A 66,355-nucleotide genomic window follows, 5' to 3' on the forward strand; every position below is an offset into this window, starting at 1 on the left:
GACTTCCCGGCGCAATCCTAAACATCGAACCGAGCTCCACCCGAGGCTCGTGCTCACCACTCCAATCTAGAGAGAGAGAGGAAATAGGCAACAAAACCTCACTCTCTGTCTCTCTATACAGTATATAAAAGATGAGGATAAGGGTGAACTCCACGAGGTAGTGAAAGACCAAATAGCCCCTCACCTACCCTGGAGTACCGGTACCAGGCCGATGCCGTACCGGTTCCAGGCCGATGTCGTACCGGTATCCGGCATCAGAAGTTGCAACCCAAGAGCAGCAGTGCACAGAAAACGCTGTAGTACCGGTACGCCCCTGTGTGGTACCGGTACGCATTGCTGAAAACCTACAATTTGCATATTTCAATGCTAAAATTCTGCTCTCGCGTCGCAACGAGTTCGTTTTGCGTCTATTTTGCGCCAAAACGACTCGGACTTGTTCCGACACTCTCCAGATGTATCAACAAGCCTCAGATGCAGAAGTCTCACAGCTACAGAATTCCAGGAATACTACATTTGGTATAAAAAAATGGCTTTTTAGAAATTATATTTGAGAATATAAGGACTTTTACAGTAACAATATATAAAAGTTGAATTTTGTAGAAATATATTTGTCATTCACTATATTTGCAAGGATTTGTACGAAATTAACTCAAAACTATAATTTTATAATTTTTATTCCTTATTATATATAAAGAGGTGAAAATATTAACAAATGACTTATACTCACAATTTAAATTAAAAATTTATGTTTATATTTATATTTAAAATCTAAAATTATATTTTAAAATTTAAACTTAAATCTACTATTTGATCTTAAATTTTAAATTCAAATATGTATTCATAATTTAAATTAATATTTAAATTAAAAATTAAAATTTGAGTTTAAATCACAATTGAAACTAAACATTTGAATTCAGAAGTCGAATTCAAAATTCAAACTGAAACTCATTATTGAAATTAAATGTAAATAGCAAATTTAAATTTGAATTTGAATTTCAATTTAAAAATTTGAATTTCAACTTAAAAATTTAAATTTTAAATTAAAATTTTAATCAATGATTTGAATTTATAGTTGAAACAATTTGAATTCAAAGTTCAAACTGAAGTTCTTAGCTGAAAATAATTTGATTAAAATTTAAATTTAAATTCTAGAATTCAAATTTAAATAAAACTAAAAATTTTAAATTTTAAATTTAAATATAAAGTCACAAATTTGAATATAAAGATTTTATGTTAAATTTGAATTTACAAATAAAATTCAAAATGCGATCATGATTTTAATTTAAATTTAAAATAAAATTCAACTTTAAAAATAAATTTAAAGATTAAAATTAAGACCAAATATAATTTTTTATGTAAGCCTTTCAATTTTAGTGACTTCTAAATTCTTTGAGTCGAAGTCAAAAAAGTGAGATTTAATTATAACTCACTTCATCAGCCCACTTTTATAAAGTGACTTTTATATTCACTTTCGCAAACCAAACAATCGATAAGACGTCACTTTTTAAAAGTGTCATTTTCGATACTTTCCTGTCGGTCAACCAAATATATCCTTAGGCCTCGTTTCGTTGGGGGTATAAGCAGGAACAACGAAAGTTATCCCCGATATTCTGCCAAACGGGATGAAATTTGGCCGGGATATTTAATCCTAGTCAAACCTTGCTATTTTCGGTTATTCCGAAATAGCAAAAGATTTGTTATTCCACCATTTTGATGGAATAGTGCTATTCCAATGCTTAATTTCAAACTTAATTAAAATTATAAATTAAATTAAAACTAAAGTATATAAATATACTATGTTATATATTATAATACATTATTTTTATTATAAAATTATTAATTGTACTATATTAATACATATTATTTATATTTAAATATTATAATAAAATTTATAATAAATTATATTTAAATATTATAATAAATTCTTTTTATTAAATTTAAGTTTAAGTAGAATTTAAAAAAAAATTATAAATTTATTATAATAAATTATTTTTATTAATTGTTCCCACCCTTATTCTTATTTTAAAATTTTAAAAATTAAAAATTTAAATTTTAAAATTTATAATTTATAATTTATAATCTCAAAATTAAAGTTTATAATTTTAAATTTCAAATTTTAAATTTTGACATTTTAAATGTTTGAAATTTAAAATTTGATATTTTATATTTTTCAAATTTAAATTTGATCTTAAATTTAAAGTTTGAAATTTAAAATTTAAAATTTTGAATTTAAAATTTGAGATTTTAAATTTCAAATTTTGAAATTTCAAAGTTAAAATTTTAAATTTAAAAATATAAAATTAAAAATTTAAAAATTTAAATTCAAATATAATAAGAGGATAATATCATTACTTTTTATTTATAAAACCCACTATCCTTCTTATTCCATCTTATCTAACCAAACACTATTTATTTTATTCCCAGAAATAACCAAATTTTCATCCAAACGCAAAATTGATCTAATCCCCACTGATATGTCAATTTATACTTATTACTGGAATAGCTATTTTTTGTTTATCCCCAAACCAAACGATACCTTAATATAATGTGGCAGTAGTTTTGTAATTCTTCATCTCTAAAAAAAGAGTTAGAATCGAGTTTTATTGGCAGTCTGTTTCAGCTAGGGATGTCAACGGGTCGGATTCGGGGCGGATTTTTAAAAACCCGAACCCGAACCCGACTCCAAACCCGAGACCCGAGATGCGAACCCGAACCCGAACCCGACGGATTTTAAAAATCCATATCCAAACCCGAACCCGACCAAAAATCCGAAACCCGAACCCGAAAATTTGAACCCGAAACAATTATTTTTTTTTTCAATATTTCAAAATATATTATATTAAATTTAAAATTTTAAAATCAATTCAAATATAACATCAATATATATATATATATATATATATTATATATAATACAAAATAAATTCGGGTTCGGGTTCGGGTTCGGGTTCGGGTCGGGGTCGGGTTCGGGTCGGGTACAATCAAAATCCATATCCGAATCCATATCCGTCGGGTTTTTATTTTTTATATCTATATCCAAATCCATATCCATATTCATATCCATCGAATATATCCGTTTCATTCGAATTCAGGTTCGGATAAAATTTCGGATATTCATACCCATTGACATCCCTAGTTTCAGCTTGTGGGGAGTTGGGCTATTATAAGTACAGGTCTGTGTAGCAATTTTTGTAACTCCGTGACAAAGAGCTTCTCATTAAGCAAGCTCTCTTCCCAAAACCTCATTGGCCAGTTCTTTCCCTTCCGTTCCATTTGATCTCTGTGCAGTGCCCCACATCACCACCCATTCCACTCTCACGTGACGCCCACTCCACGCGCACGTGATCCTGTTCGTACAGAGGCGCACAGTGACGAACACAGCTTTGGTACTTGCGAAAGATAAAAGATTCTCATAGGGAGAAAACAAGCGCAACTCTCCCAAGGGGCACCCATGCAAACATCTCCTTTTGCAGCGCAAAATGATGATCTTTATAACATAATAAAGAGCTTGATTTAGCGTGCGTGTTATATAGCATGTACGCATACATCTTTTCGATCCCCTCTTAATAATCTTTATATATGTGCTGTAGTGCACGTTTCCCCCATATGATACTTACCCCCATTGGCCTTTAATTTTCTCCGAGATTCTTTGTGGGGTCAAATCAAACAGCTTACACTGTCACTGTCATGAGCTTGCAAGTGGTGTGGCATACAATGTGGGTCAGGATGCATGATTAGTCCCAAGAGTTTGACTGCCGAATTAAAGATTTGCTATGATCACCTTCAAACTATATACAGTGTATGTGCCTCCAAATTATTGCTGACGCATTATGTGAGATCCTAAATAATACTATATATAAGATATAATAAAATTAAAAAAATTTTAATCCGACTTAAGTATTTTGAGCTATAACTAAGATCGAGAGATTAAAAAAATTAAACGTGTTAGAACGAGAGTAGTTCTAGAATGAATATCCTTCTGAAAAGTTGGGACGTCAAACATTAGGTGGTGTTTGGTTTCGTATAATAAAAAACGTGGTCGAAAAATTTTGTTGGCATGAAAAATATTTTTTTATTTACTCGATTGGGCGTACAATTATTTTCTCACAAAATAGTTTTATGAATTAAAAAAAAAATTACAATTTTTATTTTTCATTGTTTTTTTAGTGAAAATTTTTTAAAGGAAAGTCACTTATCTCTCTCTTTTTCTTTATATTAATATACTACGACTATTATATAATATTTTTTATAAATATATATATTTATATATTATTGTAAATTATATTACATTTCTTATATAATATATTTTTGAATATACAATATAAGTTTGAATATATTTAATTTATAAATATAGATGATGATGATGATTATAATAATAATATATAAATATAAATTATAATTATAATATATAANCAAGTTATTGGTGCTAGCAAGTTTTTGGCCATTGAATTAAGAGATGTGCGGTTAGGATGATGTGGGTCCCTTAGGGTTGAGTGGGTGGTTGGTTGAATAGTATGATCTAACGGGTGAAAATGATCAAAAGGGTAGATCTAACGGTAAAAAACTTGGTAGAATCAAGTACTTCGTGCTATTAATAGCATAGTAACCGGACTCTATATATATATATATATAATTATTTTTCATTCAAACTTTTTCTTTCTTCCAAATAAGGATGGCCGAAAAATTATTTTTTATTTCTTACGAATCAAATGTTAAAGAGCATAAAAAAAATTTTCCATGAAAAACTTTTTTTTATAGAGAATTAATTTTTATAGTTTTACGATGAACCAAACATACCATTAGCGATATTTCATTACAAATAAGTAAATTACATAGTTATGCGTGAAGGTTAGCAGGTTGTGAGGATCTTTAAAAAGAATCTATTATTACCAACACTTTTTCATGATTGCTTAATCTAAGTTATAAGAGAGATACTAAATCAGCTTTGTAAATATGACAGCGAATCTGCAATTATTTGGCTTCGCCATGGGGTGCAATTCTATAAAACTATTTTAATATTCTCAAGAAGAAGACTCTTCTTTCTGTTGGAAGTGAGATTTATTGATTGAATCCTGTTGTTATTGACTAACTGAATTTAACTAGATTTAGTTAGTTTGATTGTGCATATTAAAAACTAGCTATTTTATTAACATAGACCGCAATTGAGCATAACTTTTTAAAGATACCTCATAAATAAACTCTTAACTGTAGTTAAGAAATCAGCTTCGTGATAGTTAATTAGAAGTGCAGCTTTTCAGACTTATATCTAACTCAACTGCCCAATTCCAAAACTAATGCATAATAAACCCTCTGTGTGGGCTACATTCGATTGTACCCAGAGCATTACACTAATCTAATGTTAGGAATAATGCTAATATATATATATATATATATATATATATATAACAGTGAGCTAGATACTCTCGATAGTAAACGGCATTTTACTATCGAGTTGTTTTCGATGATAGAGCTTCCAAAATTAACGATCGGCTCCGTTGAAACATGATCTATACCACTTAAAGTGTTTAGAAATCAATTTCAAATTTTTCAACATCATTTGACTAATGATAAAGGGTTTCAAATTGTAATTTTAATGTGGATAAGAGACGTTTCTCGTTTAACGGTGTAAAGATATCCAAATCAATTGAATTTTTGTTAGAAAATTCTTTAACTATTTAAACAAGATCTAAACTCTTGATCTGATTACAAAAGACTCCTATCATCATTTTTAAAGAATATTCATTTTCAACCATTTATTTTTCTGTTCACATAGATTGTTAAAGAACAATATCGAAAATGCGTGAAATTTGATTTTTAGGTAGTTTAAATGTTATAGATCATATTTAACGAACTGATCGTCATTTGGAAGCTCTATCATAAAAATAACTCGATAGTAAAATGCCCGTTTATATCGAGTATTCTAGCTCAACTATATATATATATATATTTAATATATATATATATATATATATATATATATAGAGTTAGGCTATACTATTGGTAGCACGGAGGCTCCGTGCTACCAAGTGTTTTCAATGATGCGGCTTTCAAATCGACGATCGGCTCCGTTAGGCTTGATCTACACTATTAAAAGTATTTGGAAACTAAATTTCATAATTTTTCGACATCATTTGTCTGGTGATCAAAGGTTCCAAACTTAACAATTTTAATGGTAGATATGATACGTTTTTAAGTTCAACGGTGTATAAGTATCCAAATTAGATGAAAATTTAATTGAAAATTCTACTTAACATCAATAGCAAGACCAATACTTCCGATTTGAAATTTGAATTCTTTATCACTGTTTTTATGAGATTTTTATTTTCAGCCGTTCATTTTTAGACTATTCGTTTGATTGATAAATGACGCCGAAAAATTATGAATTTAGTTTCCAGGTACTTTCAACAGTGTAGATCAAGTCTAACGGAGCCGATCGTCGATTTAGAAACCGCATCATTGAAAACAACTTGGTAGCACGGAGGCTTCCGTGCTACGATAGTATACCAGCCTAGCTCTCTCCTCATATATATATATATATATATATATAGAATTAGGCTGGAATACTCTTAATAGTAAAACGCTCTTTTGCTATCAAGTTTTTAACCCTTGGATGAAAAATTGTAGGTCAGGATGATATTAGTCGTTAGAGTGGTGGTCCCCTAGGGTTGAGTGGTCCCACTGGGTTATAGTATTTAATCCAATGGTTATAAATAATGAAAAGAGTTGATCCAAAGACTAAAAACTGGTAGCAACAATAGAATTTTGCTACTAATAGTACTCAGTCCAACTCTATATATATATATATATATAAATTCAACCAGCCTAACATATTGTCATCACCTACTGAAAATATATACTAAAAGAGATGATGGAGGTAATGATACACAAATGATAGAACTATTGAATATAAATATTGAAAATATCATTCTGATAGTTTAAATTTTTTTTAATTTTAAATTTTAAATTTTTGAATCTAGTTAGATCTCTAGTCTCGTACTCCAATTTAATTTTTTTGTTTAAATAAAACTATCAAAAAAGTTGTTTGCAAAATAACAGATTAATTTTCAATTATTTAATATTATTTAACAAAAGAATAAATTACAAAAAACTCTCTTATAAATATTTTTTTTTTACTTTTCGATCGTAATTTTTAAAAATCTATATTTTGCCTTTTTAAATTTTAAAAATATTTTCAGAGAAATACGACGTTAATAAAAATGACAAAATAACCAAAATTATATTTTTTTATAAAAAAATAATTTTTAATATATTTCTATCATTCAAAAAATATTTTCAGAATAAATTATAAAAAATAACCGAAATAGTAATAAAATCCTAATGAAAAAAAAAAAATATATACAACAACTAAAAATATTAAAAGTGTAAAATATAAAAAATAAAATAAAAAAATAAGTATTTATGAGAAATTTTTTTTGTAATTTAGCATTAACAAGAACCACGATTAGGCATACTTTGTGCATGGCAACAAAGTAATCAATTCCAAAAAGAGAACCATACAGCACACAATTAGTCCACCACATCATTAATTGTTTAAACCCCCATTATATACACACCATATATAATCTCCCCCCCACAAAATTAAGTATCATCAAACAAACCAAAGCAATTTAATTTAGTAATTAGAGTTAATTAATTAACCAACCATCATCCTCATTCTCATTCACCTCTCCCACCCGTGGTGCAGCTGCTTCTTGTGCGCCCCCTTGTGCCTCTTCTTCCTTGTCGAGGAGGAGGAGGAGATCAGATACTGATGCGCTCTCACCAGTCTCTTCTGAAACCTCTCCAAATCCAACCTCACGTTTTGCCTGTCCAAGTAAACCTTCTTCGTCACCTCCCACCCCGTCTTCGCCACGCTCTCAGGATCGGTTAATACAGGATCTGCCCTCGGGTACTCTCTGGAGAGGGAGCTCTCCTTGGGGAGTATCTTGTACTGCGTGTACCACAGCCCCATCTTCTTCGCCGGCTCGCCGTAGTACGTGGCCGCCGCCCAGTCGGTGCCCAGCGGCACGATCTGTATGAACACCTTCCCGGGCCGCATGAACAGGAAGTGCGTCATCGCCGCCCCGTGCACTCCGATCATCGCGTCGCTGTAGTTCAGCGCCCGGTAGATCTTGCACAGCTCCGTCGTGCGCTCCGGCCGCAGCACCTGCATGTCATATAATTAATCAAATGAATATTACATACCCTATTTTTCTCCGACAGCTGATCCCAACGTATCCAATAAAAGTAAAAATATCATATTAAAAAAAAAAATTTATAAATGGTTCTGATAAATTTATATTTACTGATCTTCTCTTTATCATAGGAACTTTAGGTTGACATTTTTAAGTTAAACATAATTATTAAATTTTAAACATGATTATTGAATGATCGTATTCATGTATCTGCATTTTAATCTTTTCTTTTTAACTCGGGAATACATATAATTTAAAAATGCCAATTAGGTTCTCACGTGGTTAGAAAATTAAGGACCATTTAAATAAATATAAATTTATTAGGACTGATTTGTAAGAAGAAAGAAGAAAGAAAAAAAAAAGAAAAAAAAAAGAAGAAAGAGTAGGCTGAATAAATAAATGCAATAAAGAAAGGAGCGTCATTTTTTTTTTTTTGGTTACGACTAACCTGCACTTGGAAGCCGGTCTCCTCGGCGACGCGCACGAGCTCCGCCTCATTTTCGATCACGCGCGAGCCGCTCCTGGAGACGATGACGAGCCTGGGCTTGCGCGGGTCCACCGGCGCGGGCGGAATGAGGCTGTTCCCGGGGCTGAGCATTCGGCGCTCCTCGACGCGCTCGATGTACCGAATCCGGCCCTTGTACGCCTCGTCGAGCAGCCGGCGGAAGTCCCTGACGGTCCTGTCGCCCGGCATCCTCGCGGCGTCGACCGTCAGCTCGTCGTGGATGCGCAGCCCGACGACCACCTCCGGGAAGCAGTGCGTCCGCCGGTCCCCCGAGAAGTCGACGGGCGGGTAGTCGGACAGGCGGGAGACGACGTCGCCGTACTTGGTCACCCACCAGTCGTGGTACTCCAGCACGAGGAACACCACCTTCCGGTTGTACTGCCGCGCAGTGATGTACAGCGGGATGATGCCGTCGTTGAACTCGTGGTACACGTTCCCCGTGTAGCCGCCGGTCGAGAACACCACGGCGGGCACCTCGTGCCGGACGTCGCAGCGGGGGCCGGCGGCGCGGCGGAGGGTGAGCTCGTCGATGGTGGACATCACGCTCGCCTCCCACTTTCGGGTGTAGGGTCGGATTCTCTGCTCCGCGTAACTAGCGGTATCGTTGGAGCCGGACGGGAGGAGAAGGATGGAGTTGGAGGAGGATTGCGTGCGGACGTCTCCTCTCATGAAGCAGATGTCCGTTCGGAGTGCAGTCCGGTCGCAGCAGATTGTGTTGTTCATTCTCGAGGAGCAAGGGGGCGGGGGCAGCCTGCTCTCTCGCTTGCTAATCACGTCGCCGCCGCGGCCTCCGCAAGAGTCTGCATCATTTAAGAGAAATCACTATCACTCGATTGCTCCGCAGAAGAAGACTAGCTAATAGAGGAGGGAGGAGGAGGAGGAGGAGAAGTGCAACTTACATAGAAGGGGGCAGAGTACTGGAGGGGAGGAAGAGGAGAAGAAGAAGAAGATGAGCAGAGCGAGAGCCAGGGAGGAGAGGAGGCAGACGAGCTGGCGACGGCGGCGGAGACTGATCATGCCGGGCTTGCTGAAAGCATGCTTGATCTTGGAGCTAGCCAGACCGTCCTCGTAGTAGTACATGACGGGAGGGAGGTGGTGGTGCTGGTGGTGCTGGCAGCTCTGCTCCGACTCGCTCTTTCGCAGCTGAAGAACGTAGATGCGGTGGTGGTGCTTCACCATCCGCGCAGTGTGACTTTACCTTACCTTCCTCGCCAGCTTAGAATAAAGCGAAAAACAGAGAGAGAAGCAAGCGCTGGAGGGGTTTTGGAGGGTAGGAGTTCGGAGTTTGAAATGGAGTGGGGTGATGGGGAAATGGTTTTTGTAGTGTGGATGGGGTGGGTCAGGAGCATTGGGTGGGGGTTAGAGTGCCAGGCTGGAATGGGCTGTGGGGCACAATGATGATAGTGAGAGATAGAGAGAGGGAGAGAGGAAAAAGAAAAAAAAAAAAAGGGAAAGTAGGTCTGGCGGGCCATTCTGCGTCCCTGTTTCAGCTGGCTGCTCCAACTATATTTCTCGCCCCTAGAAGTAGCAATCCGAGTCAGATATTTCATATTTGACAACAGGAGAAAACTTCTTGCTTCCGTAGGACCCATTAAATGCACAATTATTATTCAAGTTGCTTTAAAGAAAACCTCCAATGGGAAGAGCTATTTAAACAAAAATTACCCAAAAAAACCTTTAATTTAAAATTTCTGCTTACCTATTATTGTTCTATGCTAAACGTATTTATGAATGGTCACCGCTTGAACCTAGAGGCTCCATTGTGAGGCCAAACAGACTCTAAATAAAATTACTTCTGTCGTATTGCTGATGCTAATTATTAATTTTCTAACTTCGAGTTGTTAGAAATATATAATTTATTTATTTAAAGTATATATATACAACACACATGAGGCCTCAATTATGATTCGATTTAATCAGCTTTCTGCCATTTTGAATATAATTCAATCTAACCTGACCTCTCGTCATTTCGAACATGACTCAGTCTAATCCGACCTCCCGCCACAGGACGGGATACTAACATTCTTAAACCAACACTTTCAATGAAATTTATGATCAGCAGTTTTAAATGAAAATTTGTAATTTTGAGATTTATAAGTTTATTATAGCTTTCCACCAATCGTATCTAAAATGCTAAACTTGCTGTTTTTTAAAAAATGTTATTTTTTCTAGTTGTGCAAAATAAAAGATATTTCAACAGTTGGCCCTAGCAAACACTTACTTATAAGTTATAACCGGTGAACTTGTATAAAGTTTACCTAAACAATAGCGAATTTCAAAATCGATATTTGAACTTTAAAAATTTTAGTTTAGTAACTAAATTCGGGGTAATAAATACTTGCACTTTGGAACTTTTGTATATACTGTTTTTGACAGAATATTATGCCAATTACAAAAATGTTCTGAATAATTAAAAATTATTTTCTTAAAATATTATTGTATACTGAAAAATTTAGATTATAAAATTATTTCTTAACTGTTTCTTGAGTTTCGTTTTCATACATTATTAACCCAACAACCAAATAAAAAAACCCACTACCTATAATTCAGATAGAGATGGTTTGGTTAACTAACAAGAAATAATTAAAAGCGTTAATTACCTATATACCCCTCAAAATTTTTAAAATATTTTATTTTTATTTCAAATAAACCCCTAGTATATTTTTATTATTTAAAAATACTTTTGCAGTTAATGCCTGTTAAATTATCTCAGATTAAATACGGTTTAAATTTTTACCAAAATTTAAAAAAATAAAATATTTCTTTTGCTCTTAATTTAAGTGCAAATAAGAAAAGCCAGTTACGGTAAATGAGTATATTTAAAGAAAAAAGGCAAAATATTTTTTTGTTCCTAACTTAAGTACAAATAAAAATATTTTTGTTCCTAACTTAAATACAAATAAAAAAATTAGTAACGAGAGATAGGTACATTTAAAAGAGCAAAAAAATACTTCACAGAGATATTCCATAGCCCTATAGTATTGTGATGGCCCAACTTTCTAGGTGTCACCCATCCTACAATTATGTGAGGGTCCAACTTTTCAAGGGATTACTTATTCTAAACTATTTTAATCCTAACATTCTTAATTCTCTTAATTTTTTGGATCTAATCATCTACAAAATTGTTATAGACAGGTTAGGAGTTTTAACTCTATTATATTTTATATATAAAATAATCTAAGGTCTCACATTTTCTCTCCATTTAAGTCCTAACATTTATTTTCGGCTCGTAATTTATTCTGATACCAACTATGACACCCCACTTTCCAACGGGTCATCCATCCTAAAACTACTCAATCCCTAATGCGCTTAACTTTCTTAACCTCTTAGATTTAAATATCGTCCAAAATAATATAACCGGATTAAGAGTTTTAGTTATATTATATGTTATATATAAGATTATATGGGATCTTACAAATTCACTAATAAAATTTAATTTTAAAAATAAATAAATAAATAAATAAATAAATAACTTTTTGAGGTATGTATATGGAGTCCGGCTACTATACTCTTATGAGTACGATCGCCTTCGTACTCATAAGTTATTTTCGATGGTAGAGGTTCCGAATCGACGATCCATACCGTTAAATATTTTCTAGAGCGTTTAAAACTTCTAGAAATCAAATTTCATAATTTTTCGACATTAGTTACCTTACGATCAAAAGCTCACAAAATTAATAATTTTTAGCGGCCGGTACGTGATACTTGCTAGTTTACCGGAGGAAAAAAATCGGAATAGATTGAATTTTTGATAGAAAATTTTATTCACTACCTATTAGATAAAGATCAATAACTCCGATCTTAAATTGAAAGATCCGATCATCCACTTTAGGACGTTGTTTGATTTCGACCTTTCATTTTATGCCTGCTTGATGGATTTTATTATGGTTTCTAAAAATTACGAAATTTATTCTCTAGAATATGAATGTCAATGGGTATGGATATCCGAAATTTTATTCGAATTCGAACTCGAATGAAACGGATATATCCGATGGATATGGATATGGATTTGGATGTGGATATAAAAAATAAAAACCCGACGGATATGGATTCGGATATGGATCCGACCTATAACGACTACCGACCCAACCCCTGAATTTATTTGTATATATAATATATAGTATATTATAATATATATATATATATAATATATATTATATATATATATATTATATTTGATGTTATATTTGAATTGGTATTTTAAAATTTTTAAATTATATAATAATATTTTGAAATATGAAAAAAGAAATATTGTTTCGGGTTCAATTTTCGGTTCGGATTCAAAGGTTTCGGGTTTTGAATTTTGGTGTCGGGTTCGGGTTGTGGATATGGAGATTTTAAACTCCTTCGTCAGGTTCGGGTTAGCTCTCGATTTGGGTCGGGTTCGCGTTCAGGATTTTTAAAATCCGCTCATCGATCGTTGATAGGTGACTCCTTCTCTAGAAGTTTAAAATACTTAAGTCATATTAACATAGTGATCGTCGATTCGAAGCTTGCCATATCAAATAATTATGAATAGCGAAGAGCCTAATACGTCATAAGAGTGCAGTAGTCATACTCATATATAATATATATATAATATATATATTACTATTTATAATATATACAATTGCCTGTTAAAAAAAAAAAAAAAAGGGATCCCACGTAAGAAGAGGCAGGGTTTGGTTCACCAACAGTGACAGCCTGGCATCGTGCCATTCCATGTGAACTAGTGCGTGGCAGCGAGGTTACCTCGGGAGCATCAAATGCAGTGGGAATAAGAATCACATTAGAAATCCAATGCCTTTTTCTCCTTTTTTTTTTCGAAAAAATAAAAGTTTAATTACTTAGTAATTAAAATTTTATACATATTTATTAATACTTTGATAGAAAAAAATAATTGTATATAACACTAATCACAGGCAACATATACAATATAGAAAATAGTAGAACCGACCGGCCGACATGCCCCCAAAAAAAAAAAAAAAAAAAAACACTGTTACTGATATACCCCAAAGTAAAATATACATTTTATATCCACTCCATTTAAAAATTTATTTTTTTTAATTCTAGAATAAGGTTGTAAGATCTATATCTCCTTAACTTAATTTTTTTTTAAAAAAAATAAGTACTATTGAACAACTAAATTAAAATTTTGTCAAATTTATAGATAGGTTTGTCAACTTTCGTAATTTAAATAATATTTAGTAAATAAAATTAAAATAATTAACAGTTAATAATTGATAGAGATATTAAATTTAACAAAATTTTGAAGTAAATTGAATGTAACAACTCAAAAAAGAGCCTAATTAAACTACAAAATTCCCCTTTGCACTTTTATTTTCTGTCTCAATTATCTTGTTGCATAAAATTTCGGTCCAAATTAAACTCTCCATTTACCATTATGTCAAATAAGCTATATATAAATTTCGATCACCGAATTTGGATGTGGAACTTAATAAAAACAAGTTGGCTAAAGACAATTTTTGTATTCAATAAAACGCAATCACATAAATTGAATGAACTTTTTCTTAAATAACTAATTTTGATTTTTTATGAAGTTATTTTTTACAAATTTAGATATATTATATAAATTATAACTTCGAAAGTTGTTTCATTATGAAGCTATTATGATATCACGTACACTATAAGATACAAATTGAGGGAAAAAAATTTATGGCAAGAGGTGCAAATGGAATTTTGCAATGTAGCTTAAAAGAAAATTGGTGGTTGTAATTTCAAAACTGCCTTTTGTTGAGGGGGTCTCCATATATTTTTACTTAAAAAAATAATTATCTACATGTCTTTTAAAATTTTTGAAATATCTTATATATTCTTTTTTTTAATTCAAAATATACTCCTCATTTTTTTTTCGTTATTCAAAAATAATTTTGCTGTAAGTTATTTTAGGTTAAATCGTGAGTTAAAAAAAAATCAAAATACCTCATTTATCCCTAACTTAAGGACAAATAAGAAAAGTTGATGACGATAAAAAGGTATATTTGAAAGTGCAGAAAAGAGTTAAAATACTTTTTTTGTTCCTAACTTAAAAATAAATAAGAAAAAATTGGTAAGGATAAAAAAAATTATTTAAAAGTGCAAAATAGTAAATTTACAGAGATACGATCATTTCTAACTGTTCACTACTAGAATCTAACTCCTCGAGCGAGATAAATAAAAAAGTTTGAAATTTTTTAGAAGTATATAAATAATTGTCCTAATAAAAAAAAAGAACAATTACTTATATATTCCTGAAAAATTTTCGAGTTTCTTATTTATCCCTCTTGAACAGCTAATATTAAAATTATCTTTTTAAAGTTTCAAAATCTTTCAAATATATCACCAGAGTTAAATTCTGAACCGTCGTTATCTATATGAAATTACTATTTTGCTCTTTCAAATATAGCATTTTACTGTTAGTCTGTCACCGAATTTTTCTTATTGGCCCATACGTTAAGAGCAAAAGAAGTATTTTGACTTTCTACTCTTCCAAATATATTTTTCTGCCGTCATTATCTTTTCTTATTTGCCCCTTAAATTAGGGGCAAAAATAGTTATTTTTACTAGGTTTTAACATGGCAGAAATCTAACTCCGGTTAATCCGAAATAATTTAACAGACACTAACAGCAGAGATATTTTTGAATAACAAAAAATATATATAAAAGATCTATTTGAAACAAAAAGATAAATATAAATAAAATATGTCAAAATTTTAAAGGATACATAAATAATTATATAAAAAAATCTTAGGCTCTTGAAATAGAAAAAGTCTGTTGTATTGCATTTACACCACATCATCAATAATCAGCCAATCACATCTCACTTTTTGAGAGAAAAGCACATCGGAAATATTTTTCTAAAATAATCATGATAGGACTAGTGAATCAAAAAAAATATTCTGATTGGCTGGAGATACAAATCAGTAATACAACTGGTATATTCTAGATTTTTTTTTTTTTTCCTCCGTAATGGGAATTGATTTAGAGCATTGAGCAAATTTCAAGGGTTAGGATTTGGAAGTATTTGGAAGGAGTGCTGGGTTAAGCGCGTTGGAAATCCCGGATTTCACAGCAACTTGGCAGGGAACAGTGGTTTGTCTCCTTTCCCAGCAACATTGGGATGCTCCTCTTCCTTGTTCTCTTTTATATATATACATATATTATTTATTATCATTCTCAACGCCTTTTCATGTCACTTACTTTTTTGGCCTTTTAATGACTTTATTATTATTATTATTATTATTATTATTATGCTCATAGCACATCACTTTCTCCTTTTTGGTCTTATTCAATTCAATTACTTACGTGTATATTTTTCATTTATTATTGCGTACATTTCCTGGGTCTCCTCAATAGTTTATACGACGAAAAGAAGGACTCAGCTTCCTCCAGATAGGGGCGGCAATTCAGCTCGCTGTTCGTGAGCCAGCTCGTGTTCGGCTCGAAATGAGCTCGGGATCGAATCGCTCATTTAGTAAATGAGCTGAACACGAGCTGAATTTTTCAGCTTATTTAATAAACGAGCCGAACACGAGCTAGGATCAGCTCGCTCGTGTTCTGCTTGATAATAGCTCGAATATATATATTTTATATTTATATAATTTATATAATTTATATTTTTATATATAAATAAATAATTATATATAATATATATTTTTATTATTTAAATTTTAGCAAAATAAATATAAATCACGGCTAATTATAAAAAGACTCATTTATATATAAAGTTTTAACTATTAGATCAAAGTCTAATGAACAGAATTTTATAAATTTATTTTTTATATATATTCAATTTAATCCTTTTAACTTATTATTCGTCGGCAGCTCATGAGCCAGCTCGTGTTCGGCTCGTTTATTAACGAGCCGAATACGAGCTGAATTTTTCGGCTCGATACTTTAACGAGCCAGCTGTCGTTCGCTCGTTTAATAAACGAGCCGAACACGAGCTGGCTCTAGGCGCGCTCCGTGTTCGGCTCGTTTACACCCCTACCTCCAAGGGTGGTGGTTCGTACAATGCATTGAATAGAAACTATCGACTTATATTATTATTATTATTATTTATTTTTTTAATAATTTAGAGATGTTTTATCTTTTAAAAAATAATAAGTCTACGATATTCAATTTATAGTAAGTGCAATGCAATCTACACAATTTTAGACTAAATTCACATCCTATATCTCTATTATTATTTAAAAGTATTTTATTTTCTACTTGTTTTATCAGTTTTTTATTTTTATTTTTTAAACCAAATCCAAGGGCATGGGCTACAAGAATTACGCCCGTAAAGATATACAAATCTAATTTTTCTTATAATAAATATTAAAATTTTGTTTAGGCGTCAGAATTGTTAGATATGAAAATATTCCGGTATGATCATAAAAAGAAAAAAAGATTAACGATTTGTTTGACCTAAATTCTGAAAAAATAATTTTTACATAATTGATTTTTATTTGAAAATTTAATTTTGGTTAAAAACTGTAGAGCGTTTGGCTGATTTAGATGAGAAGATAGTTTATTGAAGTGATTTTGTAAAGAATTTTGACAAAAAATTTTCATGTTTGCAAATAATAATTTTTTTTACTAAATTTTATTTTAAAATAATTTAAAATTTGAATCTAAAATCAAAATAAAATTTAAAATTTGAGTTTAAAATTAAAATCAGATTTCAAGAAGCGGATTTTAGCTGTTTCTGATTTTGACCATCGAAAATCAAAAGACTGATTCTAAAAATCAAACTCAGATTTTAAAAATAAGGTTGCCAATTGCTTTATCAAGCCAAAAATTATTTTTGGGCCTACAATCACTTTTCAAAAGTTAAGCCGAACACCCACTAATTTTTCGCTCCTTAAACAATTTTGGCATCCATAATTTGACACGATAGCATATATTATCTATTCTAATAATATAATTTGAAGGTTGAATATGATATCTTATTTTTGACATTTGACTACACTCCTTATCTACGAAATATATAATTTTCTTCGGTAAATCTAAGAGATGTACCAAAGTTGTATTCATGCATTCGAACAAGGCCCAATAAATATGTAATTTTGAACTTAAACATTAATGTATACTTTTAAATTGGTAATCTAACAAAGAGATTACACCAGAAATTTTATACAATCGTTTAGATGGAAGAGATAGATATATGTTTTGTGCCAATTTAAATGTGCATTAAGTTCTTTCATTGTTTGAATAGTGTGTTTGTTTGATAAAAATATGAAAGAATTAATCATATAATTTTAAATGTTGACCGAAAATAAATAACAAATTAATGGATAGTGAAAAAATATTTAAAATTATCATAAAAATAGTTGAGAGTACCACTAGTCTCATCAAATATTTAAAAGTTTTCGGACATTAAAGCTTAACTCATCTTTTATTCAAGCGACAAAGTTTTAAATTATATATAAAATAATAATATTGTAACTACTCCCAAATTAAAATTAATGAATTTCATAATTATAATAACCTAGTTAAATCAAATGAAATTCCTATCTTAATCATCATTCAATTACCATTATATGTGTAGAACGTAGTGGAAGTATTCGTTCGTACCTTTTTGCGGAAGCGATTCGCTACAACGCGATGAGCCCGGATCGTCGAGGTTGATTCACGTGTCCTTTGATCGTCCTTGATTAAATCTTCTCACGTTCCAAAACCATGATGTATCGAACTACAAACGAGCACGATCACAAATCCACCGTTCAAGTCCCTCTTAGAATAATAGGTTGATGGAGGATATGGTTTCTCTCTTTCGTTTTCTTATTCTCTTTTCTTTTTCCGTTCGTGTTCATTTTATGTGGGATCGCCCGTCTATTTATAAGGAATTCCAAAATCCTAATAGCGTTAGAGATAAGGCCAAATCGGTTATTATTTGTTATCCTAATATGATTAGATTTATCTCTAATTAGCTTTTCAATTTGAAAGCGAGATTAATCCTAATCCAATTAGATAACATAATATCCGTCGGATCGAACCCGCTTATGGGCGTACCCGATTCGATTTAACCGAATGCCAACATCTCCCACTCGCACATGACGGGATCGATGCCATCGTAACCACTTCCTCAACATCACACCACTATTAATTCTATTCATACAGGAAAATGAACAGTGCGACCGCCGAGTCAACCTGCATTTTGGGAGCTCTATACTAGAAACCGCATCCGGCCAGCATAGAGACATCAATCCTCAAAAAGGAAAAAATATTAGACTCGTGATGCCCTAGACCATTGAATTACATCAGGTTCAGCATCTCTAATCCCTCAAAGAGCCATGCTAACCGCAATTGCGCACATTATGACACTATACTCATGATTGTTTCGCTATACTGAAGCGATACAACCTGTCGACAATGAGTCAAAGTGTTTTAATGTAATTCAACTAGTCTTCCTTGAGCCCTCATGCCACTGAGTTGAGAACTGATTACTTTCCCAGCAATGCCCCATAAAGCCGCATCACTCATAGCCGTAGGAAACATGCCAAAGTAGCAACATCAATTCTTTCACTTAATGACATAGTCAAAAGTTACTAAGGGCATCTATCATATATAGGACATTGTCTAAAAAAAAAAATGCCCGTAAGAACTCACACGATGAGGAAGCAGGGATCCATTCACTCATCTTCTTTATTTAGTCGCCCAGCACATGTAGTATGAAATACATGCTATGACAGAGAATCCAATAAGCGTATGTCTTTCTCAATGTCATACGGATCTTAGCTCAGTCACTCCCGGAGTGTCTAGCTTGAGTTCTCCAATTGCTCGCTATCTTAAGCGCCAAATAGTGAACTCACATCCGGCTATTAATATATAGGCCATACGAATCGTGGGACTATTTGTATGCAGTCTCATTAATGACCTCATCTTGGTGCCAACCAAGGCGGCTTCCATTAATGCCTCAATTTTCGCTCGCTCTCTATAGCGTCGAAAAGAATGATTATCCGTGTGAGAGGGCTAATCAGCCTGTGACATACTATCAATCAGTTTAATAACAATGCACGTGTACCAATTTTACCAAATATCTTTTCCAAAAATAATAATTTGTAATTAAATAACCAAAAAATAATCGACTGTCTACACAATCAAATCCTACGAAGTCCAAGAGCTTTAATATGAGCCAAAAAAAAAATTCTCTAACAACAGGCTTAGTTAGAGAATCCGCAACCACGCGACTCGTAGATATGTGTTCCGGGATTATTTTCTTCTGCGCCACTGCCTTAGAGTGGTCCAATCCCAGATTGGACGGAAAATGGCTAACCAGGCCCACGGCATAGCATATATCAGGCCGAGTACACATCATAGCATATATCAAGCCGAGTACACATCATAGCATACATCAGGCTCCCAACCGCATTAGCATATGAATCCGATTCATCTTATCCTTCTCTTTAGAAGTTTTAGGGCACTGTTTAAGGTTCAAACTCTCACCTTTAGCAATAGGAGTGTCAATGGGTTTGCAATTGTGCATCTAAAATCGTTCTAAAATCTTTCTTAGGTAAGTCTCTTGAGACAGACCTAAACATTTTTTTGAACGATCTCGTAGGATCTTAACTCCGAGCACATAATTCGCTTCACCCATGTCCTTCATTTCAAAAATAGAGGACAGCCACGTCTGAGTGGCGACAATCATCTCCTTATTATTCCTGGCCAATAGGATGTGATCAACATATAAAGAAAGGATTAAAAAATCTCCTTTGGACCGTTTAACATACACACAGTGACTTCTTCAATCATCGTAAACCCATCTTCAGTGATGGCTCGATGAAATCGAATATACCACTGTCTGGAGGACTGCTTCAAACCATAAATGGATCGTCGGAGCTTACAAACTTTATGCTCCTCACCCTTTACAGAGAAGCCAGCAGGCTGATCCATATAGATCTCCTCATCCAGTTCTCCATTGAGAAATGCAGTTTTAACGTCCATTTGGTAAAGTTCCAAATCCAAATATGCGACAATGGCCAAGATCAGACGGATCGAAGCAAACCTTACAACAGGAGAAAAAGTTTCTTCGTAATCAACGCCTTCTCGTTGGGTAAAACCCTTTGCTACCAGGCGAGCCTTGTACCTATCGATAGAACCGTCTGCCTTGCGCTTAATCTTGAGAACCCATTTATTCCCGATTGTTTTGCGCCCTGGTGGTAAGTCAACCAAGTCCCAGACATGATTTGACTTCATCGATTCTATTTCCTCTATCATTGCATCCAACCATTCCTTATGAGTAGATAATGAGAGAGCCTCTTGAAAAGATCTAGGCTCATCATCATCATGTGCAGCAACTATGAAGGCCTCCCCCTCAATCTCAAAACGACGACGGGGAACGCCCACACGTGGGCTTCTACGAAGTTGAGGCTCCTTATCTAAAAGCAAGTCGCTCCCACTATCCCTAGGAGGTATCGGAGTCGCCTCCTCTGCCTCGACTGAACGAATAGAAGCGCCAATGTCAGAGTCATCCATCTCATGGAACTCAATTTCATTTTGAACCTCACTTTTATAAGGAAAATCCTCCTCGAGGAATTCAACATCTCGTGACTCAATCTCAGTCAAACTTCCATCTGGCTGCTTTCCAATGAACACATATCCCTTAGAGTGATCATGGTATCTTATAAAGATACACTTCCTTCCTCTAGGACCCAACTTCCTAAACTTGTGAGAAGTGTTGTGTACATAAGCTGCCGCACCCCAAGGGCGCAGGTGCTCCAAATTTGGTTTTCTGCATGTCTATAATTCATAAGGAGTGGAAGATACTGTTTTGGAGGGTACACGATTAAGAATGTAGGCAGCAGTTAACAATGCGTCTCCCCAAAAGGAGACAGGCAAATTTGCTTGCCCCATCATTGACCTAACCATGTCAAGCAAAGTGCGATTTCTTCTCTCCGCTACACTATTTTGCTGCGGAGTGCCAGGAATTGTCAGCTGTCTGATTATTCCCTTTTCATCACATAATTTCTTGAATTGTTCAGATAGATACTCGCGGCCTCGATCAGTTCTTAAGCATTTAATTTTCATATCTAACTGATTCTTAACCTCATTAATATAACGTCTAAAACAATCCAATACTTCAGACTTATGGGAGATCAGATAAACATGACCGAAGCGCGTATGGTCATCTATAAATGTGATGAAGTAAAAAGCACCATGTCTTGCCCTCACACTCATTGGGCCACAAATGTCGGAATGGATTAATTGTAAAGGAAATTCTGTCCTTGAAGTTTTATTAAATGGTTTTCGGGTCGCTTTTCCCGCTAAACAATGTTCACAAGTGGGTAGGTCGACTTTAGTGAGCGAGCTCAATAACCCGTCTCTAACTAATCTAGTCATTCTATCCTGCCCAATATGACCAAGACGTGCATGCCATTTAATTGAAACATTGTGATCATTCTCAACAGAAGATAGCAGGGAAAAAGAATCACTATTATTAATATTATAATCAATGTCCAAAACCATAAAACCATTCGACATAAAACCTCTTCCATAATAAATAGTTCCAAGATGAATCTTAACTACATCACTCTCAAAACGAAAAGAAAAGCCTAACTGTAGCATAGCAAGAATAGAAAACAAGTTCCGCCGAATTCCTGGAGCATAAAGTACATCATGTAGATATAAAGTTCGACCACCTTGCATGATCAACTTGTATGTGCCAACGCCTAACACATCGACACTTGAATCATTCCCCATGTATACTCTTCTGCTCCCAGCAGGCACACGACGGTACTCGACGAATCCCCTCCGATCCCTCGCTACGTGGTCTGTTGCTCCTGAGTCTTCTTCGGCTCAGTGCAATCACGAGCGAAGTGTCCCAGCTGATTACAGTTGAAACAAGTCATCTTTGACTTGTCTTTCTTGCCACCTCGTTTGCTTCTCTTTCTTTTAGTGTTCTTCGCATTCTTAGGCGCGGATCCGCTACGATTTTGAGCCCCAGTAGTCCTCTTTCGCTTGAACCCAGATGTCCTGCGAAAGTTTGACTCAGCAACATTGGCAGTTGGAGTTTTAACAGCCTCAAGGCGCTCTTCCTCCAACTCCAAATGCCGCGCAACATCCTCAAAAGTTTTGATATTATCGTTATGGGTCAAATTTACTCGCATATGTTCCCACGAATTCGGAAGAGAGCGAATCGTAGCTTGGATCTGCTGCTTATCAGTCAAGGTGCCGCCAGCCGACTTTAACTCACGAATCATGTTTGACATTGTTCTAACGTGCTGCTTCATAGTCTGATCGACACGCTTCTTATAACTGTCAAACCGCATAGTCAGACTGCGCAACCTTGTAGCCGAAGTTGCACCAAATTTTGCTTTAAGAGCCTCCCACATGTCATACGCAGTCGGATACTACTCACACTCGCACAAGAGATCATTCTGCATACTGCTCAGCAACGTGATGTGAGCAATGCAATCCTTTTTGAGCCAGTTATAATAGGCTTCCATATCTCGGCGAGCCTGGGCACTGGTGCCCTCTGTGGGCAGGTCCATTTTATTAGTCAAGTTTTCCAGAACCTCTTGCTCGAGAACATATTGAATTTTACGGTGCCAAATATCATAATTGTCACCATCCAATTTCTCGCCTTTGTTTAAATCCGCAACAATTTGCTTGGAGGCCATTAAATTTCACTTTTTGATCATGCAATGCGCAGAAATGATATTTTAAAATCAGTACACGATACATATATTCAATTTTGCCGCATCTCTAATTAAATAAATTAAAAACTAGATCATACATGCGTAAAGAAAAATTTTGCTATGCTCGTAATCACATCACACACCATATGTCTTAATTTTTAATTTATTTAAATAAGATGCACAAAAAATTTGGGAGTAAAAAAATATATAATTTACTCTACCAAAGTCAAAAGACTCCCACTAGATAAGGCATGCATAAAATATATGCCTAAAGTTACATCTACACGTCATAACAGGCATTATAATATCAAATAAAATTTGCATGCATTATAAAAGGCAATATAAAATTTTAATATGCATTAAACATAATAAATGCATGCGTTATAAAAGCATATTTAGCCATCAAAGAATTTATTAAAAAACTGTGCAGAAAAACGAAAAAAAATCATGTAGGCCTCGCGACAGCTGATGAACCTGCTGCCCGGCCCAGCCTGCGCCGCTGGTTCTGCGGCGATGGCCCGCGCCACGCGCCAGCCGCGGCCTCGCAGCACCAGTGTTTGGGCGCGCGCGCGGCTGAGTGCGCGCGAGCGCGCGCGGCGGCCTGATGCAGGGCCGCCTGCGCATGCTCCACGGCCCGCAGCCCGTGCGAGCTGCGCTGTGGCCTGACGTGGGCGCGCTGCGGCAGGCCGCGGCCGCATGCACGCGTAGGGCCGCGCGCTGCGGCCGCATGCGGACGCGTGCGCAGCCTGCGGCCCGGCGGCCTGCTAGAGCCGCGGCCTGCGCGCGGTGCCCGCACGCGATCGGCCTGCGTGGTCTGGGTGCGCGCGCAAGCCCACGCGGCCCGCGTGCCCTCGGCCTGCGCAGTGAGACGCGCGCGCGGCCCCGGCCTGCATGCGGCCTTCGTGGCCCGCGCGTGCGCCGCGGCCTGCGCGCAGCTGCGGCGTTGGAACAATTTTTTTTTTTTTAAAGATTGTAAATCTTCAAAAATTCATAACTTGAGATTTAGAATACCGATTCAGACAAGATATGTCGATAGAAAAACTTGTGAGGAGTTTTCCAAATCATGCAAGTTCTCACAATGGGATCGCATCACACGTAAAATAAGTCACCCAAGTTCCGATTTAGGGTTTCGTTTTTCTCATAAAATACAAAACCAAATTAAATCAAATTTGTAGATCTAATCTACAATTTCGGTGCTTCAAGATGTGTAAAAATCATGTAAAGATATCCACTGTTATGAAAAAAATCCGCCATTAACGCTCACATACATGCAAGAAAAATCTAAAACATGATAGATTTATTTTTAACGCATGTAATATCGTTAGAAGATGATCTAGGGCACGAAATCAACCAAAAAGGTCTCTGATACCAATGTAGAACGCAGCGGAAGTATTCGTTCGTACCTTTTGCGGAAGCGATTCGCGTCACAACGCGATGACCGGATCGTCGAGGTTGATTCACGTGTCCTTTGATCGTCCTTGATTAAATCTTCTCACGTTCCAAACCCAGCCGATGGATCGAACTACAAACGAGCACGGATCACAAATCACCGTCAAGCTCCCTCTTGATAATAGGTTGATGGAGGATATGGTTTCTCTCTTTCGTTTTCTCATTCTCTTTTCTTTTTCTGTTCGTGTTCTTTTATGGGAATCGCCCGTCTATTTATAAGGAATTCTAAAATCCTAATAGCGTTAGAGATAAGGCCAAATCGTTTTATTTGTTATCCTAATATGATTAGATTTATCTCTAATTAGTTTTCAATTTGAAGCCGAGATTAATCCTAATCCAATTAGATAACATAATATCCGTCGGATCGAACCCGCTTATGGGTGTACCCGATTCGATTTAACCGAATGCCAACAATATGTAAACAATTCACATTATAACTCTCAAATTAAAGTAAGTTAATTTGAGAGTTATATACCCTCAAATTCCTCCTCCCTCTCACTCTCTTCTTCCCCACCAAGCTGTATACTCCTAAGCAAATCATCCCAAGTACATCTAATCACCTCTCTTCTCGACTCACATTGTACATGCGATAGATGGCGACCCCGAAGATGCGAAGCTTGGAGCTTGATGTGGAAAGAATGTGTCCCAAGTTGGGCCATCCTTCGACTGCGAACTCGATAGTTAAAGCTCGAGGTATTTACTTGTCACGCTTCGAGACACGCTCCACACTCGGGCACGTGCAACGGATTTTATCGAACGGATAAGATTTTTTAGATTCAAACAGAATGGTAACATGCACCAATCTGTACAACTCACACAAGTTATGAGTACAATAAAATATCAAAGTAAATTAATTTGTAATTTTAATCTTTGAAAATCCAACTCTTTTGAGTTTACAACATATTTACTAAAAATATTACATGATCATTATTCATACAAAAAGGTGCTCTCTGGACCGACCCGTGGACAATCTATTTGTATCTAGAACATGATCAAACATGGTCGTGATTTGGATATATAGAAATAGGAAAACTCATTCCAATTAACCATCCGGAGTTTAGTGATGCGAAAGATAAAACTAGAGATAAGCTATTAAGTCCTTCTATTATGCCAGTGCTAAACTAGACATTGAGTTATTATTCAAAAAAATATTATCTTAATGACGAAACACAATGAGGAATATAAGTCGAAGGGAAGCAAATTAAAATAATACTCTTTTTTATGTACTTAAGAAAGTAAATAACAAATAATACTGTAGTCATGCAACACACATTCAATCTCTCTTTTCTTTCACTTTTTTTTCATCAGGCTTCACATTGATTGTGAGAAGTGAAGCAGAAAGTTAGCAAGCAAATATATAGATAGGAATGTAAACAGACCGAGGCGCCCACAGCATAGCCTGGGGCCTGGCTGTAGTTCGGCATAGGTACTGTAGCCCCTATGCTCGCCCGGCTGGGCCCGACATTTCAAGTCGTGCTGGGCCTCTCCCTGCTGAGCCTGATAGCTGGGCCATCTATGGCCCGACACGGCACGAGCACCAAGGCCACTTGCCTTGGGCCTTAGGGTCTGAGCTCGTGGGGAGCAGGGCCTTCCTCCCCAGAAGCTCTACTCCCCTCCCAAGGTTAGCCACTGCAGACTTTGGGAGGAGTGGTTTTGGTGCAACGGAACAAACTGGATCAAATTCCTTCGAATTCATTTTTTTTTTTTCAAAAAAATAATAAAAGTTTATAATTTTTCTTAAAAAATTGAAGTATTTGTTATTTTATAATTATTTTTATAAATTTCAAAATTTCTGATGAAAATATCAATTTAAATAAGAATAATTTAATTTTTTATATTTTAAAATTTAAAATTTTATTACAAAAATTAAAAATAAAATATTTAAGGGATCGGCCCGGAGTATGGCCCAACCCACACCGTTTCTTCCATTCCAAGCAAGATGCCGTGTCGGGCCGAAGGCTCAGTGCGGCCCGGCCCCGAATTTGTAGATGGGCAGGGCCGGGTCGACCGCTAGCCTGTTTAAGCCCGAGGAATGTGGGCCATGCCGGCCTGGCACGACACACATTATACTCTTATCTACATATTTGTGCTTTTAATTTACTTTATAAGTTTGTGCTTTATTATCGTTTCTAATTCTTTCTGTTCAATATATATCCCTACAAGTCACATTTTGGTGCAAATTTGGTGTGTGTAGAGGAAAATCTGCTTAGTAATGCTATTCTTCCCTGTGTATTTATTGCCTTTGACTTGGTCTTCATGGAAGGAATAAGTTTGCTCTTTCAAAGTGTCCTCTAGATTTGTTTAGGGTATGTTTCGTTGCCTGAAGATAATTGAATTGGAAAAAGTTATTTTTCTAAAAGGGACTTTTATAAAAGTGAGTTTTGAGTTCGATTGTTTAATTGACTATAAAGCAAAAAATAAAAAATTATAGTCATATAGTTTAGATTGTTTAATTTTTGGTTATATATAAAGAAGTGAAAATAGAAACATACGATTTATGCTTAAATTTAAATTAAACATAAGTCATTTAAATTTAAATTTAATAAAATATTTTTAAAATTTAAACTTATATTTGAATTTAAAAATTAATTTTTTAATTTTAAATCTTACATCCAAGTTAAATTCTAATTAAAATTTAAAACATAAAATTAAATTTATAATTTGAATTTAAAGTTTAAGTGATAATCAAAACTGAAATTAAATTCTAAAACTAAATTTCAACTTAAAAATTAAATCTGAATTCTATATTTGGCCGTTAAATCCAGCTGCAAATACTATTCAATTTTTAGCTGTTACATCTACACTTTTGATTATTTCTATCATTGGATCAATATATACTATTCCACTAATTACCACTAAACTCTACAGGAGACCACTAAGCGCCCGTTTGGCCTAGATTTTAGAAAGTGATTTCTGAAAAAATGATTTTGGTTTGGAGAAGTAATTTTGATTAAAAGCTGTAGAGCGTTTGACAAGTTTAAATAAAAGCAATTTTTCTGAAGTGATTTTGTAAAGCTGTTTGGCAAATTTTTTTTTGATGTTTGCATAAATTAATATTTTTATTAAAATTTATTTTAAAATAATTAAAATATAATTTAAATTTGAATTAAAATTAAAATTTTAAAATTTTAAAATTATACAAAATTTAAAATTTAATATTTTGATTTAAAAAATAATTTTAAAATTTTAAAATATAAAATATAAAATTTGAATTTTCAAATCTAAATTTAAATTTTAAATTTCAAAGGTTAAATTTAAAATTTAAAATTTAAAATAATTTTAAATTTTAAATTTTAAAATTTAAAATTTGAATATTTAAAGTATAAAATTTAAAATTTGAATATTTGAAATATAAAATTTAAAATTTGAATATTTGAAATATAAAATTTAAATTTAAATTTAAAATTTAAAATTTTAATTTTAAATTTTAGATTTACTCGTACTGTGGGGGACTCAGCTGAAAATATCAATCTTTGGTGGGCAAAATTGCAAGTTGTCACCTTATATATATTGAGCTAACTAGGGTTTTCATGGAGGAAAACCCTAGCCCTAGCTCTAGCTGACTCCTAGCCGCACCTCCTCCCTTACCTCGTGCGCCGCACGCTCCCCAGCCGAGCTCCGGCCGACCAACCACCTCCTCGACCACCATTTCCCTCTCTCCCTCTCATATTGCCACCAACTCTTTTTCTCCTCTGCTCCAGAGCTTGTGGGGGGGGGAGGGATCCCTTACTCGTGGGCTCTCTTCCGGCGACTCCTTGGACGGACCTCCGATAAGCTCCCTCGGCCGGCCACAGCCGCCCTCGAGTGTTGCCACCGCGAATGCTGCACCTAGCAGCCAACTCGGGCTGGTGCGGCCGAGCCTCGCCGCGCCGCCTTCTCAGCCGCCGATCGCCTACTCCGCCTCCTCTTCTCGGCTCCTGGGGAAGACCGTACCCTTCCCCTACTTGCTCCGGCCATCGCCATGACCGGAGAAGCGAGCTAAGCCCGCGGTGGGGCCGTGCGGGTTCGGCTTCTCCCCGCGCCGCCACCGTCGCCTCCCACCGTTGGCCGGCGTAAGTGTCGGCTTACCTCGGTTGGCTGCACCTAGTTGCCGCCGGCGCTCCCGCCGTCGAAGGCCCCTGCCGGCCGGGGTGGAGTACGTTGAGCTCTCCATCACCCCGTGCAGCTAGGGCATCATTGCCCGCCACCGCTGCCGCCGTCTTTCGTCGCCGGTTGACGCGCGCCCCAACCTCCCTCCGTTGCTCGCACCCACCTGCCGCCGGCCGTACCCGAGCCTCTAGCTTGCTCGGTAAGCTTTTAGTAAGCTATTTGTGCACTATTCTGGGTTGTCTCCACTGTTTCGGCAACCCGGGGCTGTTCCGATACCTCCGGAGGTGAGCACGGTGATCGTTGGTCAGTGCTAATCACATTGCTCACCTTTTTTGGGGTCAACGAGTCCCGGATTGGGGAATTAGACGCGTTTTAGTTTCAGCGCACAGTGTTCGTTGAACTTCAAGTCGCTCCCGCGTCTCCCACAATGGACTGTTGTGCTCCGAATTGTGAGCACGGCCTCCGGTATGTCGAGACCTATCAGCATGTGTCTCGACTGACCTCTAAAGCCCTCGGTTTGCGATATCGAGCCGAAAAACTCCGTAAATCACAATAAATAATGTGATTCTACCTATTAGTGGGGACCTTTATGCAATTGTACATTTCATGGCTGCTGTGGGCAGTACGTGTGGGCAGCGGGTGACCTCTGAATTGATTGTTCAAGGTCTAATGCCCTTCGCGAAAATCGAATATCGATTTCGGTGCGTTTTTCGGCGAAATTCGCCGGCAAAATGCGGTTTCAGTTCGGATTTCATCCGATGGTGTTAGAATGCCCTGAGTTTTGTCGCTTAGTCTTGTTGGCTAGTTACCATAGTCATCTCGAGAGTTTGGAGATAACGGGTAAGTGACGATGGGTTCCGATGTCGAAATTGACACTTCTGGGAACCCGGATCCAAACGATTATCCGACGATAATTGTTTTGATGCGTGACCTTGTGTTTGCTACCAAGATATTCAAAACGATATGTTTTGTGCTAGCGAGTTACTCATGGCATGAGTCGGTGAGTCTCAGGACACTTCGTGGGTCCCAGCGGAGTCCCAGTGCAATTTTCGAGACTTCCGGCGAATTACGGTATCGGTTTTGGAAAACCGATCCTCGTGGGATTATTTGTGGAGTTGTGGATTTAGTGTTCCTTGTTTGTGGGTTGGATGCTAACCAGGTAGACCCTCCATAGGTCTGGTTGACGATCTTCCACAGTCGGGAGACATACGCGTTATTCATTCAGGTCGGTACTTCGACCCGGAGTCGGTCTAATGGTGCACGCTCGGTGATATTCTCTCTACTTTATCTCTTTTATTGCAGTTGTTTACCATTGTTGAGCCTGACACCATGTGAACCTTTATGTATTGCTCTACTTGTTTAGTTTTCATATCCAGTATCATGATTTAGAAGTAGAGCGGACATTGTTTGCATCTCGTCCATTGTGACACTATTGTGACTTAGTCGGTCGGTTCCATGACTCCTGTCGTTTGATAACCTATGAGGTCGATATACCCTGAGGGGTATGATTGTCGGCTAGTTGTCGACGAAAGATTATAGATTATACTGATCCATAATTTGACATTTATGTGACATAATCGGTCGGTTTCATGACTCTTGTCTTTTGATGACCTATGAGGTCGGTATGCCCTGAGGGGTAAGCTTGTCAGCTAGTAGCTGACGGCTAGTTCTGGATTATACCAATGTATGACGTGACATTCTTGTGACCTATTGGTCGGTTCTTGTGCATACATTTTAGTTGACATTGAGTGGTCAGTACTTGCATACCTTTGGGAGGATATTGAGTCTTCCATCTTAGTTTACCTGAGTGGTCGGTACTTGTGTTTCCTTACAGTTCGATGATCTATTGGTCGAGGTGCCCCGAGGGGCGGTGATTGTCGGCTATTAGCCGATGGTTGGCTATTGATTATATCCGCATCGATCGCCATAACTCGAGAGCATTTCACGTACACCAGCGAGTTGATCCCCCGCAGGAGGGTGTTCTTTTCTGAAAAAATGGCAGTACATCCGACCCATGAGCCCAGCGGTGTTCTCTTTGTGCTAGGGTTACATGCCAGGAGCGAGCAGGTAGTGGCTTTTGCCTGAGATGGCGGTTTAGATTGGGTATATTTGGATTATTCGTCCGGTTGACATATATGGCTATAATAGCGGTTGTTGCATGCATACTTACAGTCCTTTCTTTACGTTTGTCTTGTTACTGTAATTTTGACATCTATGTATGCATTCTGTTCTGTTTTACAGTAGCGGTAGTTATATGTTCTATTACTGTTCTCCCTCATTCTGGTATTATTACTACTATATTTGTGATATCTGCTCATGACTTTGATTATCTCTTCCTGTATCGGTGAGTACTCCTTGCCTTCGTCGGTTTGCGGTACCCACTGGGAGTGGAGACATGTGTACATGTTCTCACCCCCCATCATTTTTCAGGTAATGCGGGCGGTGAGGGTTGAGACGAGGCGTGTGTAATATACCTAAACTTCGGTAGGTTATACCGAACTTCAGCCAAATTGGCCGAAATAGTAAGGTCTGTTAATTGTTTCGAATGCTTTGAAATACCTTGAATAAGGTGTTTCGACCTTGGAGAGCAAGCTGAGAAATTTTCAAGCTGTTTCGTGCGGGAAATGCTCTGGGGGTCCGGACCCTGAATGCAAGGTCCGGACCCCGTACCTGCAGATTGGGTGGGTTGGTCCAAAATGTAATTTGGTAAGGGGCCTAGGTGTAATTGTCATGTGAGGGACCATAAATGAGGGTTTTGATGCCCTAAACCTCATTCCTTCTCTTGAGAACAAAGAGAAGAAAAGCTCTTTCTCTCTCTAGAATCTTCTCACACTTTTCTCTCTCTCTTTCTCTCTTCCCTCGCTAGGGTTTGCTCCGCAAGAAGGGTTTGGTGGAGAAGAAGCTTGCTTAGGAGTGAAGCTAACTCTTGTGCAAGAAATTGAGGAGAAAAGCTAGAACTTGAGGTGAGTTCTTGTGGTTATAAGCTAGGGTTTTGGTTAATCTTTTCTAGTTATGGTATCTAGAAGTTACTATGGTGGCTTTACTCATGAATCACCATGTATTAGTGGGTATTTGGCAATAATAGAAACCTTAGGGTCAAATTTAGGGTTTTGATAAATATGAGATCTAACTAGGGTTTGATCACTTGTAGCCCTAATTGGTGAATAAACCGACGCGTTGGGAGACTCGGATCGGGATTCCGATAAGTCTACGTCGAGAAATCGAGGAAAACCCCAATTTCGACTTCGTTTGCCATGGGTCGGGGGAAAGCGGCGACTATAAATTGTGGAACTCGGATTCTAGCACCCTAGCGACCCTACAAGGTAGGTGGTGCTATTCAAAATAGTTGGATATTTCTTTATGTCTAATGTCACCTATTGAGCATGTATGTGTATATATAGGATTCATGCATTGTAGGGTTAAATGGTAAAATGTGAATATTTCTTGCATGCTTTTAGTATAAAGATGCATATGAGTTGGTATTGAGACATTGGACAATTGTGAACCCTATAGATGTATGAATTGAGACATGAACTAGCCGAGATAGAGAACATGGTGACATTGTGACGAAGAATTGAAATAGCACCTTACGGCATTGAATGCTAGAGAATGGAACACTTTATGTGTTGTGGCATTAGTGGACATGACATCCTCATAGTTGTGGATTGGATCATACTCACCTGTAAGTCTTGTGCTTGAGGGCGGTCGCTCCCTTCTCGAACGATGAACTCCGGAGTAATCATCATTGGGTCGTAGCGAGTATCTCCCCAGAAGACGGTCCCGTCGGGTTGTAGCGAGTATCTCCCCGATAGTAGGGATTTGAGTTGGTGAGTTTTGGGGCGAAACCTACGAGTTAGCCGAGAGGATTGGGTATTGAGAATGGCAATTGGCATGCATCATGAGCATCATGTATTTGTTAGCATTCATGTTCAGGAATAGTAGTTGTATTTGTTTAGAAATGACTATCTATTTATCTATCTATCTGTTCTTCTACTTATGTCCGGTTAGATCTAGTGGGAAAGTCGGCGGGGTAGGCGGCCGAACCCACTGGGAACTTTCTTGTAGTTCTCATCCCACCATTTTTCAGATTCGGGCCCGAGCGAGGCGGTTGAGGATCGCGGAAAGGGCATAGCGCCCTAGATAGCAGACACCCGTGCATTAGTGGTACCCATGTTTATCTTTTGGATGTGATGAAAAGTGTAATGGGATGAAAATATATAAATGATGTATAAATGGCATGAGTTTTTGGGAAGGTGAATGTAAATGATAGTATGCTTTTATTTGGTTAAATGTAATCAATATACATGTATGAATGTGATAATAGTAGTAAAACTTTCACTTGTGATTGTTACTTGTCCTCGTGTAAGCCATGTATATCTACGTTTTTACTTGCGCAAATTGTATACATGTTGATACTTGTGTTGAGCCTTGGGCGGGCAGAGGAGTTGTTGTCCGTCCGGCGTCTGTTGACGTGCCCGGACCGACCAAATCGGCGGTCGCGGGACGTGGCAGCATGAGACACGTTAGTAGTGGACGATAGAGTTTCTGACAAGGAGGATTTGGTTTAAACTCCTAACTTTGCTTTCTCAAAATAAATGACTTAAACATTATGGTTCAGTTAGTTCTATTTTATTTGGATTCACGTGATTTTATGAAATGAATAAAGTACTTATGATTTTCTTATGAGATGAAAACAGTTTTCTACTCCTTGTGGTAGTGTGTTTTTAAAGGAAAATGTTTCGTGTGGGAAACGGTTTTAAAAAGGGTTTTTCGATTTTCATGATTCTTAGTATTTCAAAATAAGCTTCCTAGTGGGAAATGTTTTAAATAAATAGTGCGGATTTATGATAAACCGGTGATGGAATGAATGTGAATGGTATATGTGATGTGGTGATTGTATGCAGATGATTACACGATGTGGTTGTATCTTGTACTTGTGCGACGCCGTGCAAATACAGGAGAGACTCTGTCCGTGTGAACAGTGAATTTTCTGTATTTGTGGCGGATCTGACGTCCTCTGGGGTCAAGGCTTTCAAAAAAAAAATTTTGGACACTTCCATATCGATTTTAAATCCAAAAAGGACCCCGGGACGTGACACCCTCTCTTTCCCACCCCACCTACCTCACTTCTTTTGTTTTTTTTCTTTTTTTTTGTTTTCTTTTTTGCTTTCCCCATTGGCTAACACATACTTTCTATCCTTGCTTAGTTGTGTGCTGCCTACTGAGTGCGGTCGCTGTGTTGCTGCTTTTGTCACGTGTTTATCCCACTCGGGTAATTTGTCGTAAGGTGATGATGATCAATAATTCATGTTTGTCCCTTGAAAGGATCGATAAAAATATGAGTTAAGTCTTGAATAGAGGCGCTTCTCCTCTAAAGAGGTGCTTCTTTTCTATTCTAGCTATTTCTAAATTAATATTAAACTAGTTAAGGGATCCCGCGCGATGCGGTGGGAAGACAGTACAACAGTAAATTATTATAATAATTAATATTATTTTTTTATTATGCATTAATATTTTCAAATAATATTTATCTCAGTATTGAATAATTAAAAATTAAAAAATAAATTAAAGAATGAAATTAAAGTATTTTTTTTTTTAAAATATTTAAACCTAATAAGTAAAAAAATAAAGCAGTGTAAAATAAAACAAACAGCTCATTATAGTATTAAGAAATTAAGATAAATAATAATTTTCTATTATCATCAAGATAGAATTTACAAAAAAAAAAAAAAAAAACTAAGTGGAGTGAAAATACTATCTTTGATATTTTTGGCGGCAACGTCTTTATTGTGCCCTCATTAACTTTTATCGTTATACATACAGCTAATATATAACATTTGATTCAAGCAAAAGCAATGACTGCAAGTAATTTCTTATAGAGAAGAAGCAAACTAAAAATTCTTATCAAGACATTATACATAATATTAAAAGGCAAGGAGTGAAAGACAGAATCATCACAGTCTCATAAGTAATCAAAAGCTTACAATAGTAAATTAGTAAAGTGTAACATAGGTAAATCTATGTAATTACAAATATATAGATCTAGAGTCTTAAAAACTTCTTGTTTTGAAAAATACGGATTCAATACTCTTTCATGTTTTGATATCTTTCTATGCATTAAGAATAAACAAAATCATGCTATAACAGCTTGGTGAAGAGAATGTGAATAGTAGTGATGTACTATTAACAACATATAATAGGAAAAAGCGAAGAAAATCAATAAGAAGAAAAAACTAAAGGTAATTAAATGTCATACCTTATGATATTATATAAAATCAAGATAAAAAATAAACAGATCATTCATTCAGCATATAGAAACAAACTAAAGAGGAAAGAAGAATAAACAAAAATAGAATAAATAAATAGAAGTTCAAAGCCTACAAATAAATAGGTTTTCAGTGTTACATTTGGATAACCAACACAACAAAAAAAAAAAGTGACAATGAATGCTAATTAAAATATTATGTGATATTTGATCATATCCTTAATAGTTGAGATTACTTGTACGTTCTCATGTAACTTCTTAAGAACAAACTAACAAACAATTATATGATAAGCAAGAGTAGATAGACTTGTTTCCTACCCCCAAATCAATTTTTTTCATATAAAATAAAATCGCAAATTCGAAAGAAGAAACCAAAAAATATATAACATACTCCTAATCTTGAAAATTGAGCCAATTCTAGCCTAAATATCATTCTTTTTGAAAAGCTACCTTTTTGTTCGTTGTAAGAATTAGACTAACACATACAAAACCACAAAAGTTTATCATAATTCTGTTTAAGAAAATTACTTTTTTTTTTTCTATTCCAAAATCAATTGAAGCGCAAGAACTGAGAAAAAAATATTTAAAAAACTGACCTTATCAAGTGTGATGAGCTCTTTCTCCTTCGCATCAATAGTCATGCTGTATCCAATTCAGGAGGAGGGAGAGAGTTGAACGGGGGGTTGATGTAGAAAATCATCATTTCTTAGGAAATCAATGGATAAGAGTGCAGAATTCTTTATAATTAGAAAAAAAATAAAATTTAAAACCTTGCATTAATTAATTGATTTTACTTCTGTATTCCTTAAATACTGGCCGCTAGATTCACCAAGAAAACGCACTTCAATTTGACGACCCAAATCTAGCACTACCTAAGTAAATAATAATAAAAAGTTCTGATTAAACTTGCTTTGAAACTTAAAGAAAAGCTAAGCCAAATTTGAATATTATTTATGCTATTATGTTCGACTCGAAAAAACACAAAATTATATAAGTTGAAGCAGAACAAATCACATCCCTTTATTTCCCAAGAATTTCATGAAAGATCAAACAGTGAAAAGAGATCAAAATCATGTTAAATAAATAAAAATAAAAACTAATCAGCGAGCCTACAGATTTCGTAGGAAAGAAAAGATAATCATCTGAATCAAATGATAATCTACCAAATAAAAATCCTAAAAACGAATCAAGAACTTACGTACATGAGATGGATAAGGTGATGAATCACACCAGTTGATCACCCACATATTTCATCAAAAAGATTAAGGAGAAAACACATTAACAACAAATACAGAAGAAAATCGTGAAAAATAAAAAAAAGAAAAAGTAATCAGAGAAAAACATAATGATTTGATCTCGATATGATGAAAAACTAAAGTAAAGTCTAATTAAACGGATGGATATATGAATACATCACATGTAGTATTTGATCAAATATTAATTGTTGTTCATCTTTACATAGGCAAAAGCACATTATTGGCACATCACACAATTCATTACCAAATTAGCCCTAACTCTGCTAAATTGCCTCATACAACAAAACTAATTAATTAAAAAAAATGAAAAGTAACGATAAAAGAAATTTTCAATCTTGTTGTTGCTTTGCTGTGCCTTTTATCTGGAGCTCTCCGACGGCCTCGCGGACGGAGGGGTCGGTGACGACGGCTTGGTTCAGGGTTCTGGTGGATAAGTCGTGACAGAGCTGGGGCCAGTGGAGGCGGAGGAAGCGGAGGGCGCGGAGGAGGCCGGAGGCAAAGAGGGCGCCGATGTAGAGGACGTCGTCGGATAGGAGGAGGCCGCAGAGCATCTGCACGTACATGCTTTGGAAGGGGTTGGGGCAGAGAATGGCGGCGGTGGGGCTGGTGTAGACGTTGTAGGGGTCAAAGGGGCGCGCGTCGGCATAACAGAAGGGATTTTTCATGATTGATCATGATATGCAGTTAAATTCTTATATTCATGGTGGCAGATCAGAGTTCCACTGATACTAAAATAAACAACAAAGGCTTAAACAGCTTCAATCAGCATAACAGAGTTGCGTTTCTGATTTCTTGATCTATATCTTCCGTATAGGAACAAAACATCCTGTATCTGCTTGATGCATAATCTACGGACCTTTTTGTACATAAATTCGAATCTATACTAACGTGCATCGTTTTTTTTCTTCCATGAAATATCTAATAAAACCACAAAATGAATCATAGAAATATACATAATGTATTGAAGAAAACCTTATAAAAGGATCCGAATCCTTCCTGCGCGAGCATCGTCTTCGTCATGTGAAGCGCCGATCCCTGCCCCAGTTGGATCCTCACCTACAAAGAACGCCCCAAATTCATCAGATCTCGCATCAAAACCGCAAATAATGGAGAGAAAAACCAAGCGCGATCAACAATTAATCGGATCCATTTCCCACCAAACAAATCACAAAGAAAAAAAAGAAAAAAAATCCACTATTAAAAAGGGGAGAAAGAGATCTCGTCTTGATCATATCTATGGGCTGGATCACGCATGTGGCGAGCATCCCCGAGGCCCCGCCATTGACGAAGGGCTTCACGGTGCTCCAAACCCCCGCGTGGCTCTTCAGCTTCGCCTCCGTCGTCGCCATTGCGATCGATTAGAGCTTAAGCACTACAATTGCGACAAGGAGACGAAGACGAAGAGATAGATCTGGGAGGGAGGAGAGGGGAAGAGAGAGAATAAGGGGACGTTGGGTTGGGGGGTGGGGAAGTGGGGAGCGGCAGATGAGGGAATGCCAGGTTGGGCGGGAGGGGGAGCGAGAGTCGAGGGGACGTCGGGTTAGAGGGGGTGAGGGAGTCGAGGCGTCGTCGGGTGAAGATCAAGAGAGAAGAAAAAATTAAGAGTACATAAAAAAAATAAATAATAAATAAATTCTAAAAAAAATATAGCTTTGCCACGTCAGCTTCAAGTTATGAGGATTAATATAGAGTTTATAGATGTGTTGATGGCAAGTCACCTTAGATGGCCAGAGGCAACCGTTGCAGCCAACAATACTTAAATCAATTGATTTGCATCAAAAAGGAAAAGCGCCTCATGACAAAAGAATACTTTATGGTCTGAGCTTTTCTTTACTATTTTCATTCTTGCCATTTGATATGCTTTGTGTATTCGAACTTAGTATCGCTTATGAGTATCTTTTTTGTCTTTATTTTATTTTTAGCATTAATCATGCTATTCACAGTGAACTCCAAATATATAAATGTTTTTAACTTTACCTTGATTTCTAATCATGCACCTTAATTTTCAATTATCTTCTCAACAAAATTTTAACTTCACTTGATTTTTTCTTCTATTTTTTTCTCATGCATTTGTGATTTCTTTATTCTTCACCTACACAAGCGGCTCGCGGTAAAGCGTGGGTCCTATACTTATCTATAACTATATTGAAACCCCGTTCCTTCCTGTCCACGTGGCAGTATTAGCTTAAAACCTGACTTAATTAATGGATGGACCCTACCTGTCATCTTAAGATCCACCTATCTAAATAATTTTCTTTTTCTAATTAATGGGTGGACCCTACCTGTCATCTTAGATGTTTTCCTAATTTAATTTTTCCTGCTTCGTCTTCAACCTTCAACTCCATCGCGCTCTTCCCTCTAGATGCCGCTCCGAGTACTGTTCCCTCTCTGGACGAAATGTTGGGCAAGTTCGTGGTCGGTTCTTCCGTCGCACCCTTTCCCGTTAGCGAGGCCCTAGATGCCGCTCTGGCTCCCGTTCCCTCTCTGGACGCCGCTCCGGCTCCTGTTCCTCTCTGGACGAAACCCTAGATGCCGCTCCGACTCCCGTTCCCTCTCTGGACGAAATGTTAGGCAGAGCGCTTCGATCCCTCCTCCACAACCGCCGCTTCGATCCCTCCTCTGCCTCTTCAATCCTTCCTCCGCCTCTTCGATCTCTCTCTACGCTTCATCATCGAATCGCCTTTTTCGTCATTTCGTTTTTTTTCTCTCCGCCTTGCCCCCTCCTCTCTCTCTCCCCCTCTAATCCCGTTGCGAATCCTAGCGAAGATCGCGCCGCGGAGTGCCTTTTCGTCATACACCTGGCGGGCGATGCCGATTCCTGCATAACGGAGCTGGAGGTGAGCTGGGTGGGGCAAAAGATTGCGCCTTTCTCGCTATGTCGCTACTTGATCGTGTGCAGCGGTGAGCTCCTACTGGTTTGGTTCATTCCGTCAAAAATGATGCTGCATTTGGGGATCGAAGCCTTCCAGTTGGATCGGTCGGAGCCGTGGAGATGGGTGAAAATGGAAAGCTTAGGTGATCGGGCACTCTTTATTGGTGAAAATTATAGAACCCTAGGATTTTCATGTGATTCTCCGAAGAAATGGGGAGGAGAGAGCAATTGCATCTACTATGCGGGTTCAGGGAATCAGCCTTGGAGTGTGCTTCGATTGGGCGACGCCGCAATCGATCTGAGTGACCCAGAATTGAGGCTAATTAAGGATGGTTCTCCACTTTTGCGGACGCCAATGTGGTTTTACCCAAGTATGTTCTCTTCATCCTGAAGCAAATTTACTCTTTGTTAGGTAGATGCAGTTCATATGTTGTTTATTTTCACATATTTTTATTGCATTAGTTCGTCTAAATATTTTCCTACTGACTAATGAGAGATTATGCGATTGTAGTGGATATGTAGGCTTTTTCTGCTTAAAGACAATTGGAACAATTTAACAAGGTAGCCTCTTTTATGATATGTTTTATAATCAATACTCTTTTGTTAATAGATATATGGCCCAATTAGCTGTTTGTGCTTTCCTTCTTTACAGAACTGCTTGGATATGGATCGCAATTAGGACAAAAGTGTTTGCGCTTTCAGGTTTGTTGTTGCTTCATCTGCATTATTACTTTGTTTTGTTTAAAAAAAAATGATTGTATTGATGTGATCTCTGTTTCGTCGCAAAATCTGATGTTTTCGGTTCCACAGTTTGGGTTTGATCGAGACAAGGAGGCGGCTCCTCCCTTCGAACTAGAATCAATTTTCAACCCTCACAATTTACCCTTATATATCTTCACAATTCATCTTTTCTTTTTGCTCTTTCTTTTTTCCCCCTCTGCTCTTTTTATTTTTTTCTTCTATTGTTTTTATTATATTATTTTTTTTCTTGCTTAGTTTGCGGTGGTGCCCAACTCCTACTAGGAGCTCGACCGCGATCGCAAGAAAACGAAGAACATCAAGGAACTCTCCGGCACTGTCAAGGAGATCCTTGGCACCTGTGTCTCCGTCGGGTGCACCGTCGACTGCCCCGACACGTGAGATTGGTTGTTTCTTTATCCTTCTCTTTTAAAGAGTAGATTTTTATTCATCCTTTGATGATTTTGATTCATGTAGTAGTTTTCGAGAGTTCAATTTGCAATCTCTATGTGGTCGTACTGAGTAAGATGATGTTGAGCTATTTTTGGGTTAAATTAAATGATTGTTCTATTTCGCTCAATTAGTCATATTAGAGTAAAAGAAAATTAATTTGCGCTAAACAAAAAGGTTATTTTGTTTGCTCTTCATAATTGCTTTGTTTCAGGGTTGTCTCTTTCTTTAAAGAGTAGATTTTATTCACTCTTCAATTATTTTGGATCATGTAGTTGTGTTGACTTTAATTTGCAATTTCTATATGTCAGTACCGAGTAAGATGATGTTGAGCACTTTTGGGATTAAAGCATTTTCTGTTTTGGGAAAAAAAATTGGTAATTGTAATGGAAGAAATGGTAGTGCGTGTACAAAAGCATTGACATTCTACAATATTTTATCAGCTATACAAAAATGAATAGGGAGATTAATATTTGAAGCATCTTTTGTAAACAATACTAACATCGGAAATAATCCAGGAATATGCTTAACTGCTTCAGATCATATTGGGTCATTTTTTTGTTTCTGGTTTACTAGATATAGTTATAGATAGCTGCATAATATAATTTTTTATCTTTTTTTTTTTTAAACTTTCTTACCGATTGACTTGCAGAGAGATCTTTCTCTCACATGGTACAGGAGTATATAGAATATTCTCAAGTTCTTAAATAAAAATTATAGTAGATATAGGTGTATCCGAGTATAGGTGTATCTGGGTGTGGGTTTGCTGTCTATGTTACTGGCTACATTTAAAGAATGTGAACTATATGATGTGCTAATTTTCAATTATTTTAGTAGTCTTATCAAAATTTCACTAAGAAAATTAAGATGTGCCTATTTTTCCTTAGGTTGTGGAGAAGAACATCTTCATAGTATTGAACAATATCAGTGAATACTCGAGTTGCTTAAGACGCCGATCTTGAACTTGCTTTTGATACAGAAGATATCAAGAGCAAGGGAACTATGGCAAAAGAGGACGAACAACAACAGAAAAAGGAGGTGTGATTGTGTTCCTTGGCCTTCGTCAACTACGAAACTGGCAAGGTAATGGTGCAGAACCCTAAAGATTTTTTTGATCGAATGATAATTTATGTTGAATGCATTGAAGTTTGTTTATTTTTTCTTAATTTTTTTTTAAAGTCGCAATATTTTTCTTCATAAAAATAAAATAACTACTAATGTTGACCATGCCTTTGATTTGGTCTCCAAGCGATGTGAACTTTAACCTTAGCTTCAATTTTTATTATTCTTTCTCAATAGTTGGTTGTTTTATATAAATTAAATATCTTGATATTTTCTAATATTCATCTTTGAATTAGTAAATATGAACTTTTCAGGATTAAATGCCTTCAAAGAACTATGAGTAATTGCATAATTTCAAAAAAAGTTTGAGCTCGATGCTTAACTGAAAAAGGTTCGAAGTTAATGTAATTTTTCATCTTTGTTTTCTAAAGTTTGAGTGGCTACGTATACTCAAGGCAGAGTTCAAGGCTGCTAGCATAATTTTCTGATGCAAGAACAAAGAGCAGGTTCATTGACAGGATATTCAATTTCTCTTAGGACAAGACATTACAGAATAAGTTTAGTCAATTTTTGGTGATGTAAGCTTCATGTCTTTGTTGAGTGAAACTTGAGTCTCTCCCTCTTCATTATCCTGCAATAAGTATATGAAAATTAGTTATGGTAATATTTTTGTTAATTATTCATTTATTTACTTTTGTTTTACATGTGTATCTAAAGTCTCCTGAGTTATTGTTGAGCTTACACCAATTTTTTTTTTACTTTAAAAGGATATATCCAAAGAAGAAAAAAAATAGAATAGACATGTTGTCATGATTTGTTTTACAATAGAAGAATGGAAGCTTTTGGTTATAAAAATTGTTTTCCACTTTTGTTAGAAATTAATTGACTAGATTGGTGGATTATACTGTAGATCTATATAGTTTAAAAAATGGATTGCACCAACATGTTATGTCTTTTTGTTTCTTTGTTTTTTACTTTTTATATTGTTTTGGGATCAATTGGGTTTCTTTCTTAATTAACTAATGGATGAAAAGGGAGGGAGGAGAAAAGTTGTGTTCCATACATATAACTTCTCTTACAAATTTTAACCACTAATTTTGCATGGTTTTCTTTTAGAGTAAACTTTTAATTGCCCCGTTGTGGTGTAGTGCATTTTTATTTTACCATCCTGTGCTTCAAAAGGTTGCACTTTGCCCTCCTATGATTCAGTTTTTAGTTTACAAAAAAAATTTATTTCAAATAAGATGATAAAGTATAAATTTTTCAAAAGCTAAGGGGTGGCAAAAAATAAAAATGTCTTAAACCACATAGTAGTTAGGTGTGACTTTTAAACCACGGATGAGTGAAGAATAAGTGAAATTACGGAGGACGTCCAACTTTTTTAACTCCTAGGGGTCAAAGTGAAAATATGCTATTCCGTTAGTAAGGATAGAATTTTTTTATTTTATTATTATTTTTTTTTACAGTAGCTTAATAAGAGAGAAAAAAATAAAAATTATTATTTTACTTCAATAATAGCTACCCGCCGCAACGCGCGGGTATCTGCACTAGTATTAATATATATCATGTGCATGTAAGAATTTTTATTTTTTTCCAATTAATTTTAACAAGGTAAAGACATCTTCGCCTTTTCGGCAATTTGAAATAAGTTTTTCAATTTTAACTTTTTAGTTAAAAACATTATTTATCGAACATTTTTCAAAACTATTAAATTTGATTAATTTTTAAATAAAGCTGTTAGAATAATATAACTAATAAAAAATTAAGAAAAAAATTAATAAAAAAATTATTTTTTAATATACATAATATTATTTTATAATTTTTTTATTTTGTTATAATTTTTTAATTTTAAAAATTTAATAATTATATATTTTAATTAACTATTCGCTGCCAAGCAGAGCTGTACTAGTATTTGATTATTCTTTATGCATAAATAAATAGTTTTAAAAATCTAAATTGGAAAAAAGAAATATGATGTATGTGTATTTCTCATAATCCATCTATGGTGTATCGAGCGCATCCAAAGTCTATATTCACACGTGGCAGCATACGATTCGATCACATCTTAAGCAATGTTTGCGGCAAATGCCGAGAATTCCATGGAAAAGTTTAAGTCGGTTAGTACATTTTATTATTTCTTTCAAAAAACAACATTGATTTTGCTTGAACCTAGTCCATCACGTAACATGTGAACCATCAAATAATATTTTTTTAATAAGTATTTTTCAGGAATCACTCTTATTTCTTAACTTCCTTAATGTTTGATTATTTCTTATGCATAAAAATATAGTTGGAAAGAAGAAATATGATTAATAAATATATATTTTATAATCGGTCTACGATGCACCAAGCGTATTTAAAGTTTCTATGCACATATGGCAGTACTTATTTCGCTGCATCATGTTATAAGTAATAAGCTTTTATATATATATATATACATATATTTAAAAATAAAAATATTTTTTTATAATTATAATGAAACATATATAACTCTTAAAAAAAATATGTGATTAATTTGTAACACGACGTCACCGGTATATCCGGTGCAATCTAGAATTTTTCCTAGGCCACAGCCCATAAGACATTGCCGTGTAGGTCAAGTTAATTAATAATTAATAAATTAAATTAAATAAATAGATTGGGTTAGCGCCATCCTCTAGAGCTCAACACCGCGATCGTCTCGGTCCTTCGCCACCCTCTCCTCGCTCTCCCTCTCTCTCTCGTCTCCCCTTATCTCCTCCCAAACCCTAGCGCGAAGACGCGGTGATCTCCGCCGCTGTCGCGATCTCCGCACTCGCCGTCGACGGTGCGCGAAGACGCTTCGAAACCCTAGCGCCTTCGCGATCCCGCGATCTCCGTCGTCGTGCGGCCGCCGACGCAGTCTCAGGCGGGGAGGCTCCAAATCCCTTACACTTCGCCGTTGTGTGATTATCAGGTAAACAACTTCGTGTTTCTCCCTAGTTTCTCTCTCTCTCTCTCTTTTTTTTCTCAGTGCAAATCGAGCTCTTTTTCTCAAGGAACTGGTGATTGGATCGCTCTAAAAGTGGGATTGGGAGATTTTTGCCGAGCCTTTTTGATCTGGATATGTGTTATTTTGCGTCATCTTTTGGGGTTTTTTTTTGTTTTCTCAATTATTGTGGTTGATGGGAATTTGGTGAGCTAAGTTGGGTTTGATGCGTTTTATTTGTGCTTATTTTTGGGAAGTAAATGGATTTTTTGGTGGGGTTTTAGCAAAACCCAGATGCCAGTTTTTTGCTAAATGATGATCCACTTCAAGGGGGATTTTCGGTGAGTGATTTGTGATCACTGATTAAAAAAGAAAAAGAAAAGAAAATCTTTTTTAAGAGATAGTAATTGGAGGATGATGGTGGACTAATCCTTTACTAATCCTATACTAATCCATATTCTCTTCCATACCACGAAGATAGAGATAGAATTAATTTATCCAATCCTTTACTAATCCTATATTGCGCTAAATGCAAGACTGGAATTGTGTGTATATATATATATACACACACAAAATCCAATCCTGTTCAATCCTGTTCTTGTTATCCTATCCAATCCAATCCAATCCCACACCCCAAAAATTGCCCATATAGGAAAAGGATTACGACTCAATGGATGGTAGGTTTGAAATAGGTGACGGGAGAAGAAGTCGAAATGCCTCTTATGAAAATGTACAAATGCATCTGGTGTAGGCAATAATTTGCCTTCTAATGATAATATGTACAAGGACTCAACTGAAACTTTTTTAAGAATTTAGGGATAGCTGACATCGAACTTGAAAGGTTGAGGACCAAATGAAACTTGGCAGGAAGTTTGGGGACTAAGTGTAATTTACCCAACAATAAACACAACTGGTAGGACTATCCAGCATTTTAGGTTATTCTAATTTCTATGTAACTGTATTTATAACTTTACATATATGTTTTAAGGATTAGAAGCTTATTACGCAATTAGATCTACGATAGCTAAGTACTTGGAAACGCATTTGGAATGCTAGCAATCTTTTAATGTAACAAAGAGACTTTATTATACAAGAGGTACTCTATGTTTAAGCAAGACCTCTTTATTCTGTGTATAACAATAAAAAGTAACAACATTGCTCGCTAAACTACATTTTCTTATTTATATCATTATTATGATACACTAGGAAGAGATGAAAACGTCAGTTTACTAGTTAAATTGATATTTCCAAGACAAGATGATATAATGGCAGGTTAAATTTCTAATTAATCGGTTATTATGAAATGAGTCCTTTGAGGTCCTTTCAATGAACTTTTTGTTTGTATTTTGTTATGCTTGATCTCATTTGATTTGAGGGTCCATTTTGATTGAGGAGTCCTTGCCTAATGTTGTTGTATTTTCATCTAGGCAACTTTGCAAGGTACTTTGCTCATCATGTATGCTACTCAATGCTCGACCGTCGGAAGTCTTGGAATAGATGTTCCACATCAAGGGGGAATTTTGGTGAGTGATTTGTGATCACTGATTAAAAAAGAAAAAGAAAAAATCTTTTTTAAGAGATAGTAATTGGAGGATGATTGTAGACTAATCCTTTACTAATCCTATACTAATCCATATTCTCTTCCAGAGATAGAATTAATTTATCCAATCCTTTACTAATCCTATATTGCACTAAATGCAAGACTGGAATTGTGTGTGTGTGTGTATATATATATATATATATATATCCAATCCAATCGAATCCTGTTCAATCCTGTTCTTGTTATCCTATCCAATCCAATCCCACACCCCAAAAATTGCCCGTATAGAAAAAGATTACGACTCAATGGATGGTTGGTTTGAAATAGGTGACGGGAGAAGAAGTCGAAATGCCTCTTAAAAAAATGAAGATGTACAAATGCGTCTGGTGTAGGCAATAATTTGCCTTCTAATGATAATATGTACAAGGACTCAATTGAAACTCTTTTAAAAATTTAGGGATCGCTGACATCGAACTTGAAAGGTTGAGGGCCAAAATGAAACTTGGCAGGAAGTTTGGGGACTAGTGTTATTTACCCAACAATAAACACAACTGGTAGGACTATCGAGCATTTTAGGTTATTCTAAATTCTATCTAACTGTATTTATAAGTTTACATATATGTTTTAAGGATTAGAAGCTCCTTTATTCTGTGTATAACAATAAAAAGTAACAACATTGCTTGCTAAACTACATTTTCTTATTTATATCATTATTATGATACACTAGGGAGAGATGAATACGTCAGTTTACTAGTTAAATTGATATTCCAAGACAAGATGATATAATGGAAGGTTAAATTTCTAATTAATCGGTTATTATTAAAGGAGTCCTTTTGAGGTCCTTTCAATGACCTTTTTGTTTGTATTTTGTTATGCTTGATCTCATTTGACTTGAGGGTCCATTTTGATTGAGGAGTTCTTGCCTAATGTTGTTGTATTTTCATCTAGGCAACTTTGCAAGGTACTTTGCTCGTCATGTATGCTGCTCATCGCTCGACCGTCGGACATCTTAGAATAAATCTTCCACCTCGCCGTGTGAATCGTAGGCCGCCTCCAGTATATATACCTGTGCGTAATTCAACAGAACCTGTCAAATTTAGTGGTCTATGTGCATCTCACCGAGAGATAAAAGTTTCATCAGTGAGAGGTATTTTTTTTGGGCATAGAATGTATTTCTTCATGTGATATACCTATGTTTCATTTCATGTTTTGCCTACTTTGGAACTCGATTTACTTTTGTTAATTATATCTATTCACTCATATGGAATGGTTGGGAATGAGAAATTTTAATACATCATTAAGAGATATTTTCCTCTTAGGCTTTGATTGACAATGCAATAATTGGTGTACTTGCTGATATATCTAACATTATTTGCATGATAGAATTAATGGTTAATTTTCATTTACCTTAGTGCTGTTGAGACATTCAGTGGAAAAGTGTCTTTACCAATAAAACAGTCTTCTGCTCAGGGTTTGCTAATAACCAATTAGAATAGAATCTTGCCTTGAGGTAAATGTTTTGAAGAGAAATTCTTAGTCATGAGCCCTGCTCCCTATATGATATGGATTGAGTAGCTTTAGACGATGTCCTGTCTTGTCGTCATATTTTAGATAAGAATGTAGTCGGGAATCTGCATCATATTGTATGTTTATTGGTTGATATAGGTTATAATTGTATAATTGGTTTTGTGTTACACACATCACATTCTTTGAGATATCACGATGCCACTGATGTAGTATGTTATTTCTTTCCTATTGCTATCTTATGATTAATTAAACGAAATTAACTCTTTGAAGTAATCCCGAATTCCCGATGCCTCCATTTTGTTGAGATAGGCCATATATTTATGGGCCTCAAGACCCTAAAGTTCCAATCTGACTGGGAGAAAAATAATAGTAGAAAATAAAGAGTCTCAATAGTAATCATAACCCTACTAGATCCTAGTACTAATCCTTACATTTTGTCATCAGCATAAAGATCAGATGAGTTTTATAGTATACTAAGTTGATTTAAATTTTTTTTCAAGTAAAGAAAATCTATAGTACTAGATTTAACTACAAAAATGTAGAACTAAACTCTTAGGTGTTGTTTGGTTCGCACTATGTCAGATCACTAAGGGCTTGTTTGGTTCACGATTTGTAATATTCCGGCAATCTTTGATATTTTCTATTGAAAATATTCAAATCATTACCAATCAACTCAAGTTAGATAGTTGTAAGAGGTGTTAGTGAAGTAGTGGGTGGTAGGAATACTGGATTATCATGGGTTAGGAGGTATTCTCATTTCCGTGGTCGATGGGAATCGTAGTAGTCCATTAATGAGAATATACTAGTTCTTAACAACCTCCCAATCCAAGAGGCTTGATAAGTTAGTAATAAATCTGCCATTCCAAATATAAAATATACAACATTCTTGGAGTATTACAAACCTTGAACCAATCGGCCCCTAAGAGTTGTTAACATTTCCATAATCTGGATTACTAGAATCAGATTTCTAGGAATTTACTATTCCTGTGTTTGGTTAAGGTAGTAATATTATCTCAGATTACCAGATAAGACAATATCATCTTTGGTTCCACAATAAAATTCATCATGGTAATCTTGCCATTATAATGCATATTTCTGAAGTTGCCTCTGCATTGGAATGGCTTAAATAGTGATATCCCCCTCGCAAAGTTATGATCGAGACATTGTTTATTCTTATATTACAAATTTTAAGCATTACAAAGACATCATTTGAACAAAATATGCGAAAATAGAATAATGTGTTGATCATAATGCTAATATCTAATAATTATGCCAACATAAAATATAAAAAAATAGAACATAATGAATACCAAAAGATTCCCAAACATTTGCAATCAATCAGACCATGCAAGTCTAAACTTATAACATGTTACCAAGTAGTAACAAGTCCACAGGGAAAAAACAAGTTCATGGACAACTATCTAACACCCATTCAACATACTCTTAATATCATTGGGCAACTGAAGTAGTTAGTTTTACTTGGCTTCTAATAAAGGTGCTGGTGCACATACGTTGCTTGTTGTTTGACCCATCGATCTTAGAAGTTCTTTGTATATCTTTATCCCTCCATTTGAAATATACTTTGTAGCACGATTTTAATATGAAACATTCATTATTGGTCTATCTACATTTGACAACATCTGCCCCTTCATTCAAAAGAGAAGTCGACAAGTATTCTTTTAAACTCTTGAAGTCGATCTATTTCATGTTGCGTCCTTCTCAAATCCTTGGAGAATAAAGTTCCACTTTCATCTTCTACTTGACCAATCGTTCTAGATCCTAATTTCCTTACATGCTATTTTTTCGTATATGTCTGGCTGCGTGGTGGCCAACAAGGTGTCATAGAGTCATAATTCTGTTCAAAACTTTGTGCTTTTGCCATTCCCTATAACGTACATTTTATCCCACATTTAAATGTTCCTTGTGTCTAGAACATTTTTCCACCATTAGGAGAATTGTCTGAAGGATCTTCCCTCTTCGAGTTGTTTCCTTCCGTCCTATCATGAAACTCTTATTTGTTTATTCCATCGAAGTTCAAGATTTGCAAAGAAACTCCGCCACTTTGCCGACAATGATGTGTTCGTCGGTGCCATGTCCTTAATACTGGTCCTCGTTCTCTTTTGCTCAGACACTCCTTCATTACACTAAACAAGACACCCCATTAATGTTGGTGCATCCTTTCCGAAAAGAAGTCCATCTCAATGATTCTATCCATCTAATCACCCACTTGGGAGCTCTAAAGAGAAAAAGTGAATTGGCTTGGACAGTATAGAATTGCTCAACACCATTCTACCCCCTTGCGAAAGGAGATTGGTCTTCCAACCTTCGATCCTCTTGTCAATGCTAGTAATAGCCGTCCACCAATCCTCCTGTTGCCTACTAGCTAGTGGTTGTCTCGAAGAGAGAATTGCGAACTTTCCAATCTTATATGATAGAATTTGTGTTAGTTTGTGATCTTTACGGGCTTTATTTTTCATGTAGAACAACTCTGACTTCTCATTATTAATTTTCAACCTTGAGCCCTATTCAAAGATATCTAAGCTAAAGTGAAGACTTTGCATAGCTTTTTTTTTTTTTTTTTTCCTTTTTTACTTTGCAAAAGAAAATTGTGTCATCCGTATAATGTAAAAGGCACACCTTGGTCTCGTCGTTCGGGCCCAGATCCTGAATCAAAGTGTTTCTAGTTGCTTCTTTAGTCATTCTGGCAAGTCCTATTCCCAATAAAAATAATAATGGGGAAAAGGGCCCCCTCTTCTCAACTCAATCTACTTTGTATGTGTCCTATTTACCAACATTGCAACCTTTGCATGGTGTGTGCACTATGCTATCCAACCCTACCATATCAGCTTCTAAAAAAAAACAATCTCACTTGTCGTAAGTTTTCTCAAAGTCAACTTTCACTTTGATCCCCTCCAGCGCATTTTTGTTGCACCACCTAACCAATTTGCCAGCCATGACAAAGGAGTTAGTGATAAACTGATCCTTAAGAAAAGCTGATTGGGTTGGCGAAATAATTCTATGCATCACGCCTTCGAGCTTGTTTGCAAAGACTTGAGATTATATTCTGTATACCATTGATGAGACTTTCAGTCTTCGAGCTTGTTTGCAAAGACTTGAGATTATATTCTGTATACCATTGATGAGACTTTCAGTCTGAAGTCGTTTGCCTTGGGGGCTCTTCCTTTCTTCTGTATAGGGCAGATATATGTGTAGTCGATTGCACTGGTGTTGGCCTTTCCTTTGTGAAGCTCCTTAAAAATATTGAAAATGTCCTCCTTAACAACTTCTCAGAATGTTTGGTAAAACATTTGAGCAAAACCATTTGGCTCGAGAGCTTTATTCACCACCCCCCGCATTGAAAAATAGTTTTGTTAATCTCCTCCATCGAGAATAGATCTCGTTTAGGCTGGTAGTGTCTACTTCAAGAAAAAGATTACTCCAATCTCCGACTCCACATTCTCCCAATCTCGTTGGAGCAAAAACGTCTTTGTACTTTTGAAAAAAATACTCTCTCTTTTCTTCCTTGCAAATTATTCAACCATATTCCTCAACCCTTTCCATTGTGTTAGTGCGCTTCCTTTCGTTTGCTGTTGCGTGAAAAAATTTAATGTTACCATCTCTCTCTTTTAGCCAATGTTGCTTGGCATGTGCCCTCCACAACAACTCGTCTTCTATAATCTTGGCCAAACCTGATTTAAGCTCCTCCCTCCTTTCAATCAGTTCTTGATTTAATCCTAGTTGCTCCTCTACTTTATCGATCTTCTGAATTTTGTCCATCGTGTGCTTCTTCGTTTCCTACCCTAATTGTCTTATTCTTGATTGACAAAATTTATATGCAAAATACAATAAATAAGGCACTTTAAGAAAATTCTCTAGCCATCAATATCTGATAAACTTGTAGGATGGTACACTCAAATCTTTTTTCATATTCTTTCAATTAAGTATCCTTGCCTTATATTGTTTCGTAACACCCTTGCAGAATTATGTATTTCTTATGTGCACTATTATCATTATGCTATTTGCTTGTATTAGTACTCGTGGATATTAGCTAGTTAAACATTCTATCAGTAGGGATGAATGTCTTCTAATATGCAAGACGTATGTCGATACGTTAATGATTAGTGTTAGATATGAAACTTTTTGCTTGTTTCTTTAAGTATCTACCTCTCTAGTTACAAGTTATAGAATGGACTTTATTTGCTGCTATAGAATGTTACCTTGTTGCTTATACAAATCATTAGTTGTTTTCGGTTCTATACTCATGGGCATGGCGCTTTTCTTGGTTCTTTAGTCAGCACCACTCATTAACATGCTATGAGATACACTAAAAACTTACTTTCTATTCCACTATGTTAGAACCCTATAAACAGGGATGATTTTGGGTTGTTTCGGAACCTCGTGAAGTAAAAAGAAATTTTTTTTTTTTTTTTTTTTTTTTGTTATGTCAACTTTGCAGATGTGTTAAATTGCACAAATGCCCTTACAAAGTTGGTATTTGCCTGTGTACCCTAGAAAACTTTGCTTATTTGTGGGTATGTCTTGTTGAGAGTGTATTGCAAAAGTATGTACAGTAGCCAAGGTTTTTTGTACCACGCATTACCATTCATTACCAATTTACCATGCTAGATGATATGCTACAAACCTTTGTTTTTATTCTATTATTGTAGAACCCTTTACAAACCTTTGTTTTTATTCTATTATTGTAGAACCCTTTTGTAATATACTGGACTTTCGCAAATTAGAAAGATTGTAGTTTGAGTTGGTGGTTGTGCTATCTGGTTGTTTCTGGACTAAGTTGGGTTTGGTTTGGCGCAAAACGAGCGCGAAACGGAATTTGGAAACGAATTTTGCTAAAACTTAAGTTTCAACGCAATTCCGGACACCCAAAATGTGTTGTGGGCGTCTGGAAGTGTGGAGCTGAGAAGGAGTGGTGTTTCGGAGGATCTAGATGATGGGCCACGACGCCCGAAAATTTCGGGTGGAAATTTCAGACGCTTGGAAGTTCTGTGAGAGTACAGTCTGAAAGACTTAAGGTCACTGCTAACGTGATCTTGTGGGCGCCCGAAAGTATTGTGGATGCCCAAATGCTACGGAGAATTGTAACTGAGTTTGGAGCGGTGAGCAGGTGACTTATTACTTGAGGACGCTCGAGGGAGTGATTCGGCTGCCCGAAAGTCTGAAGTGGCATTGCAATTAGGTTCTGGACGCTTGAATGAAACTCTGGGCATCCGAAACCGTCGGACTAATGAGGTATCAGTCACTTGAAAGTGGCTTCGGGCACCCGGTATATGTTTCGGTCTAAGTGTCTGTTTGCTGTTTTGCTGGAAGTTTGAGAACTTACAATGCTATTGTCACAGGCTATAAATAGGCCATTACTAGTGGCTCCTCCATCCGCCTGCTGAAAGAAAGCAAATTTTTTCTTCTATTTTCCTTTCTTTTCCTCCTTAACAAAGTTTTAGATCCATGTTTGGAGGGCCATAAGTTAATTATTTTCTTGTTGGTGATTCTTGTTGAGGTGTAGCTCTGGAGATAGCTACGGATTGAGGAGAGAAGCCGTGGGAAGATATTTGGTGATAATCTGTACAATCTATTTGGGTGATAAGGTGAGAAATACTATGTAAAATAAAAGTGATAATTTGAAGGGCATTTGAGGTGTATGAATTATAGTTTTGATTCAGGAGCTTAGGTGGAGCTGATCTTCTGGTGTGTGTTGTGGTGTTGTGGAGTAGTGTTGTACGCACTTCTCTTGAAGCTTGACTAGGTGGGCATCTTGTGGCAGAAATCAGCGTACTAACTATTATGTCTATGATTGTATATTGCATATCCTATTTGATATTAGTTGATCCTATACATTAATTGATCTGAGGAGTGCACATGATATGTGTTGTCATGGTGAACGTGATACAAAAGGATGTATTGATCTAAGTAGTTACCAGATAGGTACTTTTGAGAGCTTAGTACCAGTGCCGTGACATAGCCTATACATTGTGAACTACATTGTATTGTGAAACCTATAGAAAGGTAACTTGGGATTATTGGACATGGGTTCCTGTGACTCAATAATGCCATGGGGCAAGAAAATTTTGGAAAAATATGAAAGTGCCAAACGACAGATAAACTGTGAAAAAAGAAAGTAAAATGTAATTTAAAAGTGCTAAAGGGCAAGTAAACAGTGTGATCATGATCTTGTTGATCATTGTAGTGTGTTTAAAAAAGCGCGCCTTAGGTATGTGGCTAGGCGCCTAGGCGCTAGGCTTATTGGCCAGCACCTGGGCAGCCCCTAGGCAGGCGCGCCTTCTTCATATCTATCCTAACAAGTTTGGATTTAGATCTATATGCTCTAATAGGTTTGGATCTATATATTTATTTGTCTATTGGGTTGAAACATATAAAAATAAATCTGAATCCCAAACTAACATAATTTAAAACACTAAACAATCATCAATTGACAAATCTTTAGGAGGAGGGGAGTATTCTTCATCAGGTGATGAAGATGATGATTGATGATTGAGGAATGAGGACTATTTAACATTTCTAGTATGATGTATTTTGGTTTGGAGCCTTTGAATACTTAGCTCTCATATGACGTCCTTTTAATGATTTTTGGCTTGAAACTTTAAACTTTTATGCTTGTTATTTTTTTTATGATCTTGTGCTTATAATTATATATTTTTCAAATCAAAGTTTCCTATATATATTTGTGAATTACTAGTTACCTTTATGCTGGACTTTATTTGGAGACAAAAACGTAATTTGTTCTTTACTTTTAATTGTGTTATTTTGTTTTTTTAACAATTATCATATATGTTGCTTGGCTTTCTTTTCTTTATTTTTTTTCTTTCGAAAATGTGATTATTTGGTTAGTTATAGAATATTTATTGTGATAATATGATTTTAAAGAGCATTTAGTTCTACTAAATAATTATTAGAAAGTATAGTAAAGAACTTCTTGGTTATTTCAAAATTTTATGAAAGTGTGCGTTTAACCTCTCTTAGGCGCGCACCTGCGCCTTGCTCCTAGGCTCAAGCAGTCCTTTGCGCCTAGGTGCGCCTTGGGCTTTTTTAAACCCCGATTGCACACGGCTATAGTTTGCAAGAGCCGAATTGGACTTAATGACAGATGTGGTACTTTTTACTCGGTTGGGGTAGCGCCCTGTGAGTAGGTCCTTCGGAGGTGTAGCCTTATGAGACAGTTTGCCACATTTTCCTACATGAGAGCGGACCACAACACCGAGGGTGATAAGGGTTTGACAGTAGCTGTGGCATAGGCTTGACCAGACTTGTGAGTCGGTCGATGTGACTGGTGATATGATAGTTGTTATTATCAGTTATCTCACTTGATGCATATGAGATATGATGTACATTTTCCAGTATCTGTTCATAGGGGCATCGTAGCAGTTGTTTATTTTTAGGTTAGTATACTATGTGATCATTTATTCATTTCAACTTTTACTATTAATTTCTTTGGTAGATCTAGTAGTGTAGGTCATCGTTGACTGGACCCACTGGGAACTATTTTGCAATAGTTTTCACGCTCTTCGATGGTTGTTTTTTTCTCAAAGTCCGTGTCAGCAGGTGATCGAAGTAAGGGGGTTGCGAGCTCGATAGCATCTCCTACCTAGGGGTGTCAAACGGGCCGGGCGGCCTGCCCGGCCCGGCCCGGCCAGTTAAATCGGGCCGTGCTGGGCCTTGCTCCCGCGACCCAATGGCCCGGCAGGGTCTGCACCAACTCCCAATGCTTTGGGAGGCACCAACTCCCAATGAGTTGAGTTGTGGCCTGTGGCTTTGGGACTCCCAACAGTCAAAGATTGGGTTGTGGCTTTGGGAGTTGGGCTTGGACTAAAATGCCCTTCCCAACAGTNTTTTAAATAATTTAATTTAAAATTTAAAATTTTAATATTTTTATAAATATATTTTAATTTTTTTTACTTATATATTATTTTTAAAAAAATTAATATTAATATTTTTATTTTTCAAAAAATTTAAATATTTTTAAATAAAATTAATAAAATAAAAAAGGGCTGGCCCGAAGCCCGGCCTGGCCCGGCACGGCCCGTGCAATCCGGGCCGGAGGGCCGTGCTGGGCCGGGTTCCAAAAACTTTGGCCCGGCACGGCACGGCCCGATTTTGGGGCCGGGCCGTGCCGGGCTGGCCTGGGGCCCGTTTCGGCCCGGAAAATGTGGGCACGGCCCACATTACATCCCTACTCCTACCTTGGATGTGTGCTAGAGGAGGACCATACCCTGATGTGATGGCTAGCTGTACATATGATATTTTGGAGAGAGACATCTGTTGTGTATTATTGTGGTTATGTTGTTGGGATATGTACAGTTGTAGCGATAGTTGTATTCCTGTATGGTAGCACTTAAGACTTTGATACATATTTTTATATGCATACACTCCTTGTACCTGATTTGGACAGGGGGTTTGAATACGTTCCGTGCGTATGGGGTGCGTCTTCGTACATATGGGGAGTCTGTTAACATAATCTGGGTGCTTCCGCTGTAATACTGTGTGTGATAGATTAAGTTGGTATGCCTAGGAAAGTGATCGGTGGATTTAGGAAACTCTAGACTTTTGGTAGAACCTAAGGATGTCAGATGTGAGTGACTTGTAGCGAAAGTCGATAAATTGGGTTATATGAAATATTCAGAAGTGTATTAAAGAGTAATTGAAGGTGATGTATCTTCTTCTTCCAGATAACTATGTTGGATTCAAACAACGTAGTGTTGTAGAGGAAAAAGGGGATGCTTTCTAGACTTTTGCTTGATTGGGTCGAGTCGTGTTAGTATTGGTGTACTAAATGTTGTTTTGTTCTATGTGATCGGGATGACGCGGCATCCGTGACCACGGACAAGAGCCACTATGGCACAGCTTGAGAAGTAGGATCAGGCAAGGTTTCCGGGATGTGAGAGCTTTTCGAGCAGATGGTCGAGATAGTAGGGCCAATAGGGAGGTAGGCTGAGGCTTCCTAGCCTTAGGAGTAGCATTCGCTTTTGTTGACTACTCATAAGAGAGCACAAGTGTCGGCTACGCCAATCACTACAAGTCCTCCACCAAAAGGTAATGCCGCTGCTATGCCTACAACCACTTGGGATACGTTGATGGCTGGTTAGGGGGTATCAGAGGCAGAGCAGGAGCAAACCCGGGTGAGTTCGACAAACTTTTGCAGGTTTGACCTGCTAAGGTTCGATGGGCAGAACATCGAGCCCTGGATAGTTGAGGTATGGGTTGATGTTGTAGAGATGTTATTTGAGAACTTATATATTGTAAAGGGATCAAGTGCACCTGACAGCGCATTGTTCGGAGGGCGATGCTCACTACTAGTGGAGGGTTCGATTGAGTAGGCTGGAGGGTGCGTCTCCTGGGAACACTATTTAGTGCTTTTTTTTTTTTTTTGAGAATTGTGAAGGAAAAAATTGGAGAATGATTTCAAGAAATTGCGACAGGGGGATTGCACAGTGCAGAATTATGGAAGGGAGTTCACTTGCATTCTGAACTGCATTCCTTTCGCAGTCCAAGATGAATGGCATAAGACGTTACTTTGAGCGAGGCTTGTGGCTGGAGATTAATTAGTTTGTACAGTTGCAACATTTATAGACTGTAGATGAGTTGATTGAGGTTGTGCTTTGGATGGAGCGGGGTGCCACGGTGTTGCGTTAGGAAAGTGAGGTCTTAGAGAAGGAAAGCAAAGCAGCCAGTGAAGATCTTCAGTCAAGATCGAGGAAGCCATTGAAATATTCACAATAGCATTCTCAAGGTCGTGGATCCTTCGTTGGATGGAGACTTTTTGTGGCTCGGCAAAGCAGCAGGGGAGATGTGTGATATATGGTGGGCCGCATTTGCCTCATTTGTGTGCTCAGCGAGAGGGTCAATGTTTCTGCTATGGATAGGCGGGACAGAGGTGGCCAACATGTCCTCAAGATACTTCACAGGCACTATCAGTGGCGTTTATTCCTTCGACCCCACGACAGATGAGATGAGACACCCACATTTATTTCTACAAGCCATCCCCTTGTACCACGCCCGACTGAGGGATCTCCACAGGTGCTAAGTGGTAGAGTATATGCGCCGCAGGTTGAGAAGGCATCAACTGTTGATAATGTGGTCATGGCTATTATTTTAATTAATGGTGTTTGAGTACGCGTATTATTTGATACTGGTGTATCACATTCATTTCTGAGTTGGGCATTTGCATCACTGCATGGACTAGAAATAGATACATTGTCGCACGTACGAGGTTTTAGATTTCTGATCATGTTGGGGAGTGTTGTATGTCATATCCAGTGCAATTGCAACAATAGATTATACCTGTAGACTTATTGATCTTGAAGCAATTAAAGAATTTGGATGTAGTGTTAGGGATGGCTATTATGCGACGATTAACCGCGGAGATAGGATGTTGGTATTACGCGAGCCAGTGTTGATATTACGCGAGCCAGAGTAGGAGGAGTTTGTATATAAGGGTTGTAAGAGTACCCTGTTTGTTATGATCATTTCTACATGTTATAGTACTGAGACTTTGACACATGTTTTTGTATATATTCACTCCTTGTAGCTAATTTGGACAAGTTGGTTGTATACGCTTTGTATGTCTGGGTGCGTTCAAGTGCATACGGCTGATCTGTTAGCGTAATCTAGGGGTTTACAGCAGGCTTCTGTTGTAACACGAGGCGTGACGCCTATGAACCCTATGTGCAATTTAGATATGTTATTCCATGGCAGGTGATACACTAGAAAGTAGAAACCTTTATTTTTATTCTATAGATACCTTGGCAAGGGCATGTGTGCAAATAAGTAGGTACCTTCTTAAGGTTACTTCGTCTCCTCGCTGGCGACAGATGGAAGGATATATGGTTAAGTAAATCAGATAAATCATGTTTAATGAGCGGATGATTTTTGATAATAGAGTTAAGTTTTATTCATTATTTTTTCCTCTATATTTGTAAGGGCATCTGTATGTGAGAAGTGCAGTAATGTTTACTGCTACACGTGATTGCATGTAAATCTTTGTGAAGTATGGACATCACTAATTAAGCAATATGCTTTTGGAGGCTGTGAGTTTTGTCTTAACTAATATTTCCGTATTTATTTGCGGCAGCTGGTGCGTCCTGCAAAAACTGCGGAAATGTCAGCAACAGCATCTCGTTCTTATCTGAACAGTCAGAGTTGACCACATTGGCACAACTTTGATCCGTATCTTTGAAAAGAACTGAAAAAAAAAAAAAAAAAAAAAAAAAAAAATTTGCTCATCTGAGACTGATTTGTATACTTAGCTATGCGTAATTAAACCCTTAAGAAGTTGATTTGCAACTTTGATCTGGCAAAGGTCCGTTGACTTCCCGTTTATGATAATACTCTTCTCTCCAAATTTGCATTGTGATGGGTATATCAAGCTCCAATCACTTCAAAGATATTTTCGCACGGAACTCATTGTCAGCTATTATTTCTTGGTATTCGTTGTATTAATTTGATAAATAGGTCTAGTGTACCATGGGGTGGAGAACTGAACTTGGAGAATTAAACTTAATGGACCATTCTTGTTTTCAATTATCCAAATATTACTCGCATGGTAGATATAAATAACTTCCATTGGTTGGTGAGACTGTGTAGTTAAGTACCTGAAATTATCATCTTTTCTTGTATACTAAGAGATTTTCAGTTTAGTATGATATAATCTTCAAATACTAATGGAAATGTTGATTTTGGATCACAGGAGAGCCTCGTTTTGGCAGCTTCAGCAACTTCTCTTTAGCAGGAGAAAATTCTATTAGTGGAATTCCATCATTGTCCAGACGAAGCAAGATGCGACCAAGAAGTTCGGTGGTCCCTTTAGCATCAAAGAGCTCCTTCAGCTACCCTGAGATGACTTGCAAACCTAAATGGTGGTGGCGCACACTCGCTTGCATCCCTTACCTTCTACCTCTCCACAATATATGGTCCTACGCTGATGTAGTTTATCATCTTCACCCTTTATTGCAAAATTACGAGTTCCTGGTGAACCCTTTCCTGGACACTATAGCGTTAATGCCCAGTTGGCTCACTTACGCTCTTTTCATGGGAATCTACTACTTGGTGGTGAGGAGGAATGAACTGCCTCATTTCCTGCGGTTCCACATTGCAATGGCGATGCTTTTTGACACGGGCATTCAGATCATGGGGACTGTGTGCACTTGGATGCCGAACACGGTCTACAGGGGTAGCTTGATGGTGCATTTCTGGCTGACATTGGCATTCCTTCAGATGTACACAGTGCTTGATTGCATGAGGTGCGCGCTTTCTGGAATGTACTCGGAGGTGCCCTTTCTGTCTGAATCGGCGTACATTCACACTGATCTGAAGCTATTTTGATATTAGGGTTCCTCTCCATAAATAGTTAATGCATAGTTAGAATAATGTGTCTATCTGTAGAGATCGTGGTTACTAGAAGAAGCTACGGAGATCGTGGCAGAAGAAATAATAGCTAGTTATTAGGCTTGTTCCCTTGTCTTGAAATAGGATGTTACCAAAGGTAGGATTAGATTTTGGTAAATTGCGCTACTAGTCCATGAACTTAGCATTGAGTTTTGTTTCAGTCCTCAAAACTTTCTGACGTCGACAATCGAGATCCTGAACTTTCAATACGGTTTCATTTTAGTTACTAAACTTTTTCGTTTGTTTTGATTTAGTCTTTAACTTGGAATTATTGCTTGCACCAAGTTCATCTTTATGTGTGTACACTGAGTATTGCAGCTTTTCAACCTATCTTGTATTTTTAATTCAATGGTCAAATTTTTATATGAAGAAAAGATTATAACTCAAATGGATGTAAGTACTGAAATATAGGATAATAAAAAGGGCCGATGAAAGCTATAGCACAGATGTATAGAGGCAATAATTTACCTTCTAATAGGAGTTTGTAGATAAGGTCTAGTGTGAAACTATTTCAAGAGTTCAGGGATCAGTAATGTCGAACCTAAAAGTTTTGAGGACCAAAATGAAACCCGGCTAGAAGTTTGGGGACTACTACTGTGGAATGAGAGTGCAAAACAAGTGTGGCAGTTACATGGACATTGTTCGATTCAGGGCCCCACAAGTGTAGACTCCTGTGGGATTCTGAATCTAACTATTAATTTTGTCTATTCAATTCAGATTATGTTCTCTTTTAATCACAACAAATTTTGTTCATTTGGCATTTGTACATTTGGGCTTCATAATAGTTGTTTAATGTAGTTTCTTGAGGGTTTGATATTTGATGTACTTTGTGAGTGCTAAAGTAATTGGAATAAACTATTCTCGAGTAAGTTGACAGGTGGAAAAAAAAAGTGTGCATCAAACATTATTGGTCTTGCATGTGAGCTATTCTTTGCAAAGTTCCTCTTTCTTTCTTTGGCTTCCATATCTTAGAAGTGTACTCGTCCTCCCTAGAGATGCAAATGGATGGGGTTGGTAGAGCTCCCGCCTTGATCTGTCCCGAATGGGGCGGTAAGTAGGAACAAAAAGTATAGAAAAATATAACTCGCATTGAATCCGCTCCGATCCATCAAGTAAATGGAGCGGGAGGCGGGAGATTCTTTTCTTTTTTCAATCTATCTTGATCCGTAACAAATTTGTCAAAAATTCGCTCCCGTCCCGAATGGGATGGTAAGTGGGACCCAAAAATAAAATAAAAAATAACTCGTCTCGAATTTGCCCCATCCAGACAAGAAATAGAACGGGAAGTGCTGGCACTCATTCGCCGCTGGATCCGCCCCATTTGCATCCCTTGTCCTCCCCCCCCTCTTTGTAGCTCAGAAAAAGTAATCTCTCAGTTCTCGTATTTCGCTCCCTCTCTCTCTCTCTCTCTCTCTCTCTCTCTCTCTCTAATAGTGGATGCATCCATCCTCATAAATTATTTTTGATGGAGTTTTTAAATCGATAATTCATATTATTAAATATTATTTAATGCATTTGAAGTATATAGAAGTTGAATTTTATAATTTTTAAAATTATAATGGAATCGGTATAAAATGAACGGTCAAAATTGAATGACCTTTAAAAATGGAGCATTTAATTGAAGATGGGAGTGATTGGAGTAATTTATCTTGATATCGATATTGAATAGAATTTTTTAATTAAAAATTCAATCGATTTTAATTTTTTTATACCATTAAATTAAAAAATGCTCTATACTGACCGTTAAAATTTCAATTTTGAGGCCTTTCGATTAATAAGGTATACGACATTAAAAAATTATAAAATTTGATTTCTATAATGTTTATAATGGAAATTATATGGAAAGGCATAAATCGTCAATTCAGAAGCTTAATAATTGAAAACAATTTATCAATACGAAAGCAATCGTATTCGTAAAAGTATAGTGGTCTGTCACACTGCAGACGGTAGCCTTACTTAGCGCACATGCAGTCCCACTACACAGAAAGAGGCTTTTATGCATGTGTATGGCATCATAATACAAACCACCTGCCAATTTTCATGATTTGCAAAGAGAAAAACTCAGAAATTTAAACTTTAAAATGATTTTGCAACATTTACCAAAACAAGTATCTGAGTTTTTCAGGAAAAATAAATGTGTGTTTCCAAAACATATGAGTCTTTACCATAGAATTCAACATTCCAGTTTTTCCAAAACTGAAACACTAGCTCCAACCAGGAGTTTAACTTACAACATTCAAGTTTTGCCAAAATACATGAGTTTCAACCCTGCGGTTTAAGTCACAACATGCTATCTTAAAATAAAACTAAAAATGTAACTCAGTCGGTGGGGAACTATTTAACGCAAGATCCTCGCGAAAAGTCTCGCTCCACCTTGTCCGACGAACTTGCAAAACAATCGGTACAATAAGCCGTCGAGAGCAAACTATATCGACTGGATAATAAGGCACCAATGATAACAAAATAACTGAATAGTACCACACGTATGTGAAAATATGTGTATGATTTGGCTATCATCCGACTAACTATATCCAACAGATATCATTTATGAATCATACGTATAGCTGCAAGCAACGGTATGATTCCCACCAAAGTAACTATGTCCAAGTAAGTGTACGTCAACTGAATCTTCATGTACAGTAGGATAACAGTGATAATAAAGTAACCGACCGTTTCTAGTGCAAGTGGCAAAAGATTTGGTGGTTGGTACCCGAGATCCCAAATTCGAATCTTAATTGATTCACATTTTCAGGTAAGTTTATTTCTAAATGAAATAAACGAAGCGGATAGCATGTCACCTATTTCTCAAAAAAAAACCCAACGATAATAAAGTAGCTGGAAGGCACAACAAGCATGCATAAAAAATTAGGGATGAATTGAAGTCAGTTGTGCTTCATCAAAGTGAATTGGTCACATCCATGCCTGGGGTAAGAAATTGTATTGGACTTATATGTATATAAAGAAGTAACATAATTGGTAAAATGATATGTATGAAAATGCAATTTATTTTAAATAAATTGATACTATGATACTAGAACTCAACATAAGTGGAACACACAAATCTATGTTGAGATAACAATAACACTCTCTATGGACATTGGAGAATGAACTGACATGTATACGAAATCTAGTGCCATTTAATATAGGTTGGAAAGATATAGTGGGTAGGATATCACTTGGATGGGCAGGATACTACTTGGGCCTGATAATATAAAATCTAGAAAGATTGACAATGAATGGTGAAATCATGTGTACCTTTGCCTCGACCAAGAAAGCGGCGATCTCGCTACCCAAAGACTTGAGAAAGCGGCGATTCCGCCACCCAATGCCGAGATAGTGGTGATTCTGCTAAGTATGAACTTATGGCCGGAGGCGAAAGTGGCAATTCCGCTATCCAATGCCAAGATGAAAAGTGACAATTCTGCTATGAATTGACCCACGACAGGAGTCGAGTAACATATGGTTAATTAGGATAATGAAATTAGTGGATAAATAATAACTTCTGTCATTTCATAAATTTTCATTATTGCATAAACTGAGCATGAGCAAGATTATTTTATTTTGGAATATAGTACTTATTCATGTGCTTTAGTTATCCAAACACCTTCTTAATTTTGGGTTGAGCATGTCACAATAACTGAGCAATTATCATTTATTGTTGGATCGTTGGTGCTAACTATTAATTCCAAAAGTTCGAGCTATTAGAAATACGCAACCAATTCACTTAGGTATCGTTTGGTTCGGGGATAAAAAAAAAAGTGGCTGTTCCAGGAATAGGTATAAATTGAGGTATAAGTGAGGATTAGATCAATTTTGCGTTTGGATGAAAATTGGGTTATTCCTGGAATAAAAAAAATAGCGTTTGGTTAGGTAAGATGGAATAAGAAAGATAATAGGTTTTGTAAATAAAAAATAATGATATTATCCACTTATTATATTTGAATTTGAATTTTTAAATTTTTAAATTTATATTTCTAAATTTAAAATTTTAACTTTGAAATTTAAAATCTCAAATTTTAAATTCAAAATTTTAAATTTTAAATTTCAAACTTTAAATTTAAGATCATATTTAAATTAAAAAAATATAAAATATCAAATTTTAAATTTCAAAAATTTAAAATATCAAAATTTAAATTTAAAATTTAAAATTTATAATTTAAATTTTAAACTTTAATTTTGAGATTATAAATTATAAATTTTAAAAATTTAAATTTTTAATTTTTAAAATTTTAAAATAAGAATAGTGGTGGGAACAATTAATAAAAATAATTTATTATAATAAATTTATAATTTTTTTAAAAATTCTACTTAAACTTAAATTTAATAAAAAAAATTTATTATAATATTTAAATATAATTTATTATAAATTTTATTATAATATTTAAATATAAATAATATGTATTAATATAGTACAATTAATAATTTTATAATAAAAATAATGTATTATAATATATAACATATTATATTTATATAATTTAGTTTAATTCAATTTATAAGTTTAATTAAGTTTGAAATTAAGCATTGGAATAGCACTATTCCACCAAAATGGTGGAATAGCAAATCCCTTGCTATTTCGGGATAACCGAGAATAGCAAGGTTTGACCGGGATAAAATATTCCGGCCAAATTTTACCCCGTTTGGCGGAATAGCGGGGATAACAAAAGTTATCCCCGCTTATCCCGCGATCCAAACGGGGCCTTAAAGCGTACAGATACAGCGCCTACGGGTCCTATCTAGCCTCACGCCATATCGAACATGACTCGACCCAACATGGCCTCCCGTTACAGAGCAGGATGCTGGCCCATTTAAGTCAACAATCCCACATTTGGGGCATGCGGGAATCGAACCTGTGACCTCTGTCTCTGATACTACTTGTCAGATTGATGGCGCTAACCAATAATCCCAAAAGCTCNAATTAAATTTCGAACTTGGACCAGAGCTAAGTAATTAAAGCAATGATGTTAAGATTACTTTTGAATGAACACTGAACTTAGCTAGAAATGTGAAGAAATTAGGTTTCAAACTTATGACATAGCTTTTTTTCATTTTTCAATTTTGGATTGTTAGATCTGGTGAACAATTTGGGCACGATCGCGAGGTCGGGGACGAAGGAGTTCATGGAAGCGCTGCAGGCTGGCGCGGACATGAGCATGATCGGGCAGTTCGGCGTCGGGTTCTACTCGGCCTACTTGGTGGCCGAGAAGGTCGTCGTGACCACGAAGCACAACGATGACGACCAGTACGTCTGGGAGTCGCAGGCTGGCGGCTCCTTCACCATTCGCAAGGACGTCGACGGCGAGCCTCTCGGTCGCGGAACCAAGATCACACTCTTCCTCAAGGATGATCAGGTAATAATACATGTATATGTACTGTAGGATCGATCGTTGGCGTTAACTATTAATTTTAAAATCTTGAGTTGTTAGAAAAATACAATCAATTCACTTAAAACGTACAGATACTGCGCCAACGGGTCTCAATTGTGACTCGGTCCACCTAGCCTCACGCTACTTCGAACATGACTCGGCCCACCTGGCCTCACGCAATTTCGAATATGACTCGGCCCAACATGGCCTCCCACCACAGAGCAGAATGCTGGCCCATTTAAGCCAACATTTATTATCAGAAAAACATCAATTACAACTATAGAACATATGAATCCTCAGTGCAGTCAGATCGCATTAAACCTGTCCAAAATATTCGATATTTCATACCCGACCTAGACCATACCCGAACCCTACCAGAACCCTACCCGGTCCCGATAAAAAATAGATAGCATACGGGTAAAAAAAATTATCCATTAAAGTTTTAGGTATGGGTCCAGATATTTTATACTCATACCCGATTTGGACTCGACCTCAATCCAACTTTTAATAGGTAGGGTTCGGAATAGTTTTCAAATTCGTACCCGGACTCGGACCTGGACCAGTGAAATATTCGATAGTAAATAAAAATGATTTGAACTTTTGAAATTGAGGGATCAATTTAATAAGACTTATAGATGAGGGGTCTCTACGTATTTTTATCCTAGTGAAACCCTAGCCACTCTTTCACTCTTGTCTTTTTCTAATCTTTTTACTCTTTGTTTTTTACTCCTTATATTTTCATTTCATTTCCGCCTTAGAGTTTTTTATGAAATAATATTTTCATCATCATCATCATCATCATCATCATCAATGACAATCCTCTACAAGCGTGGTACAAGTGAGTTTTTTTTCAAATCCCTTCTCCAATAGACCCGACCCGACCCAACCCGATCGGGTACCCGTACCCAATCTAGACCTGACCCGTACCTGGTCCTGAATGGGTAGTATACAGGTAGTCACTATCCACACCCGCTCAACCCGATGGGCATATTACTAACTTAAGTATCCAGACCCGAACCTGATACAAAGTTATATGGGTAGAATATATATATATATATATATATATATATATATATATATATAT

The 66,355-nt window shown here is 36.4% G+C and overlaps 3 protein-coding genes and 1 long non-coding RNA gene across 7 annotated transcripts; 2 read left to right on the forward strand and 2 right to left on the reverse strand.

Moving 5' to 3' along the window:
• On the reverse strand, positions 7,462-9,972 carry LOC109723840 (EGF domain-specific O-linked N-acetylglucosamine transferase-like). The gene is made up of 3 exons (XM_020252328.1): positions 9,599-9,972; positions 8,643-9,499; positions 7,462-8,166 (listed from the first exon to the last, which is right to left on the reverse strand). The coding sequence occupies exons 1-3, from the start codon at positions 9,876-9,878 to the stop codon at positions 7,681-7,683; spliced, it is 1,623 nt and encodes a 540-aa protein (XP_020107917.1). The 5' UTR covers positions 9,879-9,972; the 3' UTR covers positions 7,462-7,680.
• LOC109723734 (mitochondrial dicarboxylate/tricarboxylate transporter DTC-like) lies at positions 36,502-37,938 on the reverse strand. 2 transcript variants are annotated; one of them, XM_020252205.1, is made up of 3 exons: positions 37,584-37,938; positions 37,331-37,416; positions 36,502-37,086 (listed from the first exon to the last, which is right to left on the reverse strand). In XM_020252205.1, the coding sequence occupies exons 1-3, from the start codon at positions 37,705-37,707 to the stop codon at positions 37,057-37,059; spliced, it is 240 nt and encodes a 79-aa protein (XP_020107794.1). In that variant the 5' UTR covers positions 37,708-37,938; the 3' UTR covers positions 36,502-37,056. The 2 variants fall into 2 exon arrangements, with proteins under 2 accessions (XP_020107794.1, XP_020107793.1); XM_020252204.1 differs by having other exon boundaries at positions 37,331-37,931.
• On the forward strand, positions 39,634-42,188 carry LOC109723859. Of its 2 annotated transcripts, none has more exons than XR_002219752.1 (4): positions 39,634-39,791; positions 39,883-39,932; positions 40,041-41,501; positions 41,912-42,188. It is a non-coding gene; the product is annotated as an uncharacterized LOC109723859 (long non-coding RNA). The 2 variants fall into 2 exon arrangements; XR_002219753.1 differs by having other exon boundaries at positions 40,227-41,501.
• On the forward strand, positions 44,108-60,642 carry LOC109724189 (protein TIC 20-I, chloroplastic-like). 2 transcript variants are annotated; one of them, XM_020252926.1, is made up of 4 exons: positions 44,108-44,415; positions 45,855-45,950; positions 46,916-47,114; positions 59,211-60,642. In XM_020252926.1, exons 2-4 carry the CDS (start codon positions 45,882-45,884, stop codon positions 59,843-59,845), a joined length of 903 nt encoding a protein of 300 aa, XP_020108515.1. In that variant the 5' UTR covers positions 44,108-44,415; positions 45,855-45,881; the 3' UTR covers positions 59,846-60,642. The 2 variants fall into 2 exon arrangements, with proteins under 2 accessions (XP_020108515.1, XP_020108516.1); XM_020252927.1 differs by lacking the exon at positions 45,855-45,950.

Source organism: Ananas comosus, linkage group 18 (assembly GCF_001540865.1).
Source record: "Ananas comosus cultivar F153 linkage group 18, ASM154086v1, whole genome shotgun sequence".
NCBI lineage: Eukaryota > Viridiplantae > Streptophyta > Magnoliopsida > Poales > Bromeliaceae > Ananas > Ananas comosus.

What these genes read in the sequence shown, in the direction of transcription:
- LOC109723734 (XM_020252204.1), bottom strand. Translation starts at nt 37,023, where the DNA reads ATGAAAAATCCCTTCTGTTATGCCGACGCGCGCCCCTTTGACCCCTAC.
- LOC109723840 (XM_020252328.1), bottom strand. Translation starts at nt 9,878, where the DNA reads ATGGTGAAGCACCACCACCGCATCTACGTTCTTCAGCTGCGAAAGAGC. An exon ending in AGTACTCTGCCCCCTTCTAT is followed by an intron (nt 9,500 to 9,598) that starts GTAAGTTGCACT and finishes TAAATGATGCAG; the next exon opens with ACTCTTGCGGAGGCCGCGGC. An exon ending in AGACCGGCTTCCAAGTGCAG is followed by an intron (nt 8,167 to 8,642) that starts GTTAGTCGTAAC and finishes TATGACATGCAG; the next exon opens with GTGCTGCGGCCGGAGCGCAC.
- LOC109724189 (XM_020252926.1), top strand. Translation starts at nt 45,882, where the DNA reads ATGTATGCTACTCAATGCTCGACCGTCGGAAGTCTTGGAATAGATGTT. An exon ending in CACATCAAGGGGGAATTTTG is followed by an intron (nt 45,951 to 46,915) that starts GTGAGTGATTTG and finishes ATTTTCATCTAG; the next exon opens with GCAACTTTGCAAGGTACTTT. An exon ending in AAAAGTTTCATCAGTGAGAG is followed by an intron (nt 47,115 to 59,210) that starts GTATTTTTTTTG and finishes TTTGGATCACAG; the next exon opens with GAGAGCCTCGTTTTGGCAGC.